The sequence below is a fragment of the Glycine soja genome, chromosome 8 (genome assembly GCF_004193775.1).
Source record: "Glycine soja cultivar W05 chromosome 8, ASM419377v2, whole genome shotgun sequence".
Lineage (NCBI taxonomy): Eukaryota > Viridiplantae > Streptophyta > Magnoliopsida > Fabales > Fabaceae > Glycine > Glycine soja.
The window spans coordinates 16,860,194-16,920,531 of record NC_041009.1 but is presented as its reverse complement, the minus strand read 5'-3'; the positions used below and the strand labels follow the sequence as shown (position 1 = coordinate 16,920,531).

The following is a 60,338-nucleotide window of genomic DNA, read 5'->3' as shown; positions in this document are numbered from 1 at the left end:
TTTAAATAAAGTAAAGTTGGGCCACCTGTATAATTGCCATTAATACGGTGGAGTGCTAATGATATCAATGACACATTCAAAAATTAAAAAGGAACAAGAAAGTACCCATAGAAACCGAAATAATGGCTTCAGTGAAGGGGGTTGAACGCATGGGAGGGTGAGTTGTCCAACTGTATAATGGGAGACTTCTAAGGTGGGGAAAGAAATATAATTTATAAGATATTAACTTATTTAGAGATATGTGTGAAGTTATGTAGGGATATCAATATGGAAGAAATTAAAAATTATATTAAAATATACCGATCTCTTTTAGACAATTTTTTCCCAAAGAGAATCCCTTGCACAATTAAGCTGGAATAAATTAGTTTTCTACATGCACCTTTCTTTTATCTCGAACTAGCAAGATATTCGTATATTTGCTCGGGTCGTTTTGTTTTTACGCATGTTCTAAATATATTTACTTATAAAATTAAAACTTCATATTAAAATAAATATAATTAATTATTTAGTATTTATATTCTCTAAACATGAAAAAAATATTAGAATAATAGAGCAAAAAAATAATTCAAGAAAATTCTAATTTTTAGGTTATTTAAGTCATCATCTACTATTATTTGAAAATTTAAACTATTGTTCATATTTTTACTTGTTTCCATCTTTAATAAATTTTATTTCAATATATTTATTATGTATTTATGCAAAAAAATAATATTAAAATTAATTTAATTTATGATATTATTCAGTACATAATATTTTATAATAAAAATATATTTAATAAATTGATATTTAAATATTTATTATATAATTATGCAATACTAATATTTAATCTTATTTTATAAGTATTAAAAAAACAGACAAAATATTATTTTATAATAAATATATTAATTAATTAGATTTAAATTAATGTATAGTATAGAAATTCAACCACATAATATAAATATTATTATAAAAAATAGTTTATTCATAAAATTATTTTATATGATTTTCAAGTAAAATTGATTTTATGGGATTCCAAATTAAAGTCATATCATTCATAATGGTTCGCCTATAATAGTATTAAGCATAATTGTCTCTCATTAATGATATTTTTGGTCTTTATCATAAAAAATAATTTAATTTATGATAACATTGAGTAAGTATTTCAATAGTTATTATGTATTTATGTAGAAAGGATTATCAAGTAAAAATGAGTTTTCAAAGTAAAAATAAACATTGTTTAGTCTTAGGTATGTAGTTTCATTAATTACTCAAAATAAGAATTATGTCGTCTATTATGGTCTTGGTATGATTATCTCCTGTAAATGATATTCGAGGTCTTTATCATAATTAAAATTACTTTTAATATGATATGATTGAATCTTTGGCATCCACTTAGGCATGGCAACGGGCAGGTCGGGACTGGATTTTACTTATCTCGCCCCTAAAACCCAACGGGGTGTAGATTTACCACCTATCCCTACCCCTAACAAGGTCGAGTTTTTCTCGTCCCACCCCCGATATGCTTATAAAATTCTATAAAATTATAATTTTTCATAAAATGAAAAATACAATTTTAAATAGGAACCATAACATGTTTTTTTATTGTACATGACAACATAAAATCTAATCCAACAGTAACATAACATAAAAGTTAATCAAATAGTTTCATGTTTTAGTGTGTTATATTTATGTAATGATATTTTTATAAATTAATTATTAGCGGGACAAATTCGGATCGTGTATTAATAATCTCATCTCTGAACCTGACTTTGGCTATGGGAGAAAACCCGACCTCAATCCCGGTCAACTTGGGTTTTCTCCGTCAAGTCCGAGACAGACCCTATTGCCATGCCTACATACACTTGTGTGAAATACTTGAAGAAAAAACTTATTTAATAAGTAATTTTAAATTATTTTGTAATAAAAAAATACATGTTATTCTTACCGCATATTGTGTAAAAATTAAAACTAATATAATTTATGATGATTTTGAGTAATTAATTTAAATTATCTTTTAATAAAATAGCAAAAAAAATCTCAAGTAGAAAAAAATTATCTTGTAATAAAAATACATTTAATAAATTAGTTTTAATAAAAATATCATATATTTTATGTAAAAATGATTTCTAATTAAAAATGATATTATAAGATTTAAAAGTAAAAATAAATATTATTGATTTTTTTATGTGCAGTTGTGTTAACTATTCAGATAAAGAATTATGTCTCTATGATATTATCAAGTCTTCCATATGTATTTGTGTAAAATACTCAAAGAAATTTTTTATCACATAATATGATTATAGGTAGGATTTTTTCCCATGAATAATATTTTTTATTTTTACTCTAAAAAATTTAAACTAATTAAATTTATGATAACAGTTAAAAATATTATTAATAAAGATATATTTAATAAAATAATTTTCAACATAGAGTCAAAATATTATTTGGTAACAAATATGTTAACTAATTAGATTTTTTTTAGCTTAACAATTTCAATCTTATCATATAAATATTAATCAACAAAAAATTTATTTATGAGATTAACTTAAATTGATTTTATACGATTTCTAAGTAAAACTAATCTTATAGGATTTCAAATTAAAAATAAATTTTAGAAATTTTTTATGATACTAACAAAATTTCTTATATATAAAATTAAATTTTTATATTAAGACAAACATATTAGCTATTCTCTAGAAATGAAAAAAGATAATATTTATGCAATAAATAAACAAATAATTTATTTTCAATGATATTGAAAAGAAATAAAATTTATTTTCCAGTAAATATATATTTAATAAAATTTATTTTAATATATTTATTATGTTATCTATGTAAAATAGTTCAACACTATTATATTTCAATATATTCATGTAAAAAAAGTATTATATGATAGGCATGAGACAAATAGTTAGACACTCATTATTGTTATCAACAATAGTTGATAAAAGTCATTAAATATGGAATAAATCGTGTTAGGAGAAAAATATCACCTCGTGTGCGATTAAGGTTCCCGACAGATTTGTAACTGCCTTGGGAGGAAACGACTTCGTAGCACTAACATGATCACAAAAATAAAAAGATACTCATTATTGTCCTTTCTAAAAGAATGAATCATGTAATAGTCATACAAGTGACCCATCAAAATAGATACATTTGTCAAAGTCAAAATGAATTTAGAGTTATTTGTCATGCCTAGTTGAAAGTTATTTATGTAATAAATAAGGATTTTAAAAACATAATTTGTTATTTATGTAAAAATAATTCAACATGACTCTATAAATATTAACCAATAAGAGTATTGCTTATGAAATTATTAAAAATATTATTTCGTAGTAAGTATAATAGTTAACAATGCATGTATTTAAATAAAATATTATACAATAAGTATAGGATAGGATATAAAATATAAATTTGTAATAAACATTTTAACTAATTATATTTAAATTATTTTTTAGTATAAAGTTTTCAACCACATAATATAAATATTATTCAACAAAATGTTTATATATGTCATTATTTTATATAATTTCTAAGTAAAAATAATTTTATAACATTTCAAATTAAAAATAAATAAATATTATTGAGTCTTTTATATGAATTTGTGTTAAATACTCGAAAAGTTTTTTTGTCATCCATAATAGTTTGTCGATATTGATGTTGAATAAGATTATTTTCCGTGAATAATATTTGTGTTATCCATCTTAAAAAATAAAATTAATTAAATTAAATTTAAATTTATTTTCAGTACAAAAATTTGAACCTTGGAATACAAATATTAATTAACAAACTATTTATTTATGAAAATATTTAAATTCATTTTATATGATTTCAAATTAAAATTAAATATTGTTGATTGTTTGATATCTAACTATGTTAAATACTCATAAAAAGAGTTTTCTCCATAATGGTTCACCCATGATGGCGTAGAGAATAATTATTTTATGTGAATGATAATTGTGATCTTTATCATAAAAAAAATAAAATTTAAACTAATTTAATTTATGATATAGTGAGTAAGAAATTTAAATTTTTTTGTAATAAAAATCATTTTAATAAATTAATTTTAATATATTAACTATATATTTATATAAAAATATTTTCTAATTAAAAAAATTTATAGGATTCGCAAAGTTAAAAAAAATATTATTGCATTTTTTGTATGCAATTATGTTAAATAATTAAAGAAAAAATTGTATCATTTATATCTTTAGCAAGTTTAACCATCATTAATCATATTTCCTGTCTCTGTCGTAACCAAAATAGTTTAATTTATTATGTTACTCATAAAGTAATTTAAACTAATTAAATTTGGTTGCCTTATAAAAAAATCAAACTATTGTTTTATAATAAATATATTAACTAAATGTTACTATTTTGATAAACATAAATTATTTAGTATTAAAATTGTTAAAGAATAAAATAAAATGTAGAATAAAAAATACAAAAAGAAATAATACAACATAAAAAGGAAAAAATATAAATAACATTTTAAGAAAAAATGAGTGGGATAATAATAAAATGGTTATTTGTTATACAGATTAAAGAGATAATAATAGAAAAAAAAAGTGAAAGAAAGTCAAAAAGTAACGCATTGCAGGGTCGTTATTGTCATGCTTTGAAAACATTAGTAAAGTTAGTGTAATGAGTTAATTGCACATTCGCACGAATCGCGTTTATACTTATATTTTTTTTTAATATGACTGATGTATATAACTATTTATTTAAAAATAAAAAATAAATATATGAGACAGAATCAAATAATTTTTTTAAAAAAAATATTGTAAAAAATAATAAAAGGAAAAAGAAAAAGATAGAAAAAAAACCGTAAAATAAAAAAAAAGAGGAATGAGAGTGTGTGAGAGAGATGAAAGAAAGAAGAAGAAAAAAAAAAGAACGTGTGAGAGAAATGAAAGAAGGAAAGAAGAAAAAGGAAACTACAAAAAATTAAAAGGGGTTCTCTTTTTGACAGGTCTGAACAAATTAAAAGGAATAGTTTTGTAATTTTAGTGGTACGTACACTGCTTTATTATATAGATAGTAGAGTAGATAAATTAATTTTCCCATCACAAAAATGTAAGTAGAATTATTTTCTTTTCCTATTAAAAAAACTTATGATACTGCACAGCAAAAAATTTATAACTGATCCATCACTAAAACCATTTCATTTGGAACTGATAATTAAAAACAAACATTAAACTAGTCCTCATTTGCATTTACAATTGACTTCCAATCTGGGAATAAATCTAGAAAACATTAAGCTTTCTATCTTACATACCAAATCACTTTGTTGAACATAAAGATTTTTCCAAATATGACCTTTCTGAATTATGAATCGTTGTGGAGTAATTAAAATTAAAAATAAAAATAAAAAGAGTGTGCTCGGTGTGGATTCATGCTTCTTCGAGTCTATTGACACAGTAGTGTCTTCTAATTTTTTAATTTTTTTTTGTATTTTATTTCAGCTTAGACATGTCTACATTAATCCTACAAGTATCTCGAAAAAAAAAAAATATATCTTACAGACTAAATTTGTTCCAATTCTCCGCCCTAAAAGTCGCCCTGTATAATGTGTATATTGGGTTTTGGTTCTAGTACTTTTTTTGGTACAAATTATGGTTCTAGTACTAATATTTGCTATGGGTTAATACTTAATATTGTATTTATTTTCTTACATCAATAGATTTTTTATTTTATAGAATTAATAAAATAAAACATGTATTCGTAAAATAAATAACTATTTTATTACATTGAATTAAATCATATAATATTTTAATGTTTTTAAAATAATATTGATATTTTTTATTCAATTAATGTACTAAAAAATATTAATATTTTTTAATCATCATAATTAGAAAAAATAAATAAATTATAAATATTGATATTATATTATCCTAACAGGAATACAGATATTAGACTATTGAGCCAATCTTTCCACATTTTTTTTTAATTTTAAATAAGACGTAAAATAAAAGAGGTGGAGAAAGAAGGATGAAGTTGAATAAAAAATGGAAAAACATGCAGTTACTTTTATATTTCTCTCATATCAAATACTTAATTTTATTTATTTATTTCCTTTCTACTCAAATTCGATCTTTCTTTCTTACCTGAACTTGATAGGTGTAAGGAATTGCAATAACTTCTCAACAAGTGTCTCACTTTGCTAACGACTTCCATGGATATAATATGTTCAAATTATAAGTAAAACTAGAAAAGTAGTAGTATAAATTAGTCAGAGGATCTGTTGATTCTGTTTGTATTTTTATTTTTGTGTGAAATAATATTTAAAATTTGTTAAAGAAAAAGAATTCAGATCTGTTTGGTTTCGTAGTCCCAATTGTGGTCTCACGGTTGGCCTGTTGTTCTCATCAAATGACCCAATTTGTTTTTGAATAGTCTCAATACGTACATACATTACAGTGATGTTGAAAGGGGCAGGTCATGACTGAGGCTGAGGGAGTCATCAATGAGCCCAAATAGGAAAATCGTGATGTATTGTAGGCTATGTTCAATTGGGTTTCGAATTGCTTCTAATGTATGTGATGTGACTAATGAACGATGAAATGAGATTTTCAAAATTTTCTTATACTGACCTTATTCTCTTTTTAAAAACATTAAACTTTTTTTTTAAATTTAATTAGAATATACTCTCATTATAAATAAATTTTATAAATCATCTTATCTCAAGTTGTCATATGATAAATTTATTCACTTACTTCCTCTAATATGAAAAAAAAACATGATATATTAATTAAGAAAATTAATTAATTATATTTAATTACATCAATTTCAATTAAAAAAATATTTTTTTAACTTATTATTCATTAGAACTTTATAAAGATAAAAATGAATCATTCAAACTAGAACCTTAATTAAATAAAAAGTATTTTAAAATAATATAAAATTAGATAAAAAAATTTATACTTAGACCATGAAAAATGTTTTTTTTTATATTTGAGATTATAGGAAAGTATATATTTATTATTTTAAAAATGTAATTGAAATATTTTTTGATTGATTCATAATACAAATTCTTTAATATCGATAATACATGAAAATGATTTTTTTTTATTTCTAACTGAAAAGAATGTTTTCTTTAATCAAACAAACTCAAAGTTTGTCTTGAAGTACAATTTATTTCTAGAATGTCTAATTTGATTATCAAAGGAAAGGAAATATAAATGAATTAATGATGGCCAGAGTATTCGTTAGGGGAGAAAAGGTACTCAGAAGTCAAAAGAATAGTTAAAAGTCAGAAAAATTAATTATGAAATGTAAGAAAAAGGTTTTGTTTGTTATGTTAAAAAAAGGTGATAAGGAAGTTAAAGTAAAGAGAATGAAGGCATTGCTTGTTTGGTAATATTTTATTGATGGAAAGGGAAGAGATTGGAGGGAAAAACTTTTTTTCCCCCTAATTTCCATAATTTTTCACATCTTGATCCTCTCCAGGCGTATATGCTCCGGCCAACATCTGAATCACTAATTTTGTTATTACGTAGTAATTGAACAGGAAATAAAATGAAATGACTAGATAAAATTGTGACTCAGAAAAATGTGAAAGTAGATGGACGATTTGGATTCATTTTTTTTCATCTTCTCTGTTTCGAAAGAAATGGGAAAAGAAGTAACTTTTTTACACCGCACCTTATATTATTACGAAAAATAATTATATTTGAATAAAATAAAATAATTATAAACGATAAAATTATTTAACATAATTATATATTTAAGACTTAAATTTAATATTACTAGTTAATTAAGCTTTAAACAACTATATATGTAACAATTGATTTATGTTATGTTATATATATATATATATATATATATATATATATATATATATATATATATATATATATATATATATACACAAAATTAAGTTTTTAATTGAACAATAGTAAATAAGATGAGTGATGATTCCTTTACTTGTTCCTTTTTAATTTTATTTTGTATTTATTTTCTCTCGCAACTCACTAGTACAGTAGTACCAAAAAAAGGGTCCAAATCTTATTCTATTTTGAATTAGTTTTAGGAAGCTTCCCTCTCAACCAATGTATTCTATATCAGTGCGGATTCATGCAATTGCATAATTTAAATTATGTCTGATCTTTCTTCCTTGAAAGCAATCGAGCAATAATATTCAAAGTGGATGTGATTAATAATTGATTTGTCTATGTTGTTTATGACTTTTTCTTTCCCCAATTTTCAACTCTCACGTAAAGGCTAGGGTTAAAAGTTTATCTTGGGTAACTTGTTATTATGAGATAAAGCAGTGTAATGCAAAACTTTTTGTTTTTTTATTATTTGAGATTAAAACATGAACTTAATCCAAAAGCTAGACACGTTCAAGTGTTTCCCAGCATATCCCTATTTTTTTTGGGTACATATATCCCTATTCTTACTTAGCATTATTTCTATACCAACATATGTACGTAGAGTTTAATTTGTTTGGTTTTACCTTCATTCAATATTCAATGTGGATCCATTTTAAAACTACTCTCAATAGCTTTTACGTCTAACACTCATGCATGTGGAGATTTAAAGACAGCTCTAAACATGCTGGTAGCCTATCTTAAGCAACTGTATCTTACTATATTTTCATTATTTGATTCTTATTTTCAAAACGTGGAACTTTAATCAGAACAAAAGAAAGCTCCTAAAAATAAATTAAAACAAAATATTTCATGGATATTTTAGAGAGAAAAATATATGAAAGATGAATGGTATAAAGTGATAAGAAGATAGATAAAAACAAACAATAAGTATTAATGAGATGTTTGATATATAAGAATATTTTTATATATCATTTTTTTATGGGCCAAAACCAAAAAAATATATTAAATTTGGTAGAAGGGATACCAACCCAAAAAACGAATATTTATATATCATTACTCTAAATTAAACTAATACAGTTAGGAAAACCATGAATAATTAAACAGTTAAACACACACAAACTCCTTGAGGCCCAGTTTATATGAGACTGTTGCGGTATGGCTTCCTAATTTTGCTTGAAGTTATAGCCTACAAAAAAGATTGTTAGACAAATATGTATTGAAAATTGAAACGCAATCAAGTTAGGATGGACTTATATTAATTTTATACATCAGGCTATTCCTCATCGCCATCTTCGTCCCTCATGAAGAACCAATAGTTCACATTTCACATGAGTCAACATAGAAATTTAAACCTCAACAAAGGGATCTTGGATTTGGCTCCAGTTCTGCAGGAGTGGTCCACTGGCTAGTATCATGCATGTGATGCCTTGTGAACAGTTAGGCCTTAAAACATATTTTTAAGTACTATGATCCACTAGATAAATCGATTATATAATATATGGTCTATTTACATCATTAGAAAATAATTAACATTAATAACTAATATATGATCAACTCCAATTTTGAATGATCAATTGTCATGTATAAACCATTCAATTCATTGTAAATCAAGTCGTTCTTTACCAAATTTCGATTCCCGAACTGTCGATCTCCCAAAGGTCCAAGATGTACACGAAAGAATAAAACAAGACAAAAATCTAAGGAACACCATTAACTATATAAGACATAAGTTGTGTTAAAATTCTCCTATATTTTGAAAATAAACCAACAAATACTAATGTTATCGTTTAATTGATGAGTTTCAACGGACAAAATAATTTGCTACCAGATTTAGTTTTTTTTACCTATAACCCTTAATTAGAGGAAACCCTTTCCATTTTGCTTAAGAAAAAAAAAATAACGAGGTTGGAATATTGTGGATCCATATTGACTTGTGCACACTTGCCCTTTTATCATAGTTTATTTTTATTTGGCATGCAAGTCTTCTATGTTTTTTTATTTTTTATGCTTGCAAGTCTTCTATGTATGATTAAATATACTATACCAATAAGAGAATTTAAATAAAATGGACACAAAGCTTTGAAAAATATTAGTGGAGCATAGTTTAAATTTTGAGCTCAAATATAAAGGATATTCAAATGGATCAGTTAGGACTTAGGACTTATGCGGAAGGGGTTGTGGGGCATAGATAAGCCACATGCCATTCATGTATCTGTCGCAAAGCTGTTAAATCACATGCTTATCATATTAAATTGTCCCCATTTCCTGTAATTTTATTCCTTATCTATAGTTCAAAAAATTTCAAAACATTCCAAATTAAAAGTTTTTAATTGCCTTGCCTAGCTGTTACTCTTTTAACACAGTTTCATCTACTCCTCCTACTCTGTTCCCTTTCTTATGTCAGAGAATCAGCGTGTTTATGACGAGAAATTTGAATCTGGATGTTCTCAATTCTCACACTTGGTACTTGTCTACTTGAGCTACCCTTCATAACATTTGAATTGACAATACAGGAAAAGATTAATGGCAACAGAAATAACGTTTTAAATTGATTGATAAACCTAGCTGGCAATCCATGCTTACATTTCTCATTCACATCACAATCAGCAAACCTTAAATTTCAATGTTATTTTTGCTAATAGCAATTAGCAACCGCTTACATGTTGATGGAATCCAACCAGATAAAATATTTAGGAATACGATTGTTCTGCCCAAGGAAAAGTGCATGTAATACAGTACATATCTCTAGACTTACTCTATACTAATACGTGAATATATTAAAATAATTTATGATGAAATTTGAGTTTCTAGAGTTCTACGTTATCTTCACAAGAAAAAAATGGTTCTTCACTTCTACGTTATATTTATTGACATAAAATGCTCGAACCATTTATAGTTTGAATTCTTTATAATTCACCAATCAATGAGCAATATATTGCATAGTACTTTGCTTAGAATATTGTGATTTTTTTAATGAATTTTTTTTCCATTTTTATAAACTTTTGACTTTTGTACTGCAAAGTAGTCCTAACATAAATAGCATTTAAATTATGATAATTCATTGAAAAAATACAATAATTTCAACGTCTTTGACTTTGTTCATGCATGTAAGACAAGGTCCCCCAATTATTTAGCGTCTTTAAAGAACATGTTTCACTAAGAAGGTTTAATTTAATTAATTGAGTAAAGTGTAAATTATCTAAATTTTCATATATTTGTCCGGATAAAAAAATACTTCACATTAAAAAATATTTTGAAACAAAGAAGAACAATGAGATTAAGAGAAGGACTTATAAGGATTGTATTTCATTCAATACAAATAAAATGTTATTAATGGTCAGACGTTGTTAATATCTGTTACTAAATCTTTTATCTAATGAAAATTTAACTATTAATATAAATAATATAGATCGACATTGACAATATAATTTACATTCTCCTAACAAACCATTATATTGCTGTAAAAAATAAAAAGAAACGATTGTATTTTTATATAAAATTGATACATATCATTAAATATAATATAAAATCAACCATAATTAAAACAAGTAATAACAATTTGTGGTCCTTAAATCTTGGCTAGCATTCCTCAATAGATTTACATTAATTTATCTCATCCTAAAGAGATGAATGAATGTTTAAACTTGTAATCTATCATATGAGAGAGATATTGTTAATTTTTTTCTCAACTAACCTCTTAAAGTTAAAATATTAAATATTTAGGAGTATATAATTATAGTAAATGAGAGTGTTTTGAAGAGTTATTATTCAACGAGCAGTAAAAAAAAAATAAAAATGAATACATGGGTATCCACTATCTGTATCCTACAATTTGTGGAAAATTCCTATGGTCAAATTGGTTCTGGTGGGCGGTCTTCTCCCCCAATCAACCTTGTTAAATTGAACTGTGATGGTGTTTTTTGTGTGGTAGGATTATTCGGGATAATAAAGGTAACCTTGTTCAAGCTTTTTATAGGAGACTGAGATTTTGTTCTATTCTTGAAGCAAAACTTTGGACAATATTTTTTGTTTTGAGAATGACCGAGGAAGCCAGCAGCAAGAAGATTATTTTAGAGTCTGACTGCCTGTTAAAATAATGAATAATATATACCTTATGTATTGGTACTCTTTTTATCGAGTTGGTAGATATGATCCATAGAAGTTTTTGGCTTTTCAACTTATTAGTGTGGTTCATGTTTTTTTGAAAGTCAAACATGATAATAGATTCCTTTGCAAAACATGGTTTAACCAGTAGTAGAGAAGGCTATTTCTTTCTCTCAATCCTTGATTTCGCTAAAAACTCCTTTCATGGAGGATGCATATGTAACTGTTTATTCATTAAATAATAGTTAATTTGGCTATGGGACGCTTTGTTCAGACCATTAAGAAAAAATGTTATTCAACGAAAACATTTTTTTTAATTATCAATGAGAGCGCTTTTAATGTTTTTTCTTAACTTCTATATCTTTTAACCTACCCTTTTCCTTTTTTAGATTATCAATAGTTAAAAATAATATTATATCACAATATAAATTATTTATAACAAATTTAAAATATAACTTATATGTTAAAAAATATTTATAAATTACAATTTTTTATTATAACATAATTTATATATTTATAATTATTTATTTAATATAAATTTTAATTGAATAAAGAAAATATTTATCCTTTACAAACTAGAATATTAGTTATATTTTAAAAATATTAATCTTTGTACAGCTTAATACTTTGTTGAGTTAAGCTCATTTTAAATTAGATGTACATTTTAGAGAACCCAAAAAATCGAAAGTGATGTTATGAATTGTTGATTGAAAAAATAATAATTGAGAATTAACAATTTCATAATTTATTTTTTATCTGTATATTATAAATTTGAATCTTGAAAATAATATACCATTTGTTAAAGACCCCATAGATAAGATTTGAATTAAATATAAAAAATATATGTGTTCTTATGTTAAAAAAGATCCCTTCTCATTCTTTAATCTTAAACAAACACACACACTATTTTTTTTTTTTGAGAAAATAGGGTCAGAGCCACTAGAGAATGATAGAATATTAATTAAAATCCATATGGGAAAGATACATATGATACATTAGCGAAAACTTTCAAAGAAGCAAAGGTCTTACTTGATTAGTTTCTCGGTAAATGAGAATCCAGGAGGAAATACCAGACGAATTCGCAACACTCTTGATGAGTGACATAGGCTGCATGTACTCATAAGAAGAAGATCAACCAACTTGGATGAGGTTGGTAGCAAACTGTGAATATGATTCGACCATAAAACTTTCAAAAACCCTTAAGGAAGCAATCTTGATCCTAATGGCTATAGCCCACAACTCAACAATATTGATAGAGCAAGTTCCAATCTTGCTAGAAAAGGCAAAAACAATAGTTCCAAAGTGGTCCTTCAACACCCTACCATACATGAGCTTTGCCACTAGAGCAACGACAACATCACAGTTAAGTTTATACAAACACCAGAAGATAAAGAGATTGGGGTTGAGAACCTGGCAAGGAGTAGGAAGAGTCAAACTAGATTGAAGGGGATAAGTGAATTTCTAAAACTTCACAAGTCACTCTAACGCATAAGCTAGTGATAGAACTAGGTTTAGCAGAGAAGATGAACTCATTTCGACTTCTCCAAATGAGGGAGCATGCCAATCCAACAAAAACTAAACCCTAATCCTGTAAAACACTAGAGTTGGAACCTTTTAGATTTTTGGATAACCAATCATGCAAATCCATAACAAAGAAATGAACAGAGAGATTGTTTTTAGCCAAAGCAATCTCGGTTTGCCTGGCAAGGATGCAATCTTTGATACAATGCAAGGAGGTCTCAAATTCTAAATTACAAAAGGCATAAACATCGAAACCAATAAGACAAAGCTTAAATCTTCTAGGATTAGTTAACAACCCATTATTGGCCAGCTTCCATAAATAGATTTGCATTCATTCGAGAGCTTTCCAGCACCAAATGAGATTGAATGAAGGATCATTTGCCATAGGAGGACTTGAAATAGAAATGTTGGTAGAGGAAACAGAAAAAGTTCCATCCGGTTTATGCTTCCAAGCAGACATATCAGAGGTATTGGATATCACAGGTGGCACTAAGGTAGAAATGGTCATCCAAACATCATTGAGAAGGGAAACATGAAGCTTTTGATTATCCCAACTACCCCTGGGAGGCACAAAATCAATCACTTTAACTCATCATTTGAAAGAGAGATAAAAGCTTTGGCCTTTAGCACCCCATGAAGTGGGAACCCAATTGTTGGTCTAGAAATAGGTTGAAATGCCATTGGAGACATGCCAAGCTAGCCCATCCGTCCGATTGCCCAAATTCTTGGAAACTCATTTCCAAAAGTTTGATGTAGTACATATATTCCCCATCTTAGGTAGCTAATGTTGCCCACATGTGTACTTCACTCGAACCACATATGAAACTCAAAGTTTATTCCCTGCAAGGACCTCACCAAAGCTTCAACTCACTCAAATAATCTCTAACAAGGGTTAAGGTCAACTCAAGGAATCCTAGAACAACTTCCTGGTTCGACTACTAATTTGGGACGTCTAATCTTAACCTTAGGTTTCCTCTCATCCCAAAGCAACTTCTAGCCAAGAAGAATCTATAGTTATCTCTCACCTAGACGTAGCATACTCTAAGGATCATCCTCATCTAACTAAAATGCGTACTAAAACACCCATCACGAAAGGTGATTCCCAAGGGTCTATAACAACCTTAAGATACTCCACATACTCCAACCTTACTCGAAACACACTAAAGCACTAATCACCAAAACCACTACAAGAGCTAACTCAGGGTAGGAGATCCTGTCCATGTATCCCATGAACACATAGGGCATCGATCTTGTCAAGACATGGCCATGTACACGTAGGGTACTAAGGTAGTCATCGAAGCATCCTCAGACTTTGCCCGGATTAAAGGTAAAGAGAACTAAGATCTATCTCACTAATCATACAACTATCATCACTAATTCTTTAGGTCATCTACCTTACGCAAGAACACTCACTCTCGAACCCCTCTATATGCTCAGCAAAACAATGCCATACTAATGACCTTACACTCTCTTAAGGTTTCACACTAAGCCTCCTAACTGCTCCTCATAACTTTTTCGACTACTCTATACTCTTAAACAACTCTATACTAGATATCTTCCAAGAACTACGGTTACAGGTTTCTATAGGACTACACCTACAAGATTCTCAATCTCGCACTTAGGTGGTAAACTAAGCACATCCTCAAGGAACACAAGTACAACGCTCACTAAGCTTGACTTCCGTCTATGAGTAACTAGGATCATGCATACTCACGTGTTTCCTCTCGAAACTTCTTAATGTGATTGACAAGGGCGAAAGTCTCTCTCTATTTGTAACAGAAGTAACAACATGACAAGTTATCAAGCAATTTAACAATGCATGATTGGAAGATGATTAGCCCATAACAAGATTAGCACTCGATTGATTAGGAGGCAATAATTTTAAATAAAGAAGGATCACTCATTCAAAATAAACAATAAATATTTCAAATGAATTCTAGAAACAAAAACATGACAACAATGTGCATACACAACAACAGATAGAATATAACGTTTGTCTTTAATGCACTGTCCAATGGTCAGAAAAGGGGTAGAGTTGTAAAAACAAAGACTTTCCCCACCTGACACATCAGACCTCAATTGAAAAACTAAAAAAATGTCCACCCTAGACAACTTGACAGGAGTAGCTTAAACAACACTTGTCCAGGCTTGGAGGCTTGACAAGTTTCATAGACCTGCAACTTTCACACCTATCGAGATTACCGCTCTCGACACCAGACAACACTTGTCCATGATTGGGGGCTTGACAAACTTGTCACCCTTCTACTTGTTAAGGTTACTATCTGGACATCAAACAATTTTCAATACTAGACAACCTCTTTCTCCCGCAAGCCGACTAAAAGCTTAAGGGGCTCATGTACTGTCCAGGGTCCACAAAATACATGTGACATCCTACGTGACACTTCGAGACACATGTCCACCCTCCATGTCAGCCCTGGCATAGGAGCGTGGACGTTCGACCCTTAGCAGTCAGGCTCTCCAATAGACAAGTTACCTCTAACCTCTTAATTATTTAAATGTACCATAACCACTTTATCTCTTGACAAGTATTCAATTATCTACAAGCTACACATTATCTCTTGGCAAGTATTCTAACTTTATCTATAAGCTACCAGTTGTTATCTACAAGTCGATAATTATCTACAAGGGCTGTAACTGCCCCTACAAACAAGGACTCATAGCTCCATTCCACTCCTATAAGTACTGGGTTCCTTCGAACCCTCAACACATCTCGAACACAAGTACACACCTGCTTACATACTTGTGTATTCATACTTTTTCTCTCGTTTTCCTAACTTATATACTTACTTGAACGTCAAAGTCTTTTATTTTGCAAGTTCCCCCTCTTGTCCACTAACAAAGATCACTCTCAACCGACGTGTGAAGTCCAGAAACTCATCTTAGCCACATCCACTTTGACATGTGCTAGCTTCGGATTTTAGTAAATACAAAACCTAAACCTCCAACAAGCTTGGGTTTACTTAGCCTATCCTAGGCTATGGTATGGATCTTCCTGACCTCATCACCATCCCCTAAATAAAAGAACGAACGACACTTTTTATCGATGTTATCACAAACAAAAACCGACAGCATGGTGGTTTGCAATTTGCATGACATAATTTGGCATTGATTAAAGGACAAATTTTTCCAAAGTCACTCACCCCACCATCGACAACATGCTACTCTTCCAATTATTGAGCCACCTGTTAAACTTATCCATAATGAAACCGAAGGTTTGCTTATTAGCTCCATTATGTAGGATTGACACCCCCAAATATTTGCCAATGTCATCAGTACACTGAAAACCGCTTCTAGAAGTAATGTCTTGACAAATTTGTCGATTGGCGTTTATGGAATAAAAAATGCATGTTCTCTCCAAAATCACCTTAGCATCAACACTCTTGCAAAACATATTGAGAGCAAACTTTACGACTCAATTTGATAAGGGGGAAGCTTCGGCAAACAAAAGGATGTTGTCATTGAAAGCCAATTGGGAGATGGACGATCTGCCTCTATTTAGTTGAATTGACCTCCAAGATTTGTTAGTCACAACAAGGTTTATAAGATGAATAAACCTCTCCAACACACAAGGCAAATAAATATGGGGAAATAGGATCCCTGACGCACACCACGCTTAGGGGGTAAACTCCTTTAAAGCCTCCCTGTTCCACAATATATGTATCTTCACTGTGAACATGCAACACCAAATCAAATGAACACAAATAGGAGGACAACCAATATTTGCTAAAGTTTCTTGAACAATTTAAATTAAAAATAAAAAAATAATTTGAAATTAATTTATAAAACAATTAATGATATTTAATACAATAAATTTAATAATTCTTACTAGTACTAGCAATATTTTTAATATACTATTACTCATTAACACGACATTACACTTCTTACTCAGTTATTAACTATTAATTATTGAACCAAATAATTACAACTTCTCACTTGTTCCTTCTTTAAAACTAAAACAAATCCCGTCATCTTCTAGGTTTAAATTGCCACCATAGCTGACTGGACAAGCACCCTACGAAAACCAACATGTCATGGGTATGTGCTAATTCAATTTCAACTTTTAAAGAATCCACCCTCCAACCAATTTGACAAAGTTGATGCTTAACAACCTAAACTTCTGAACTACCAAACTACCCTTTGAGTTAATTCAAACAAAGGTGTAAAGTGTCACTGTCAACAACCAAGTAATAATAATTGTAACAAAGGAGACAACCTAAGGGCACGAAGGTAATTCAAAACTTAAACGACCAGATCTCACGAGCAATCTTAAGGTAAATCTAAAATTATAAGTAGGAAAAAAAATACACCACTCATTCACTTTGTCACTAGATGATGAACTGGCTTTCACTTTTGAGTCAATAGTCAACAGAGTAATGGCACTGAGCCACATATATTATATTATTATTTCTTCAGAAACAATCTTTATTGTATGTTTTTTTTAACTTTTCCCTTTTTTTTTGTGCATTGTTTCACTTCACCAGGATTTTAAACAACCACATCCCGCTCAGTCTCTTCCTTTGTCCGAAGCTGCTCCCAAGAAAAGAAAGGCTTGGAACCCTTTCTTTCTCTCTCTCTGTCTGTGAGCTCCTATCTCTCTTCAATGGAGGTGGTAGAGCTTGCAAGATAAACCCAGGTCATTCTTCTTGCATTGCTAATGAAACAAACCAACCATGTTTTTCTTTTTGTCTTGTGTTTTACAATGTCATGTCTTGGTTGAAGATATGAATGTGGGTGACGGTGCTTTTGGGTTTTATGTTGAGTTTGTTAGAGAATGTCCTAACAGATAATGGCATTAATAGAAAGATTGAGTCTTGATTGTTTTTTCTGTGAAGAACAGTTTGGATGAAATAAAAAAAGTGAGGGTAATATTAGAGCACATTTGTATGCTTTTCAAAAGGGAAAACCCAAGTGGGCTAAAGAAGAATCTCAGAACATTTCATTTCTTATCCACATTTTGATTGGTTTGTACGAACTCCTTGAAAATTTTAGAAATTTTTGAAATGTTGATTAACATGGACAAAGATTTTTTTTTTTTTTTTTATCTACACGCAGAGAAGATTAATTTCTTTCTCTTTCTAAACCATGTTGCTGACAAATTTTTGTTGGGTCTCTGTTTATCCCTTCCGAGCTGTTCAAAACTTTGATGTGCATTCTATATATCCCTGCTTCAATTTGTGAAATCTTTCACACAATTTGAATACCCTTCTTTCTTTGTTCTCTTCTCTTTGTTTACAATTGTATCTTTCATTGGATTGGATATGCAAGAGACATTTTTCTTTTCAAAATCTCTTTTATTGATGAGACATTCTTGTTGGCACGTTAAGAAACTTTAATAGAAGTTTCCCCTAAAAAAAAGAGTTCATGAAATAAGATAAGTTAACGTGATGAAAACATAAATTAGGCCCTGATCTCATATGTTAGCCATTGTCAATAAAACCTTTAACATTTTTTCCCCAGTAAGACCTTATGCTGACCTGTTCTATTGCAAAGGAGAAAAAACAATTTGTGGGTCTGTTTGTGCCTTTGTTACTATGGAGTTGTTATGCTTAATGCTGTTCAAGCTAAATTGAACTCTGAAAGTCATTCAAACAGTTTTTCTGCTTATTTCAGGTGGTCCAATTGTATGCTTGATTTCAAATAACTAATTTAAAGAATAAACAAATTTATTAATCTCTCTGGGTTTAAAAACATAGACCAGTTCCACCAGGAAATAGCTAAATTTTCAGGTGAGTACTTAAAAGTTTCAAGTGAATTTTGTTTCTTGATGTGAAGTTGCTGATCCACTACACAATGCTACCTCTACTGAGATGAAGAAACAATAATCATTAGTATTGTGGATTCGTATCCCCCACTAACATTCTAACTAAAACTAACAAGTAACAACTAACATTAGCTGATAAAAATAATAAGTATTATGGATTCTAGTTGCTTCGCTTTCTCATGATTCGGTCTTTCTGTTGCAGGATTCACACGGCCCGATTGTAGTTCTTTGTGCTGTTCAGAGTAATTGCAGAGATGAAGAAAGAAAACAGTGTTACGCTGAAAGCTGGGGAGCTCCCTGGTCGATTGACTCGTGCTCGAGCTGCTGCTGCTCTTCGTGCATCTGGACAGCTACCCCCTTTGAAAGAGAGAGCACAGCAAAATCAGAATCTGTTATCCAAAGTCAATTCAAAAGGAGCAGTTTCTGATAATACATGTCTTCAGCGTAAAAGGAAGGCTGTTCTTCAGGAAGTTACTAATGTTTGCCGTGAAAATGCATACAAGGGTTGTTTCAACTCAACTAAAATTCAGGTTTCGTCCTTGTCTGATGTCCCAACTGTTCAGATCTAGAAAATGTTTTATTTAAAACTATTCCTCATGGTTAACTGTTTACTTTCTTCTTGAAATTTGTTGCTGGATTGATGTAGCTTTCATGGAAAGTTATTCTCATGCCCCTCACCTGACAGTGAATTTCTGTGACTGGTAGGCTAAGAAAAGCAAGCTGGCTAAGGCTGGTCAAATTAATGTGTCCAAAGTGGCTCCTTCTGTTACTGTTGACTCCAAAGCAAAGGAAACAGCATTGCAATCGGAAGATACTATGTGCTCAATTAATTTGGAAAACAATGAATTTCTACGACTGAGTGCTAATGATTGTAGATTGCCTGAAAGTCAGATGTCTGGAATATCTGCTCATCCTTTGATTTCTCAGAAGAAAGGTTTTACTCATAATTTGTTTGTACTATAGTTTCTTGAAAGACTATCAAAGTATCAATAGTTTTGTTGAACCGAAATCAAATATTTGAATGTTTTCTCAGTGTGCATTATACGTTATTATGTAAGTGTTCAAGCAAATGTCTCTTGTGAGACAATAATGCCAGTTAAACAAATATTTGCTTGATTAAGAAAATGAGAAATGAATTTGGTTAGTGAACCTGATTTCAAAATTAAATAGAACATTTTTACCTGATGTATTATACTCCCTTCACATATAGTAAGTTCTTATAAGACTTCAAATTGTTGCTAGTTTGTACAACAGCTGATCTATAGATTTTTGAGAGAATCCTACTCGTTGGAGCCGAGAAATTTGAAGATTATTTGTTTCCTCATAATATTATAAACACTTGTTGCATGGAATCCTATAATACTGTCCATAATCTGTCATCATGCATTTTATAATGCTTTTCACTTTGTTTTTGAATTTGTTCAATACCTTGATATGTTCTCAGCTTTATATTGATCACTATTGACATGCATCTACAAATTGTTGCAGACAAGAAAGATAACCTTCCAAAACTTTTGACTGCATTGAAGGATCCAGACATCACTAATATAGATGATGATGATCTTGAAGATCCTCAATCTTGCAGCCTCTATGCTGCTGATATCTACGACACCATGCGTGTTGCTGAGGTTTGTGCCATAAGTATCGTGCCATACGGTCATATTTTCTCGGTCAGCTCTGCTAGCTTTAAAAGCATGGAATTAGCTAACTTTTTTTGCCATCCCCTATAGAAGAGGAAAGAAAAAGAGCCTTTAATATTAGAAGATTTGTATATCAACCCATATATAGACTTTGGAATATACATGTTAAAGCCTATATACTATATTGGAAAACATTGCGGGATACTGGGATTCCGGGTTTCTAGTAGTCCTATAAAATGATATGCAGAATTCCCATTACCTTTCTATCATTTGCCTCTCTTAGATTTTGTTTCTTGCCTTAATTTTTTTGTCAAATATTTTGTATTTCAGCTTGCAAGAAGGCCTCATCCGAACTTTATGGAGACAGTGCAGCGAGATATTACTCAAAGCATGCGTGGAATACTGGTTGACTGGCTTGTAGAGGTTTGCTTCAATTAATTTTCTAATATATTATAATTATAATTCCAAAATGTTTGGCAAAATGGCAGTATAAGACACAGGAAATTGAGTGATACAGAGAAGATAACAACAAAGTGGTAATATGGAAAAAGATATGAAGATCACTGTTTATAAAGAAGAGTTTCTTAACATTCAACAAGGTATATGGGGTTACAAATTTCTAAGATGGGGTTGATAATGCCCCAAGACAAATGGACAACATTCAATTTAGAATTGAAGTTATACGGGAGTGGGGGCGAGGATTGACATGGATAAGAATATAGGATTGATTTAAAAACATGCAGTTGTGATCAGGCTAATTGAAAAAATATGGATAGAATTTCAAAACCAAGAGATTCCATGAAGAGCATGAAACTTTTGTTGGAGATCACACATCCACTAATAATATGACCAAATTAAAGTGTGTAAGTGGGAAACAACCAAACCTGAATTTTGAGATAAATATCAAAACTTATCCTAGTGATTGTTGTTGTGCCTATTGGGCCACCCACTATTGGGCTCTTATTGGACCAAGGGGTGTGTGTTGAAGATCCTTCATCGACTAATTATATGGTCAAATTAACGTATATAAGTGTAGGACATCTTCATCTTACAAGTCGATTTTGTGAGGTTGAGTTAGGTCCAAATCCAAATTCTAGGAGGTTTTAAAATAGTTTTAGTCAATAAGCAATTAATTTAGCTGATTCCAAAGCTACAATATTAAGACTTTTTTATGGTGGATTACAAAAATGTGTGAGTTGGAAGTTGCTATAATGCTTATGATAAATAGATACCCGGGAGACTTTTGTGTTTTTCAAAAACCAAGTTGTATTCTTAACTAAATTTTTTTTTCCAGGTTTCTGAGGAATACAAATTGGTTACAGACACTCTTTACCTCACTGTGTATCTCATAGATTGGTTTCTGTCCAAAAATTACATTGAAAGACAAAGACTTCAGCTACTTGGCATCACCTGCATGCTAATTGCCTCGTAAGTTCTCAAATTCAATGAAGTTGGCATCGTGCCTTCTCAGTCAAATTCAATAGCTCATATGTAATTACATTCATGATTCATGATATCATGATGTCAGAATTTTTTAGTTGATTTGGCATTGTTGAATGATACCACATTAAATTGATTCTTCTCGTTGAGAATGCATAGTGTCATATCCTTGTTACTATGTTGATGAATTGTCATTCAGGAAACATGTTATCTATGAGACCTTGATAATTCGGATTAGGGTGTGAAGGATGGAATGCATAAGATGGGAAATTTTGTGTTATTTGTAATGGATTTTGATTTGTTTCTTTTGTATTATGCTTTCTTTGACTGAAGGAAGTACGAAGAAATTAATGCCCCACGTATTGAAGATTTCTGCTTCATCACAGACAATACATACACGAAAGCTGAGGTATGCGATGCTTCTTCAACAATAAAATGTTAATGCCAATAATGTGGAATTTATAGTTTCACACATTGAAACTTTAAAGTTTTAATCAAATAAAAAATTGAAAACTACACTTAGAGACACATGCGCGAGAACTTAGAATCTCAATCTCATATTCTTTGGCTTTTCAAACTCACTTTTAAAACCATGGATTCTGTGTATTGTCATAATCATTATGCAAAAGTCAATAATAATAGTATTCTACAAGATTAAGAATATTATATAATTCTTGGACACTTTGCAATTGTTAAATAATGTGAGCGTGCAGGTACTAAAAATGGAGAGACAAGTGTTGAAGTCGTCTGAATATCAACTGTTTGCTCCCACTATACAAACTTTCGTCAGGTACTTGTTGGCATTTTTATCATTAAATCATTACTATATCCTTACAAAAGAATGATTGATAAGATCATAAGAAAATTTCAATGCATTATTGAGAGATCCTTAATGCAATTGTCCTTTTACATTCTTGGTTCTTAGGAGGTTTCTTCGGGCAGCACAAGCTTCATACAAGGTGAAAACATTGATCTTGGGCAATGCTGCCAAATTATTTAGTTTTGAGTATTACTAGTCACTTTTTTTTTATTGGAAAATGTTAATTGTTAGTTTTTGTTAGTAGGAGGAATCAAACCCGTGACCTTTCTTCCTTCCTTTCTTTTTTTAACCATCCAACCAATCTTATATCTCCTATATTACTAATCACTTGATTACCTGCTGAAAAAATGTGCAGGACCAAAGCCTTGAATTGGAGTACCTGGCCAATTACCTAGCTGAACTAACACTGATGGACTATGGTTTCTTGAATTTCCTTCCCTCTATCATTGCTGCATCAGCTGTATTTCTTGCAAGGTGGACACTAGATCAGTCAAACCACCCATGGGTTAGTGCCTCACATTCATATTTCCCTTACATGTGAAGTTATGTAAAGGAAGCTAGCTAGCTAACATGAATGACACTCATTGTTTATTACAGAATCCAACTCTTCAACACTATGCCTGTTACAAAGCTTCAGATTTGAAAACCACAGTTCTTGCATTACAAGACCTACAGCTGAATACTGATGGCTGTCCTCTAACTGCCGTCCGCACGAAATACAGACAAGACAAGGTATAGATACCAACATTTCTTTCCTGACATTTATACAAAATATTTTTGAACTTGACCTTTTACTAGTAACTTACATGATGTTCATTATAAAATTCTGTCAGTTTAAATGTGTAGCGGCTTTGTCTTCACCAAAACTGCTTGAAACTTTGTTCTGAAGACAAAGATGATTTGACAAGCCAATGCTAGGGACTCCTAACTGATAACAAAGAAATCCTCATTCCTAATCTAATCTTCCCTTCAACTTCCATTCATTATTCCCTGAGATATCTTCTGTATGTACATTTTACATTATATTCTAAGCCCTCTGATATATACACAACAAATATATTCTGTTTCTGTATGTACATTACATGATAGAACTAGAACCCCAAGATGACTTGTTGGGTGTTTTGAGCGTACGTGTAGTAATGACCATTGTTGGGTTAACAAAAATGGCATATTTTGCCTTGGACTAATTCAGTCCTACCATCAAGTTTTTCTTACTTGTTTGTGGTTTGGCTTTATTATTTTATCCCACTATGAACCGATAAGGGGTGCATGTGGTCGATTAGAGGTCTAAAGTCATTTTAAAACTATTTCTATATTAAACAATAATTTCTGCAATAACTTGATCAACCTATATCGACTTTGCTTTGCTTTCAAATCTAAATGTAAATTCTGAGATCAATCAACACTGGGATTGACATTGATTTAGCAATCATGGTCCTAAAGATGGAACCTCTAAATTTAATGATAGGTTCTATGATTCTATGAATAGCTAAGCTTACTAATATGAATAGGATTGCCACTTGAATCTGAAAGTAAGAGCGCAAGAAATTTGAACGGAGAACAAATTGGGCTAACCAACTTAAGTAGTCTCATCTAATCTGTTAGAAAGTGGATGCCACTACCAACTATTTTGTGATGGGACTTTATTATAGTTTATTTTATTTAGAATAAATAGTCACTTTTATGTTTGAATGTGTAATTTGTTGACAAATGCGTCATTGAATGATGAAAATATAAAATTTAATTTTCAAAAGTGTAAAAAATGCGATATATATATATTTGACGGTTAACTTTCACCTGTCACCGTTAATAAAATAATCTACGTGACATAGAGAGATGAATTTGTCACTGAAATGATTGTCAATGTGACAATCTCTAATTGCCAACATATGTACATATTTGTCATATAATATTTTCTTGACTTTCGTCTTCTCACTCTCTAGGAATATGAATGGATAAATAATTACTTTTAAATGCATAACTCACTAAAAAATGCGTCCCTAAAAGATAAAAATACAAAATTTAGTTTTCAAAAATGTAAAAAGTGCAACAAATATATTTGATCGTTAACTTTCATCCGTTACCGTTAATAAAATAGCCAAGATTTGAAAAAGTGAAATATGAGATATATTTATCTTTTAGGGTAATTTGGAAAATTTTGTAATAATTGGTACATGGTTACAATGTTTTATTTTGGTAAATTGATACAATATTTATTTTGGATAATTTTTATTATGACAAATAAATTATGATTAATAATCAATATTATCGTTATTATTATATTTGTTTTAAATTATGTTTATTAATATATTTTATTAAGTGGTTATTGTAATGTTATGTTTGTAACGATAAAAAATAACAAAAATTTATTCTAATATTATATTTTACCCTTAAATGAAATGAAATTTTGGGTCTAATAAATGAGTCCAATAAAAACATACTGATATTTAAGTCCATTAAAGAATTACTCACATTTTTATAACTTATTAACATTTTTTGTCCAATGAAATGTATTGACATTTAGGTCCAAAAAAGAATTATTGACACTTTCCTCCAATAAAAAATATTGGCATTTTCATCCAATAGAAAATTACTTATATTTATGTCTAAAAATGATATCTTATTGACATTTTTGTCAATCTAGTCAGTATGATTACGCTGACAATCATTTCAATGATAAATTCATCCTTTTATGTCACATATGTTATTTTATTAATGGTAACGGACGAAAGTTAATGACCAGATATATTTGTTACACTTTCTGTATTTTTGGGTACTAAATTTTGTATTTTCATCTTTCGAAGATGTATTTGTCAACGAATTATACATTCAATGACAAAAGTCACTATTTATCCTTTTATTTAACAAGACTCCGATGGTAATGTTTCATTATTTTAAACAAGGTTTTGAGTTTAAAATTACACAATCAAAAAGTTTTTGTTGAGATTGTTTGGCAATGTATGTTTCTAACATGTAAAAATAAAAATGCTTGGCGATTGCTGTATAAATTTAATAAATAAAACATTGTTTTTATAATAAAACATAATTTAATATATGAAAATACACGTGTTTAGAGGTTTAAATTTTAGAATAGGTAATTTGTAAATAGTATTTAATTATATTTAATATAGATAGAAGAAATTCAAGTTTTGATTAAAGAGAGTAGAATTTTATTTAATTACTTCTAAGTAAAAATAAAAAATACTAGTATTAATTTATTAATTTAATAATATACAATGTAAAGTGAGCAAGACTCCTAACTACTAGTAATAATAAGTTGTAAAGGCTGATATTACAATATTAATTTAATAGCGGATCATCAATATATATCAGCATTCAATAAATGTTACGTTTCAATCCCTGTCCAGTGGTTGGAAAGCCTGATCCCGATTAAATATTTCCAATAAAAAAAGACTCAAACAAGGCATTGTAATGGACTTATGGTTGTGAGAGATTTTGTTTGCCAGCATACGATGCTTCTCAGCTTCCTACACTATACTAAATAAGAGGGTCCAAAATCTCATCCTAATTGTCTAGGTTTGCCGTATGATAGTTGCATTGCTGCCACTTCATTTCCTTGAAAGAATTGTTGATAGCATTGGGGATAAATATGTTGTTTAGTTTGTCGAATCTCTAGTACACTTTTGTATTGTTTTCTGCTGCTTGGATAATTCATTTCATTGGAATTCCGAAGAAAAAAAAAACATTAGGGACAAATCAAGCTATATTGCATTATTTTCCGCGATATTTATTGTAAATATTTTTCAATAATACATGAACCGTAGCTAATGATTTCTGGTTTCCTTGGGGAAAATGAAAAAAAAAATGGTGAATAATGCTCAACGTTTTCCATTTAAGAGATCATTTGACATTATTGTTAGTGACTTTGGCAATGCCATTCTTTTATGAGTCAGTATTTATAAACTTGTATTTTGATCATTGTAATTTTGCAAACTTAATTTAGTTAAAAACGAGTTTAAAGAAAATTTATTTATATAATGGAATATTATCTTAAAATTTAATACTATAAATTTCTTAACTTTTTTTTAATATAAATTTGATGTACTTCTATGCTTAAAGGTAACTAGTATTTTAACTTGCTTATTTCACAAATTAAATATTTTTTGTACAAATAAAATTCATAATAAATAAATATTTTTAAATATGTAAATTATATTATGATAAATAATTCCTCTCTAAATATAAATAAATTAGAATAATTATTTTGAACGAGAACATTTTCAATTATCATTCTTTAATGAGAGCTTTCCAGATATTTCTCTTTTTTTTTTCAAGATGTACGAGCTGCTTTTCTTGAACGAAAGCATTTTTGGGAATTTTTCTTAATTTATTATTTTTAATATCTCTAGTTCTAACTTGGATTTTAATATTTTTTTATAAAGTATCCGTAATCAAAAATAAAATTGTATCATAATGTAATTTATTTATTAAAGTGTAATTATTTATTATAAATTTTTTTTCTATAAAATATAAATAATTATTTAATGTATTGCAGATGTTAAAATACTAATACTAATTGTTTATAGCTTGGGATGTAAATAGTTGTTAGCCTGGATTGAGATAAGCTTTGGGTCTGGTGGTGTCACTTGGTGGAGTTCCGCCGGTAGAGAGGACTGAGGAGGATTTTAAACTTAATTAAAGATTAAAACGTTAAAAAAATTAACATATGAATATGAGTATTGAAATGTAAATCCAAATTTCCCATCATTCGGGTTTCATGGAAAGTTTGGAATTGGTAGGTGGTTAAATCACTTAAATATGTTAATTAGGATTCGATTTTTTTTTATAAAAAAGATAAAGTCCACAGTATAAAGTTTTTTTTTTTATATAATATTTGAATTATGAAATTTCATGTATAGTAAAAAAAAAAAATTGATTCATTTAATGAGTATTTTAAAAGTTATTTTTAAAGTAATTTTTGACAATGTAATTTTTTTGTGTGTCAAAATTTAAACTCAACTATTAAGGATTGCACTTTTGTGAAATAGTATAACATCAGATGTGCTGAAGTTCTTGTGTAAATTTAGCTTACATAAGTCATGTAAATAAAATGAATTCATTTACTTTCATATAACAATACGCACAACATAAGCTTTTCTAGAATTGATTAGTGGTATAATTTTTTTTTCTTGTCTAGATTAAAGGTATATTGACTATATTCTTCTAGAGGACAATCCAACTTAAGTGAGATAAAATTATTATGGACCATAATTTTTTTTAAAGTATATAACTCAACTAAATATCCAAGACTCCAAAATCATTAATTATTGTTAAACCTGTAAAAATCTGCATCTCACATGATTTGATTCACACATTTGTTGTAATTAATTAATAATAAAAATAATGACGTAACAAATTAATACTCCAGACAAAACCTTATAAAGAATTTCACCTAACAACAACACATTTAAGAGTGTTTCCATATATTTACGAGCAGACAGAAAAGATGTATCCTGAAAGTAGTCAAGGTAGAGCCATCGTCTTTCCTTTTCTTGTGGCTAAGGGAATGACTGTGTCTTCACTAGTTGGCAAGTTTTGACTTGGCCCAGGATGGTGGATAAGACTTGGGCCTCTTCCAGCCACGCTCACTCCAATTATTAATGGATGATACTATTTATTTATATAATATCTATTTTTTTTTCATTATTCAACAATCTTATCTTGCAATATCTCTCTTCTCTTTTTTATCTCTGCTTTTAATATAGGTCTTGCTAACCTGAAAGTTCAAATGTTCTTTAGTCAATATTTTACATGTTAAAATGTTCAAGAGTCTGTTTTTTAGTCAATATTTAACATGACCAAGTAAGTTATGTTCAAATGATATATGCTTATCTTCCTCAAAAACAAATGGAGACTGAATTTTAACATAACCTATCATGTATATTGGAAGATCCATTAATTCCCTTATTTAGTATAAACCATGGTTCACGCATTGTTCCTCATAGTCATACATGTAATAACTGCCAAGGGGGCCTGCATTGGCGCATCATACTTTGAAGGGTAACACTTTTGTCTGTTATTTATTTATGTCACTTTTACTGTTTTACAATAGTCTTCTAGAGTACAGCAGGAAAGGGAATGCCATATGATGTGATTGTGAACTCTTTTGCATGTCTATGTTCAATTCTCATTGACAATGAAATTTCATAATTATTAGCAGACTCATTTTAGAAATCTAATTAAGACTCGCTGCTAATTTACACCTTACACGAAAGCTTGGCAGAAGTTTGAGAAGCAAAGGGAATTTAAAATATTGGTTTGACAAAACACACGAGGCAACTACTTTTGGATAATGATAATAGAGAATAACTTAACATTTTATCATGATTAATTGATTATACACACACATATGAAAGCATTATGACGAAGTGTAAGCTTGGATTAGCTTTCAACTCTATCAAAATCAATTCTAAAATCAAGTGGAAAGCCGAAGCAACAAATAATTGCTTCAACTTTTTCAAAATTTCACCATGATTTTAATTGGGGTCAAAATTGATTCTTAGAGATATCCAAACACACTAGAAGATGATATATAGTGCGGAATCACATTTAAATGGTTGTAGCTGAAAAATGGATGAATTTGAAATTATGTGCAGAAATTGGAGAAATAATAAATTCCGGCTAAAATTAATAATGGCACTACACTCCCATTTCATGAATAAAATACCAACTCCTTTAACTTTTAGCAATCAATTAATAAAACAAAAAAAATACAACAACAAAGGGGAATTTGTATTGTATTGTCATGGAACAACTCCTTTCAACTTGCAGGGATGAGTCCCTTCGTTCTTATCCTTGACAGAAAAAAGATGAAACCTATAATAGTCCACCATCACACTCACTCTGGTACAAGCACAACTAAGAAGGCTCATTCCCTAAAGGGGACCCTTTTCCTCTTATAGTAGTGTAGTTGTTGTGCTGAAAATTTAAATATTTAAATTGGCTTTTCCGATCGATCCATCACATATTCACATGGGTCCTTTACAACAGCTGGATAGGCTTAATGGTTAGTCCAAGTTACTATTGACATAGACATGGTATGGTGAGACAATGATCAATGCTGACTTGTCTCACCCAATATATGTAGACATCTAGCTTACTCAGTGTGATGAAGCCTAGCTACCAGGACACTGTTTTGTATTTTCATTTCTTGTTTTGAAAGGCCACTGCTAGTTTATCCTTTTGGAATCTTTATCTTCCTTCTTCTTGCTTATCCAAATGCCTTGTCACCTAAATCATCTCCAATGAAAGAATGGAAGATGCTAAGAAACAATTCCTTATTTTCTTTTTCCGTTGCAGCAAGTTCAATTGCCACATGACTTTCTTAAGTTTTGGCTTACAAATCTTATATAAGCAATGCATCTCCAAAGTTTATCAAAAATAAAATAAAAACTCCAAGCCCAAATTTCAAGAGAAAAGAGGAAAACATAATTAAGTAAGAAATATATATTATAAAAATGTGAATTGTTTGATATTTTTTACTGTTGAAACAAAGTTATATATAAATATCAGTGATGTGACATTTGAGAATCATTTAAATTAATTTAATATGTTATGAGCTATTCAAAGTGAGTATTTTTAAGTTTTGATTATTGAAGATGCTAAAAATGTCCTAAGAGATGTCGATACCTATTTCTTTCATATTTGGTGAAACTAGTTAATTGGAGAGGTTTTATGCAAAACCATTAATAGGAAAAAGCATCCATCCATATAAATAAGCAGTTATTTGAATCTATGGAAACAGAGAAGATGTATTAAGATGTATACGCAAAAGTTGGATTGAAATTGACTTGAGCTAGCCTAAAATGTCCCAGTGGTTCTCATACATAGGAAATTTTCCTAAGACGGAAAAATGGATTTTAGAAAATGCTTAGACAGAAATAGATTTCTTTTCTTTTCGTTAAACAGAAAAATCTTTAAGGAATCACTGTGCATTTCAATTTATACCGATAAATACAAGGATTATTAATTGATGAAACAAAGAGCCAAACTAACTCCGTTATAAATATAAGTGACATACAAGTGAATAAGATCATCATATTAATCAATCTGAACTAGCTCGAAATGTTTCTGTGACACCTCTCCCTTTTGGCAGGAGGAAGAGATTAGTTAACTATAAAAATCCTTCAACACTTGTAAAAAGTCTTGAGATCTATTTTGGAAAATACGTATCAGTTTGTAATTAAACGATTACATTGGCTGTGATGTAATTTCCTGTTTTAGGTATAGTCCATTCATCTTACAACTGAATATTACTATATATTTATGGATTTTAGCCCATTTGTTTTGTATGGGTGTTTGGATTGACCGTTACATTTTCAAAAATAAAGAAAGACATATTTTTACGGTTAATGTACATTGAATTTCGTGTGACAATAAATTATGTGTTTAGATTAACGTTACATATTTCATATCGTAAATTACAATAATTATTTTTAAGGTTTCATGAAGTTATACGATTCTCCTAAAAAAAATGAAATTATACAGTTTTTATTTTTTTATTCTTATACTAACCTTTTAATTGTTTAAAAATGTACATTCACACTTCTTTTTATATCACACTAATCTCCTTCATTATTTGAAAAATATTGCACCGTACTCCACTATAAGAGATTTTACTGTAAATATTAAAAAAAAATAAGAAAATATTGTGTAATTTATCAGTTTGAAACACAATCTTGCAATTATTTTATTAACTGAATTTAAATGGAGCATTTTAAATTTTTTGCTAAGATTTCTTTTTTAAGTTGTAAAAATTTTAAACTTAAATTAATCATGGCCACTAAATAGTTAAACTGTTGAGATTTATTTACTTTATTCTCTAAAGTGAGGTCATTTTAGAGTATCTTAATCCATATTTTTAGCCTAACATTAAGTAATTAACACAAGCCTTTTATAAATTGTAAAGAGATCTACCATCATTTCAAAATAAAGCAATGCTATATATTATAAGAAATAAAATAAAACATACTTGTATTTTTCTCATTATTATTTAAATTCTTTACTTTAGTCTCTTTTTACGTGAATAACTTGATATGGCGGTTTACTATATCAACTATTTAAAAAGGAAAAGGAAAAAAATGAGAGTTTAGGTGAAGTAATTAACAAATTGGAATCAGTAAGAAAACAGTATACTGATACAATAACTTGTACTGCAACTGAATGCAAATAAACAAACATTTATGGCAAAGCATTAATTAATCTAAAACGACGAGTTTTCCCTATTATTTATATAGGGTCCTATATGTCATTCATTAATAACTTGACATAAACAAAAGTCTGATAATTCATATATCAAACTAAAAATGCATGTTTTTCCTCAAATATAAGAAAACGATAACACATAAACTTGGATTGATGATCGCAAAATGTGCACGACATTAATTAGAAGCCTAACATAATCTTTCACTTTGCCGCGCTTTCTATGAATCCCTTTAAAGATCCTTTTGGTTGCAAACCGAAGCCCTTCGCATCTGATTTCTTCATAATCCTCAGCCTCTTGCATGACTCCATAAACATTCTGTTAAAGTAACATGATCAAACACATATAAGTTTTACATCACAAAATAGAAAATCACAATAGCTTAGAAAAAATATGGATAAAATCATCATCATTTACTTGTTTATCTTTTTTCTTTCTTTCTTTTATTGAAAAATTCATATACTTCATTTCATGGGACATTGGATCATTCTCATAAATGTTGCTAACTAAGAAGCTTTTTTTCTCCCTCTTTATTTTGATGTATCCAATAACAATAATGTTTTTTCCGTTTTCAGGATAGGCCACATGGTTTCCCCGTTCCTAATTTGATCCTCAACATTATAACGAGGGGCTCACGCATGTCGGCTATATGGGGTCCAATATATATCGTCGGTATCACAAAAAAAAAATGTCAATTTTCACTTTCCTACATCAACTTTTCTAAAATGCTAATCTCACCGAAAATTACAAATGCTCCTTATGAAGTTTTCAATTTTAATAATTGCTAGAACACCTTCATTAAATTATTATTTTGGCTAGCTAGCTTATCCGGTTTTCAATTTTTGGGGTAACTTTGTGTTTTAGGATGTTTTTTACATCATCTGTGGGACAAATTTATACACAGCGTAGATTCATTGGATAGTAAACATCGCATGCATCTCTGGAATTAAGTAATAATTAACACGTAAGACCTAGCATTTACACTAAGTATTGATAGTAAACGAAATTTTCGTAGCACGTAGTTTTCAAACATGGAATTAATCATGGTTTGGTAGTGGATGTGAACTAAAAACTGTTAGCTATGCTAGGTGGCTTGGCTCAGCAAACGTGGAAACTTGACTCTATAACAGTATATAAAAAGTATTTATGGTTTACTTGACTCGTGTATAACATGATAATCACTTTGAACACACAATTCACTGTTATTTACTGTTTAAATATTACCTAAATTCTTGAAATTAGATATACATATATTCAACAGAACAGGTAGTATACCATAATTATAATTTGATGGTCTTGATTTAGGTTTGAAGACACTATTTTTTATAACAATTTCTTGTGCATATGTATGTGTTTTTATAATAAACCCAAATTTTTAATTTTTTTTATTAAACTTATAATTTTTTTATTTTTCTTTTTATAATGAACCTTTCTCACTTTAAACAAGTCTACCTAATCCTGTTGAGCTAAACATGAGCTAGTTATTTGTTATGTATTCTTTAACTTAATCTAAGTATGATTAAACAAAAATGGTGTATATTCATGAAATTACATATATTCAATTTTTAAGTTATAAGAACTGATCTGATCTTACCATGCCTGTTCAATCAAAATCAATATATAAATTCCATCACAGCATAAAGAAGTTATTTTTCTATGAAAACTTATAAAATATTAATGATAAAGAATAAAAAATTAGAAGGTGGGAATTAAGGGCAAAAAGTACTTACTCCCAAGGGACATCTCCAACAAGCATCCAATCACCATCTTTGTCCTCATAAATGGGAACGTGTTCAGAATTGTCTGCATTTTTCAACGCCTCCACTGTGAACAGATTCCGGCAAACATATTAATTTTCGCTACTCATAACTAATTTTTATTTTTTTTAATTGGATAACCATACAAAATTATTTTATACCGTGAGTGCATCTATAATTACATGTTAATCATGATTAATTTACACATAGCTTAAATTTAATTATTCTGCTTAATTCTTTTTCATGAAATTAAGAGCTAGCAGTTGATCAACTTTATGTGTACACTAGCTGCACGCCATCACGTAATGAGCAGAATGTCTAATTATTATATATACTACTTGGTCTCCCACTTTGTCCTTCTGTCTCTCTGCTCGAAATTATTTTACTCGTGCCCATTCTTTTTAGGACAATTATTAAAATAAAAGATTCTTCATAATCGTTATGTTGTACAACATAATATCTACCGGTCAATTAATTCGTTTAACTCACAATATATGTATAAACATCATCTAATTTCAGATTGTACTAAGTGCTAATTAAGTTCATGAAGAGCCTATGCTGCCAAATTATAATTAAACCTATATCAAAAGCACGTTTAAATAGTAGTTACAAAAGGTCAAATCAACGCCAACGATCATATCTCAAGATCAACAAAGAAACTCATAGGATATTATGTTGGGAAAAAGGTTTGTTGTTTTAATAGTAAGACTTTTTTATGCTGAATAAAGTAATTACAGTGGAAGCCTATTGAAAAAAAATTTCATGATGGAATATTAGGAAGTTTGTTTTCGGAGGAGAGGGGGTTGGGATTTGAATTCATCTTCTCTTAAAAAAAAAATAGGACAAGCATACTTTTCAGATCACATTCAGAGATATATTTTTCACTCTTGGTTGAGTGAGATAGAACTAAAACTCGAACATAAAATGACTAATTAAAATGAAATAATCTTGCATTAATTAATCCATGTATTCCATGGTTTAACGTATTATTTTGCATGTTTGATATTCCTATGGTTTATTAATCATGCACTTTTATATTTTTGCATGTTTCTAACTTGTTGACAATATTTACCCTAGCTACTGGCTAGCATGCAAAGATACCAGAAAATTAAGAAAGAAATCGTGTACAGAAACACAAGCAAATCAAAGTAAAACGGAACTGACCCATTCCATAGCAACCAAAGAGCTTGTCCAAAGCCAAAGCTAAATCTGAGTAGCCCTTATGCAGACCCAAATCAATTTTACGCAAGAAAGGAGCACCGTCCATGCTAACCTTCACGTACATCTTTGAAGCACCTTCGTTCATGCTGTTCTTCTTCCGGTAAGAGCACACCGGAGGCCACCCCACCACTTGACTCTTATTCGTCTCCATTTTCCGGTCGCCTCCGCCGGAGGAGCTATTTTCATCTCCAACACCATCATCAATTTCCGAGAATGCCCTCTTCTTCTCATTTTTCTTATTGACCACACTTACTTGATGCTCCGCATCAGGTAGACCCAACCTTAGCTCAGTGATTTCAAGTCCAAGACCTTCTTTGGCCATAATAAGGGTACGTCTCACTAACTTTAATTTGTGTTGTGGAATGATATATCTTTAATTTCTATTAATTTGGTGTAGTAGTGAAGGATGAATGAATTGAATTGTTAGGAATATGGAATAGAAAGGGCTTTATATATAGAGAGAGAGAAAGTGAATGGAAAAAAAAGAGAGGTTAAGTGGGAGCAATGACAGATCAAGTAAGGGGAAGTGGTCGGTCACATGAGAAAGAGAAACAATTGTGGGGACAAAGTTTGTCCCCTCGCCGAACCACCAATAATAAGTTCGATATGGGAGACATCCAACGACCCATGTATGCTGCCTTCTGAGATTTGATCATGGTCGTTCGATTAGATGACCAGAAACATGCCATGTGATTTGCGTCATTGAGGGAGCTCTTTGCAATTAATTATATGTTTGAAGGGTTACATGAATAAGATGCATGATTATGTACATTTATCATCCCATGTTTCACTAGGTTTATATATACTCTCTTCTTTTATCAATTTGTAATTAAACATTTCTGCTAGCTAGCTTGCTTTTCCAATAATATATCATTTTTGTGTGTATGCTTGTTTGTGTATTATCTATGCATGTATGTTCCCACGCACTCAATAGGATCATATACATACTGTACAATCAAAAGGAAATGAATTTAATATTAAAAATTAGCTAAATTTATCATATTTCTTCTGTCGGCAGGAATTACCCGGTACGAGTACTAGCTAACAGATACAGTAATAAATATGATATTTTCAGTCAATAGTAAAGATGGAATTAATTTGATATATAAGGTTATTTTTGTTCCGGAACATATATATATATATTATGTACGGCAAGTTAGTTCCGTGTCACATTAATGCATGTGATTTGTGAGCATCATGTTATGGGAGCAAGCTAGGGACTCAAACGTTAAGTAGGTAGGACCCAAGGCAATTTTCTGTATAGATAACGTAATTTATCCAACGAAAAATCATAATATATTGTATATTTTACGACAAAGAAGAGAGAAATGTATATATAGATGATGTAATGGAATTAAAGAAAGAAAAAAAAATTATACAAGGTATTATAAAAATACATTGGGTTGTGGATGTATCGTTACTCGTGGAATGTGAAGGATTAGCAAATCATATCAGTCAAACTAGACAAACTCTAGGACCAGAAACACTTGGGACCTCATGAAAGTTACAAACGCGTATGGAGGGATTTTATTTTGCCATGCATCATTTTAATAACATGCCGTTTAATAATAATTTGGGAGCACCCAAATACACAAGTATAATAAGTGGGATTCCATGTAGTAGAAGGAGTGGAAAGCAAAGTATATAAGAAGATATCTCTAATTAACTATACATTTGGAAACTTGAATCACCCAAATATGATGTTCTTTCTTCAAATTTGAAACTTATCCCAAATAATGGTATCAAACAAAAAACCAAGGATCTTTAGTGATTAGAACGCATTATAAGAGCTCGATTGGGGAATATATATGCGCAACAATGAATTCCACTGCCAGTTATATATAACAAAAAGAATTATAATAAATTTGATTTCACTTAAAGTACTATAACTGGTTATTTTAAATAGATGAATAAATGCTTGCTAAGGGCTCCATTATGACTTAAATTCTATTGAAGACAAATCTAACTTGTGTTTTGGATTGCAACAATCGATATATTCCTTGAATTGCAAAGGCTTTTTAATTAGTCTTAATTTTATTTCAAGCCTAATAGTTTATGGATGTTGTTACATGGTTGATGTTTCCCCAAGTACAAGCAATAAATCAAGCATATACAAATATCAATACGCTCACATGACATAATACCTCCATGAGTGCAAGTGGATATGAATCTTAATTAATTTCAATTTAATGGTTCAACAGATGCTTAACTGAACAATATAAATATATATGTCAGAGAGAAAGAGACTTAAACAAACCAAGTTGGTTGATGGAAGATTCGTTGTTTTAAAAACAGAGATAAATTGTTAATTAGTTTTCGAAACGTATCTAGGAGACAATGTCCTTATGGTTAGTCAGTTAGGGCTAGAACAAATATAATTTTATATATATATTTCGGTTGAAGTGTTTGATAGCTTCGTTGTGTTGATACTCACTAGTCAACCTTAAACCAGACTGATTTTATAGCAAATTAATGATTCGCATCATCTAACAATGGAAATTAGGAAATTAATCTGAACATGCATCAACACAAATCATTAAGCCAGAGCTATATATATTACAAATAAATCTGAACATGCATCAACATCACATCCAAATTTTAATTGAGTTTGAGGATTTTAATCAGGTCTCCACACGGGAAATGCCTAGACATAATCGTTAATTATATATGAAGAGTCGTTTTTGAGAATATATTGGGACCAGTTTTAGGCACGGTTGCAATGTTGCCGGTTATACATACAAGATATATAGCACAAACATGTGTTTCCGGAACTTGCTAGACGAACATCATAACATATATATAAACAAAAATGATCGCAGCTAAACTATATCCGAACGTTGTTAATTGAACCAAAATGTCTCTCCCCAACCGAGCATATGTTTCCCATGGCTTCAACATGGGCATGAGATTCACACCATAGCCCCACAGAGTCACACGTGACGGTAGTTGTTCCCTATCAGACCATATAACCTATAATCATCACATTAATTCTTCTTACAGTTTCATCATCCTTTCAACAGATTAATTTCTAACTCATCTCCCAAATCCCAATTCTAGGTACGACTTTGTATAATTTTATAGTTGGGCATCAATTATTCTACACATCATCATCATCATTCATCAAAACCAACAGTCCAATATTAACAACGAAATCAATAAAAACTATCAATATTTTTCGTGATGATTTAGGCTATTACTATAGTTTAATTTGTTCAGATTATTTAACCGTTGGAATTTCTTTTTTTCATAAACATAGTGACCATCCACACAACCGGTAAAGAGAATTTCTTTAAATTGTAGATAATTTTCTCCTTTTTTAATTAAGTTTGAAATTGATAGACTTCGCAAATTAAATGCAAAACATATAAATTCGTGTATGTGGTGATAGTTCTTTTTTTTTTTTCCTACTGACGAATATCATAAGGACACTAATGAAAGAATTAATTCTTGATAGCACTTTCAAGAAGAAGAAAAAAAAGATTTTGATTTCTTAACCCGTACTCTAATAATAAATGTCAGTATTCTCTCTACTTTTTTATAATGATAATTTTTCTTCTGCTAACTTATAAATAAAAGCGGTAGAAATTTCAAAATTAATGAAAGAAATCTTATTTTAAAGAAGGTAGAGGTATCAGGTATATATGCATTCATGTACCGACATTCACAAGCAATTAATTCAAATCAATAATTGAAATAACGTGGGGAGTGCTATATATATATATATATATATATATATATATATATATATATATATATATATATATATATATATATATATTGAACCGCGTTGAAAAGAAACAGTTTAAACTTCAAAGTCTCCAGCCCAACAAATCTCAAATGGGATCTAATGTGGACCACGTGTCTTCAAATTCTAGACACAGTGATATTTGTTGCACAGGGAGACTAATTGGGTAGCAAATCTCATACTCAGGATGGTAGCCTAATTGAAGAAGTTTTGCTTGTGCCCTAGCCAACCTTTTTTAACTATAAAATATGAAAACAAAAATTGGGGGAGTGTGGTATTGGTTAGGACGGATTTCTCTACTCAACCCTAAATTTGTTCGGGACATTTATTTAAACTCGAATCTGACCATATCAAAACTGGACAAATTGAGAATGAAATTGGGTCATATCTTCATGCATTAATCTTAATATTGTGTGTAGTTAAATTGTTGAATGAAAGAAGAATATAACTTAAATTGTAAAACTTACAGTATAAATTTTAAAACAAATAATATTATTATAAATATAATAGCGTGTCAAACAAAATATTATTAATGATATATATTTGTCCAAAAAACTTAGACTTTTCAAATATAGAATATTGAACGGATTGGGATGATTCAAAGTAAAACCCAAACCTATACTCAACCTTAGACCCTTAAAGGGTGGATCGGGTCCTGCTCACCCCAAATGAAAACAATTCAGGCCATAATCTTTCTCAACCCCCACCCACTTTTTCATTATTTTACCTCCTACTTTTTTAAAATTCCTATTCTATCCCCCTTTAAAACTCCCTAGGGGTATTTGCGGGCCGGTTTGGGTAGATTTTGGTCAAATTCAGGACCCAACTTATTCATAAATGATTTGATTCAGTCTGGGACCATGAGTTATCCATCTAAATTTAATATTTTTTTCTTAGAACTACTATTTTATATCATGATTCATCCAAATATCCAATACAATTAATATAATATTATCAAATATCTGAAAGTAATAAAATTGAATCATTTAATATCATCAACATAATATTCTAAAATAGACTAATACAAATTAAAATAAAATATTTTTCAACGAGATTTATTATAATAGTCTAAATCACAATTATTTTCTATAAACTAATTTATTGCAATAAGCTTTGCTACAACCAGATTTGCTGAAACAAATGAACAAAATATGATCCATTAATATTATAAACATTATAAAAAAAATAAATATAAATAAAAAAATGAAACAAATAACAATGTACGAAGTTCCAACACTAATAATCTCAACACTTAGAGTTTCAACATTAGTAGTATTTAACGTCAGACCAAACAACTCTAAAAAAATTTGATCGGTTCGGTTCGATTTTAATCGGATCTATAAATCTAATCCCATGATCCAACCTGTACATGAACAATTTTGATTGGTTCAACTTGGTTTTGACCCTAATACATAAATTACTCAAACCAAACTATTCGGATTAATTTTGATCAATTCGGGTTCCATGTGACCCGTACCCGTAAACACTCCTACACCTCCTTTTCCCCTTCCCCTACTAGGATGACAATGGGTAAGGTCCAAATAGTATTATAATAGCATCTCTATATCCGCATTTGAAAAATATTATCATATGATACCATACTCAGCCAAGTAACAACTTTAATTAGTTACCTCAATTAGGAAATCGTTTTCTGATGGTAGTGAATCACGATGAAAAATCATGGAGGTTTAATGCTACTATGATTTTTCAATATCATCCCCCACCAATCCCTCCCCCCATACCTTCGCATAGCGAAGAGCCTCTGGACAATGGGGTACGAAGTTTTATCCCCCACCAATCCGAACCAGCTAGAAAAAATGCCGATACACAGTAACCAATGTAAAGAATGCAAACGGAAAAATGGAATACTGGATCCGATGTTTGCTACACCCATGAACTCGCAATCTATTCTGATTAGCAAAATATTTTGAAAATCTACGTAGAACAGCATTTTTTTGTTTGAAAAAATAACATTTTTTTTTGTATTCTTAGCATTTTGTTTTAAATCAATGGGAATGTAACCTTCCTAGTCGGTTTACTTGCAAGGACCCCCAGCCATTCAATTGAAATTGAATATTAATAAATCCTAGTCACAAAATGTTGCCCACAGTGAAGAAGACATCTTCAACTTTTCCACCATAACCACAGCCGATGAATGATGCCCACAATTCAACAGCAATATTAACCTCCATTTTTTTTACTGAATTCATCCAAAATTACATGTCATTTTGGCATCCAGTAGCAAAATTTTCACATAATGTTTATACATGATGAATAAGCCAATAAAATAGGAAAGATACAACATGCTCTCCTAGATGTATGTTGACTGGATACAGGACCAGAAAACAAAAATTATGTAACTCTCCCAACGACCAAAATGAAAATCTAAGACAACGGTACAAAGACCATGCAGCTCCGGTCTACCACCTCCCAGAAAAAAAGGGGTGAACAAATTGAAAAAGTCAATCCTAAGACATAATTGAGGTAAAATTATACACATTTGCAAACCAAATAAATTTCACAGCTGGGGGGGGGGGGGGGGGGGGGGGGGAAATCATGCAAAGAAAATACATCGGAATAACGTGTAGAATTTGCCATAACCCGCACCAAAACTGTGACCGTTGTTGCTGCAAATTGCAACACAGTCGTTTCTGGAAGTGTCAAACGCCGTTTGGTTTTGCAAGCATCCAAGCTGGGTAACACGCATATATATTTAGCCTCATGGATGTGTATTTCGACTTGATTAGATAGTGAGATCTTTAAATGCCTCTAGTTTCCCGTTTGATGTGATGGAGCCCACATTTTGACCACCCACTGAATGGTTAGGACTCTCATTTTCAGAGTTCTTACGTAACTGATTGAAGGCCGAGTTGGGAGAGGCAGAGCTGTGGCATCCCTCAAAGTATGTAGAATATGGGAAGTACTCTGCACAACGCACCTTCCATCCTGCAAGAATATAGAATTAATCTCATGATGCACTATTACAAAAAATTAAATAAAAATAAGAAATCGGAATGAAAAATAAACCAAGAACAGCACACATAGAATTAGGCAAGGATTTAAGAAATTTAGGCACCAAAGTTTCCTAATTTAGAATAAAAGAAAGCTGAAACTTTATAAATTTTGAAGAACATTGATCCCATCTCAGCAGAATAGTTTTAAAGGCCATTTACCCCATCCCAGAATAGTGGCAAAAGATTAACATAACTAAATGTTTTACCAAACAATTTTCATCTCCTTTAACCCATTTTCTAAGAGAAAATCATGTCTACTTCAGAGCAATTAATAATTATTTAATCTTCAAGAGGCAAATAAACTTATGGCCAACCAACAGAAAAACTAGTCAGGCAACCCAAAAGTCCCTGGTTATACTTACTCAATGCAGCATCCTGATCAGCAAGAACTGTTCCAAGAAGCTTGTGAACTGCAATACAGTCTTTAAGATTCCATTCCCTGATTGGTCCAAGTGCTCCATTTCTAGCATAAGATATTCATTGAAAGATTCATTAATGCCATCACTGAGATTTGAAAGCCAAAAATGAATCTAGAAAAGAAACAAAGAGATTAAGATTATAAATCACATACAGAAACAAACATGACACATCATTCCAGGCATCATAGGACAAGATACATAAATAAGCACCTCTACACACACTTCTTGAAAAGAAAAAAGAAATGTCACTTTTTAACATCCTCATTTTAAAGATTTTTTACACTGCTTTGTAGATAATCTGCTACCGTTTATTTGATCTAGTATGTCTTTGCATCTTGGCTCTTGTTTCCATCTCTGGAAACAAGAAAAAACATTTAACCACCTTTTAAAACCTAAAATTAGAAACAAGGCAAGGGACTGTCTTTTACAGAAACACCATTTAGCACTTCAGGAAGAAACCAATTCATCTTCATCCACAAAAAAAAAAAAAAAAGATGGTAAATGTCACCCTCACAATCTAAAAACTCTATCTGAGCAAATGGGTGGCTCATACTCGATATTTTATAAGAGAAATGTACAAGAGTATACATCACTTTTATATTTCCCATATTCTCACTCTGCCATTAATTACTCCTTCTCTAAACCAATCAGCCTAAGTCCTCTCAATACTAATAATAAGGTCAGCAAGACCACAAGCACCCCCCCCCCCCCCCCCCCCCCAAAAAAAGGTGGGGTGAGATGACAAATTCCAGCAAGGTTTCTCATATCAAAGTCTACTATGATGCGGGATCTATTAGAAAATGCTTTCTTAATCCAATACATAACAGACATGACAGCATATGCATGTGTCAGAAACACATTAAGGTACTGTTTGGGCCAGCATTATGAGGTGTCTCTTCTTAAAAGGAGATGATGTTCAAAACAAGTTTTTTGAAGAATTCTTAAAAAAAAATTATAAAAGAAAAGAAAAAAAATACACTTGTCGAGTAGCTTTTACAGAGGGGAAAAACTGACTTTTTTAAACAGAGCAATAAACAAGAATGTGTTGAACATACTTAAATAGCATCATGCTTAAAATGTTGTAAATCATTACCTGGGCACAATGTTATTTGTTGACTCTTCAATGAACTTAACAGCCTCAGACTTTCTGTTTGAATCCAAAATATGCAATATTTCTGCAAAAGCTGCTCTATGCATCAAAGAATCTGCAAACAGAAACAAATTAAGAAATCTCCATAAAGAAGCTTGAAAGATATGCATTGCTGTATTGATGATAAGGTTCACTTTGACCTTTATGTTTTTCAAGGAATGAGTTGTTTGCCTCAAACAGGGATTTCTCATGCAGCTGACTGCAAAAAATATTTAAAAAAAAACAGATAAAGTTAAAATAAAATGATAATCATAAAATGAATAAAAGAATTGTAGATACCAGTCTCCAAGAGAACAAAAGGGGAAAAAAGAAATAAAAACAGCTGAATTAAGAACCTAATAGTTGGGCGCTCAGCCTCTAAGACACTCCAAATCAGTTTCTCACTGTCAGTCACAGAAGCATTCATGGATCCCACTTTATGGAAGAATTTAATCTGCAACATATGGACCAAAATAAATCCCAACAGAAATGTTTTTCCTCCTTTTGTGTACATGTGTTCGATGGAGGAAAGAAGAAATCACAAGAATAAAGTGGAAAATGAGAATAAAGAAATTCAGAAACAGACTAGGAGTAGCCGGTTCCAAATCCAATGGTAAATTTTCTTTCAATTGCCTATGTGCCATATGCTTTTCACGTAATCCATGATAAAGAGGAAAAGATTAAAGTATAGCAATTATAAATACCATTTTTATTAGCATTATTATTATTGTCCCTACTACTGTTATATTAAAAAGATGACTTTGCGGCAATGATGAGATCAACTTGTATTATTATTTTGATTTTGATATGAAAAATATTACAATAGTAAATTTTCTAATCCCAATAACATGGAACTAATGTATTCTTCAAAAGAGACACCATACCAAACAACGATGAGAATCAGGGTGTTCAGCATCCAATCTCAGTAACTGCTTTACAGCCTACAACTCCAAAGACAGAACAGAACACGTTTAATTGGCATTATAGTTTAAAATGTGTAGTTACTTAAAAGCAAACAAAATGATGCCAGCTGGGCTCCTCACACCTGCAAGGCAAGCAAAATCTTTTGTTTCCTTGTATATAATTCAAAAGAGAGCAAGTGCGTCTCCAATGAATCAGGGGAATTCTTCTGCAGCAACTTCAAGTATTTAGTAGCTTCTGACAGTGGATCTTCAACCTAAATAGGGGAAAACACACAAGAAAAAGGTGAATTTCAAAAATGAATTTGTGTAGAAACATTTTGGCATTCAAATTAGCGAGTTTGATAAACCTGACACTGTTATGCATTATACTGATTTTAACAGCTTTTAAATATGTCATGCACATAGACTATTGTATTATAACATTTTAACAGGTCAAAGTCCATAGATTTTTTATTTTTAATTGAAGAAAATGTTATTTGAAAAAAAAATTACAGAGGAACACTCTAAACCCTATCTAACCATCCATCTATATATAGCACAAGCAATGCAAGGGGCTTTGCAACTCCATCCTCCTGAATTATGTTATTTGTATTGTGTATTTCTAAAACCCTTTCATTCTTACTTCCCATACTATTGGTCTCTCACTTCACACATAATAATGCCATTATAACATCCTGTGATGATTAGATAGTTACAGTTTTTCTACCAAAACCCAAAATGCATGGTAACAATCCAGAGGGATAAACTATAGTTGCTCATCTTCTACATGAGCTCATGGAGAAAAGTTTTATTTTGAGCAGTGAATGAAATTTTAAAACAGCCAAATAAGAATCCCAACGGACACAGTTGAAATTATATTGTTTTGGGCCAAGAGAGAGGGAAAGGAGAATACAGATACTAAATAGAGATATCTTGCTTCATAAGATAAGATGTATTACAAAGTGATAAAAAAACATAAAGCATTACCCTTTATACTAAACACTAGATCTAAATAAGGAAACAAATCATGAAATGTAAGGAAATATGAAACCAATGCTAAGCGATCATCTTAATAAACTCTATATTACTCTAAAGATATAATCAAGATATTGGATATTTTATTTATTCTAATAGGAAATGAAATGCATTAAATTTGAACCTGCAACAACTTCTCTCCGTTTGGATCAGGGTCAACAGGTTTTATGTGCCGCTTCCCAGACTTTGATACCCCACTGGCACTTGACTCTTCATTCTTCTCTTCTGCCTCCTAAAAACAAAATTAAACAATAGGGTGAATGCCTTTCCAACAGGCAGTTCCACAAAAGCTATAGAAATTGACTACAATACCTTTTTGGCTCTTGCTTCTGCCTTTCTCTGCTTTTGTCTCATTTTCTTCTTCTGAGAAGGAAGCAACTTTGACATATTATCATCTTCCTCTGCTGTAGACTTTGGGGGAGAATCATGCAACTTAATATAGCCTCTGCAGCTCAAAGTGTTACATTCATGAGATCATAAACACAAAATCAGAACTCAGAAGTACATTGCTTTACTAGTATTAACTAAGGCATTTAGGACATAAAACCAATCAAACTTATAAACCCACAACAAACTTGAAGTATATCAAGAAAAACGTTTAAAAAGCAATCACAAGTTCAGTTTCCAATGCACATTGTACCTCGTATGTATGATTGAAGAGCTTTTAACTCCCATAACCCAGTTAATCAAGCTACCACACAACACTAACGGGTATAACCAGTATTGCAGAATACCAATGCTTTTAAAACCGGACCGGTCATCGAACCAGTCAAAGTTCAATGGTTCAACCGTGGTTGAACCATTGTTGAACCAATATTAATAAAACAATAATAATTAACTAGTTTATAATTAATTCAAAATAAATATAATATCACATAACTTTGTAACATTAAAAACTAAAATAAAACATAATTTTACAAGTTCTTAACATTCAAAATATACATAAAAGTCTAATCAAATATATAATAATATAATACTTAAGTTTAAACTTCAATAAAATACAACAAAGTAACCGTAAAAAAAATCAATAAAGTCCATTAACAATAATAAGTTTATGTTTAGAATAAAAAAAGACAAATTAACACAATACAAAATTAAAAATATCAAGATATAAAAAAATATAAATTAGTAAATTATATGTTTTATAAGAAAAAAACTAATAATATTAGATAAAATTATTTATATCTATTTATAATATTTATTAAATGTGTTTTATTTATCTTTAAAATATTATACATTCAATTTTTTATTTTTTTTTGGAAAGTACCGGTTCTAACCGGTTTTTATTTGACCGGTTCTTGGCCAGTTCTCACTGGGTCTGAAATCATTTGCTTTTTTAGAGTGACCGGACCGATCACCAGTCCTGTTCCCAATTGAACCGGTCCGGACCAGTTCTGACAACTATGAAGAATACTAACAAAAGACATGATATACACCTGATAGCACCAGCTGCTGCTTTATGAAAATATGCATGTGAGTGCAATTGGTCTTGAAATTTAAGCATTTCCACATAAGTACACAAAGTCATTTTCCGTAAGCAGTATGAATGAAAATCAAATTGGTCCTCAGTAATATCAGCATAATGCTTCTCCACTGCTAAAAATTTCTTGAGTGCCCGTCCAAGATCACCTTGACGGAAATAGCTTTCACCTGAGGCAAGCTCATACCTTCCAAAGGTAGATGTGACATGTTAAGAAATTAAACCACAATATTCGTTTGATGTGCAAAATATTAAAATATCATTATATACCAACCACATGCACTGCATGTCATGAAGGTTATTGTGTTGATCCCCATCTTTTGTGAACAATACAGCAGTTTTTTCAGCCAAAGCCACCTTGGTATCAAGGGAATAAATAAATATAGCAGAATCAGAAAATGAAAATGATAAACCACACCAATTACAATGCCCGTGTGGTTAACAACCAAATATAATAATTCAAAGCTAGACAAAAACCTGATCAGCCTGCAACATGCGCTTTACACATTCACTATTAACATAGCGATCGGCAAGATCCATACACCTAGCTTCATCTGCAAATGCAGCAGCAGCAACCAAATCACCAGCATGCTTCAGTATCCGACTCTGTTTTACAAAGACAAGCAACAATCTATAAATTTTGCTATAGACTGTTGAGGATAGCACGGCAATTCCAAAGTCAGTTTCACACATAGTCTAACTTGGACTACAAGTTACTTAATTATCTAACTTTAATTTTCCAAAAAAAAAGGACCAGAAAGAAATGAAGAGAAGTGTTTATAACTCTAAGCAAACCTTAACAGAATATAGATCAATGACTGTAGGTGTATGTTCTATAGCTTCATCAATTTTAGAAAGAGCAACTTCATATTGGCCTCGCCTGTCATAATGCTGCACCAGTACAAATCATCTTAGTGAATGGGGATAATGAATCTAAAAATCAAATAATAGCTACCAACCTGAGCCAATAAAAACAAAGTCCACATGAGAGTTGAAGGAGGTTCTTTGTCCATCCTGTAAAAGATAAACAGCGGTTAGCTATGTAACACAAGAAAAGAATTCCTAAGTACCAATTATAAGGTTCTTTGCCATGGCCTCATAGATTCTCATGTTTTAAGGGTTTCATTTTGGTGATTTGCTTATGGTTGTTCCAATGAAATTTCAATTACTGATCTGCGAAGTTATCAGACAGATGTGTTTGTCTTGAAGTTCTCTTCTCTTCATTCAAGAGCTAACCAAGAGAGAAGAGTTCCAAGATAACATCTGCAATTCTGCACTGTATGAACATTTTCATGTTGTAACACATGAATGGAGTAACAAATAATTTACCTTCCAGGATATTGGCCAGACATCCTAATTGAACGCTCTAACTCAAGAATAAGTTGTTCCAAAATGTCTGCCTGGACAAGTTTAAGAAAAAGAAAACAATAAAAACCCACATAATCAATAATGTTCAGCATCATAAATTCATAATATACAATAATGGCAGAAAAAATTGATCATAAGAAATCTCATACTCTCAATAATAGAAATATATGTGGCAAAACTGACCTTCCCAGGATGATTGTACAAAGATGATAGATCAGAGAACAGAGATGGAACTCCCTAGAAACAACACCAAAAGAAATTCCAATCAATTCTGAAACAACTAAACTAGGCATAATACAATAAGAAAAGGAACTTTGTAAACCTTGGTTAGGAGAGGCCTAATATAATTGTCTGCTGCTTCTCGAAATTTGTCACCTTGTAGAAAATCTAGTGGTATTCTCTGGAAAACAAGAAGATCAAATAAAGAATGAATCTCATTTAAATAAAAAAACTGCATCCCAACAACGACACTCATGTTGATAAGAAATATACTCGTGAAACACCAAAACAAGGATTCTCTCATTGGCATGCATTTCATAAAATTGTTATAGAAGGGAGAAAACATTAAACACTGGTCACACTTATTATGCTAATAGATATTCAATCCAAGTTTTCTCAATATTTATTATAAAGCAATAAACAATGAAATTCCTGCCTCCTAATAAAATGGATAGCAACGAAGCAATATTGAAATGGGTTTTGAAATGGAAAAACCCATTACCAGAGAAAGGAGGTACTGAAAAAAATCACAACTCACAAGTGATACAAAGACACAGATATATATTATCTTTACATAGATAACATACCAGAAATATTAGTTAGATGATAATTGTGATACATGAAGGCAAGATATTAAATAACAGGTATAAATAACTACCAAAAAATAACAATACATAACATTACCTTAACAGCAGAAGACCACTTATATTGTTGTACAAGTGTTTTGTACAATGAATCTAACCGATCTATTTGATCAGGAGAGTACTGGCCATCTTCTAAATATAATCCAACACACTTTTGGAGACCTTCATAATATCTGAAAAGTAACACGAATCATGAGCTTAAATTCAGTTTCTACAAGTACAGTAGGCAAAATAAACTAATATCATATACACAAAAATACAGTGTAGACAGCGTATCAAACCAAATAGAGCCAAATTTTAAAAATAAAATAAAGCAATTCTGCAACTGAACCAAAATCATCCCCTCGTCCATTTACACTGGTGGCTAATAAAAAAATATAACAATTTCTCTAAAAATTAGGACAAGACATGCACTTCTTATCCTAATCTAACTTTGCACCGTACCTTCACAGGTTTAATGACAGGTCCGATTTTTAAAACATCAACAAAAACTATCCCATAATTTTTTTATGAAAATATACCATTAACTTTTATAACCCAAAAGACAAATTGGCTTCCAAATAACTTACTATAATAAGAGAAGAAATATATTTTTTAAATGAAGTATTCACAGCAGATATGAACCAAAAACAATAAATATAAAAGGCTATGACAAGATAAACAAAAATATATATCGTCTACATGTCATATGATAAATGGTGGGGAAGTAAAAGCCAACAGTAGTGACAAAAGTATAATCGAACAACCATAGAATACATGTGTTCATCTCAATCTTACCATTTGAAACACAATGAATAATTAAAATGGAACTTTTATGAATAGAACAATTTTATTGAGAACCAAGAAAGGTGCCAAAAAAAAACAACAACAACATCAGAGAAAAAAAAACACCAGAAAAGGACTAATCAATCGAGATACTTAAACCTAAAATATAAGTGGCAACAGAGATCACCTATAATTATCAGGATTCATGGAAAGTAATGCCTGGTACAAAGCTTCGCCTTCTTCTAGGTGACCAAGCTTTACTAAAAGTGAAACCTCTTGTTCTTTGTATACAAGTTTATCAACCTAGGAAGGCATATTCGGAATCAAGTTATACATCATGTATTAGTTACATTTATCAAATTCCCCAGGTTAATAAAACTAAAACATACTTACAATTTTAGATTCTTTTTTGTGCAACTCCTCCAGAGCTCTCTCAAGAAACCCGCATTCCTCTAACAATGAGATCTGGGCAATAATATTTAGTGCAGAGAAACACCACGGGGAAAAATAATAACAGCAGTCAAACCATATTAAGATTTCATATTCTTGAACATTCAACAGTAGAATTGACAGCAAAGAGAATTGTATTCAACAAATGTAATTTGACCATATATCAAACTATAAAAGTGACAAAAAAAATCCAATTGATTTATAAAGCCATAGTGGATACCAGCTATCATTAGCATATAAATTATTAAAGAGCATCACAAAAAGCCAATACACATTCAGTTACACCAACCCTACTAAGGGTCTTATCTTATCTAATTGATAGAAGCTTCAAAGTACCATGAATACCACCCAGAGTTCAACCTGAGAATTAATAATGAGTATTATCATTTACTCCACCTGCTGCTTAGGTTATGTGAATAAAATAACTGGTGCACAAATAAGCCATTTTCCAGCCCATTATGCCTCACAGAAGTCACCAATACCAAGACTTGTACTAGACAGTGAATACCATATCTGTTGGACATATTTTTAAATAGGCCATTGTTTGGACCAAGGGTTGACCCAGTCAGGTGGCCAGTTTACTATATTGACAGTCTGACAACCCAAAATTCATAAATCCAAACCACTGGGTTTGACAGAGAAAAAGGTCAACATGTATAAACAGTCAATCGTGGCATTGAAGTCACAAGATTTTCTCATACAGTTTTGAAGTAAATATTAGCAGTTAGTTATAAACAAAATTTTGATGTCTAAAACTTAAACCAAAAAACAGTAGCCAATTTAAATATTCATGTAAACAGAAAGCTAATTACGGTAAAAGTTACATGAAGCACCAAATATCTGAATAAGCATCATGCATTAAAAAAAGTAACAGCAGCAAACACACTGCCAGAGGAAAACCTTGTATAAAAGCATTTCCCCATGCTCACACCGTTCATTTTCTGGAGGATGATCCTCTTCCAAAGTCCCTTCATATGCTTCCAAAATTTCAACTGCTTTGGATGCACTGGTACACATTCAAAAGGTAGGTATTACAAACAAACAAAAGAACGAAATTATGATTTCAACAGCATTCATTTATAATAGCAAAACAAGAGTAATGCTTGAATCAAAGGTTCAGGGTATAGAGATCAGAAACTAAAGGAAATGGAGGACCTTTTGGGAACACATATGATGCAATTGGTTCCCAAAGAAACAAAAATTCTCCAATCAGTTCCTCAAATCAAACACAACAATATTTTTCTACATTAAGAAATTCCTTTATTTGTTATTCACTAACATTATTTATACAAAGAACCACACACACACACCCCGAGTCACCCCCCCCCCCAAAAACCATCTTAGGACCTTAGAGCCATTATATAACCTTGAAATAAGCAAACTCATGCTGTAAAGAACCCCAAAACTGCCAATTATTATATTAAAAAAAGTACAATAGGGGCAAACAAAATAAAAAGATTTGAGGCCCATGGCTGTCACCATTTGGGAGAAAATAATTCAATATAAATTCAAATCATACTTAGAGTTCAAATGATGGGCTACAGAAAATCCAATCCAGTTCATGCGATGATTTGGCTTCAAAGTCAAAAGTTGTTGTCTTGTCTCGACAAAGCCTGACAAATCTCGCATTTGTGCCTGTGAGTGAAGAGTTACCATAATGAGTCAAACAAATTAAATCACAAAAATCTTCATGACAATATTCAGGTCAGTTAAAATTAGAATTTCAAATTTATGTCATCATCCATATATTTAAAATCATCTCCATGTAAGTGATGTAACCCATCTCTTTGTAACTTTCTTGTTTGATCACATGTTTCATATGACTTCTAAGCAAAACCTATCCTACTCATCAAATGTGCAGATTGCAATCAACTGAATCAAGTGACAGAAAATCAGTGTTATGGCCAGATATCTGCAGCAACAGTTTATGGAGTTTTTCTCTCTACTATTAAATAAAAAAGGCATCCTCCCATGATATGGCCTTTCTTTGTGCACTTCAAAATTCAGAAGGGAAGGAGACCAGAAGGAGATTTTCATTCACCTTTCCCCTTAATCCAGCCCAAGTTCAAATGTCATAAATAATTCTAGTTTAAGCATAAGTACTCTACGCTGAATTTGAAGTGGCCACAGAAGAACATCAAAAGCATGTTTGGTTTGTGTATTTCCTGTTATCATTTTCAGTAAAACACAAAACAGGCTTCAAAACATTCTTTGGCTGTGTTTTCATAAAAGAAACATTTCTCAGAATGGGCCAAATGCGAAAAAAACAACAAATAATTCACAGTTTCATTCTCAAATTTCAAATTCTGGACTGGAAGTTGAAACAACTGTGACAACTTAGTAACTATAATAAAAACTACACCAACCCAACATAATTTCTAAAGGGAAGAGGGGAAAGATCACGAGTTCCATTCCCTCTACTAACAAAAAACTAACATGTGCCGATAAAAATAGAAAAAAAATCTAAATTTTGCAAATTAGTGGTCTCTAGGAAATGAAAATAGAAGACAAAAATAAAAAAACACCTCCAGTTGTTAAACAGACTAACATTATGATTTTCAAACTTAAGTACATGCCAGCATAATCAAAGACTAACATCCAAGTCAAATTTATTGATTATAGAGAAGCAACTAAAGGCAAATGCATTTAAGATGCTACCTGTAGGAGTGATAGGTCACGAAGAATTTCAATATTGTCGGGATCAATTCTCAGTGCATTTCGATAGCACTTGATCGCCTCCCTGTATTCTCTGTCTGACCGATAAAGGAGACCATAAACATGCCAGCAAACATGACTTTTAAGGTCATTCTGTACCAGAACAAAAATCAAAGCTGGATCATCTGACAGACAACTATTGTAAGATTGATAAACGATGTAAAATTAAAGACAACAAACAAACCTTTAATCCTTGCCGAACAAGTTCGTATGCTTCAGACTTACGGTCCATGCAATTTAATGTCAAACCCTTCATCGATAAAGTTTCTATCATCAAGAAACAGGAACGGACACATAAATAAAAATTATGACCAAAGAAATAAAATATGCTGCAAATAAGAAATAATAGATAGAAAATGGGGAAGGGGGGAGGGGCTAACATTGCATTTCTTGCATGACTTACTTAAACAATTAAGGGAAATAAGATGACCCCTGGCCATAAGGAAAAACTTAGAAAATAATCACCAAAATAATAAAGTATACCTCCATGGTCTGGAAATTTTTTCAAAATTGCATCAGCTGCTTTGAGACCCTTTTTATATTGTTTGGTTTCATATGATTTCTGCAGAAACAAAAACAATGACACATAATCTCCACATCAAATTTACCCACCACCTCCAAAAACAAGATTATTCCACTTGCATAAATAAGTGGATTTCCCACCTACTACAAAGAACAAGAACAATGTCAAATGTATTCAAACTTCAACTACTTTTGTCTTTTTTCAGTTCTAACTCCTTAAAGATGCAATAACTATTTCCAAAGTTCATTGTTTTTATTATTCACAGCATGGCCAAATGATTAAGTCTGGTAGCATGCACACACACACACAGTGATAAAAGAGAGTTGAATGGCGACGCATGGACACCAATATTTTACAAATGCTCCATCAACACTTATCAATTCACTATCTCTCTTCCTATCAAGCCAGATCACCTATGCTACCTACACTTCTCTCTCTCTCTCTCTCTGTCCCTAGGTGTAGAATAGCATGCAGTGTCCATGCAACATTCTCCTTGATAAAAACAACCACATCCACAGTCATTCTAATATCAGTTGGAACTGCCTGCTTCCTATGGCCGCAGGAGAGAAGCCAAAGCCAATAAACTTAAACTCTGAAATGCCCTAATTCCCTGAAAACCCGATACTCCGTGTAAGAACTTACAAATAACAATTAAGGAAAATAACTGAATATCCCAATTTTCCTTTGGTCCTAGATTTGCGGCACCGAAAGAAAGTAGCTCCTACGGAAAACAAAGAGCACAGTGAAGCCAGCAAGCTAAAAGTCCATAGTACCAAATCAAGAATTCCCGGAAGACATCACAAATTAGAAGTTTAGAAGAATAAAATTGAACCGAAGATCCCTAACTATCCTTGATTGAGATTCTCAGTGAGCGAAGATAGCGTGAGAAGAGAATCTAGGGTTTTAAGATGGGGAAGCAATCGCGTTGGCATGACACAGACACACAGTAGTGATTAAAGTTGCGTGGAGCTACGATAAGCAAGCATAAAAAGCAAAAGAGAAATGGTGGAAAATAGAAAGCGAATCGAAGCTTACGACAATAAGCTTGAAGAGGTTGGCCTCCTTGGGGGGCAGAGAAGCGCCCATTGCTGCTGTGATGTGAGTGTTGCAGAGAGATTCGATAGGAAGAGAATGAAATGAAATTAAATGATAGGGTCACGAGAAAGAGAAAGAGAAAAGCCTGGTGGCGTTTTGTGAGCTGCAAAGCAAAGCGAGGCAACCCTACAAGGAAAGTGTGCGCTTATGTACTGTGTCTAACCATCAAATTACCATTTACTACCACACAAGACCCAAAATCTAATGTGTACAAATATTTATATTTATTCGAAAACACTTTTAATGTAATTTTAAAATAACTATTGCATGAGGTAGTAATTTTATCATAATAATTTATTTATAATTTAAATTTTAAAATAAGTATAGACATTGTCATTATTATCTTCTAATTAAATTTAATTTACATCTTACACATCCCTCACTTGTATCAAACTCAATTAGTGGATCTCAATTTAGGTCCATTACCCGTGGACTCCTCAGCCCAATCGCTAGGCATCGTTTGTTACCAACACCCTTAACCCAATTGTTATTTACACCTCTATTCTTACTAATATATGTCTCATTTATTTTTTATTTCAAAAATACATTTTTCAGAAAAGAGTTTCAGGAAGTGTTAAAATTTTAACACACTTCTAAAAATAGTTCATGTAAGTATTAAATTTTAACACATTTTGAAAAGTAATTTCCAAAAGCCATTTTTTCTATAAAAAAAAGAACATTTTTTTATCTTAGTCAAAAACCAAAGATATTTCCCCAACTCATTAGTTGAGGAACTAATCATACTTGAATGCGTTAAATAAATAATTTGTACTCATGTAAATCCAACAAAATCTTACATCATTACAATAATACTTTTTGGTAAAAAAAAAAAAAGGACATCGGTTGTCTTTTCCTTGCTCTATGTTTGTTATGCATTATATACTCACTTTTTAATTCCTTCATAAGAAACCCTAGAAGAAAAATCAATAAAATTATGAAAATACGGAAGAATTTGCAGGAACAGAAATCACATGGATGCATCAACACCCTTATCCTCTCAACAAACCCAACCCCTCATAGTCTTAGGTTCCTGCAACAGACGTCTCTGCATCTCCAACATTGTCGACTATATCGCCCTCTAGAACCCTTACATATTTAACATATTCCTTCTTTCTCGTGTCACGTAAATATCTCTAATAAAATTAAAAATATAAAAAATGAGAGTAATTAATTTCATCTTTACACATCATCAAAGGTTACATTTCTTCGATTCCTTTTTTTCATCCATACCAAGAAAATGGCTTCCTCCTTCCCCTTTTGACAAACCAAATGGGAGAAGAGATAATTAGCCTGACCTAATTTTCCAACCCGTGATTTTCCTTCCTTTGGTGTTCCATATTAAATGAATGCAAACATTTAATTAATGATTAAAACACCTTCTTGGAGGGGCATAGCCTTCTAGGTTTAGTGTGTGTTTTAAGTTTTTAAACCCATCTTCAACGCAAATTTTACTGTTTTTACACTTTAATTAGATTTAGAAGCTATTCTTTGTAGTTTTTTTGCCAAGATGCAGATTGAGTGCTCGCTAGCTAAGCTAATGTAGTAATGTGTTTCTAAGCACTCACTTCTGTTCCATTCTTTTCCAAGAATTTTCTTTCTTTCTTGTTGCGTTGAAATTGTTATTGTATTATTCCAGTTGCCGCGCGCTGCATGAGTTTTTTTCTTTTTCTTTTTCTTTTTTGCGCGTTACAGGAAAACAAGAAGCAAAGAGAAATCAAACTAATTAATATTCTGCATATATTATTAGGGCAAGAAGAACAGCTAGCCTATGGAGGGAAGACCCCAAGAGTTATAAAAAAAACCCATGCCAACATCATTCGAACCTAACATGCAAGGACATCTGGATGCATAATATTTTTTTTTGAAAGTAAGATAGGAAGTTATTAGATTAATTTTTGAGATGTAAAGATGGTTAAAATAAATTTTATCTCTTAATAAAATCTTTTTGGTTTACATGACTAAAAAATCAAACATCCGCGAACATATTTAAATATGATACAAACATGAGTTTAAATTTAGACATAGCATACGCGTCATAAAAGACTTTATCATTGCAGTATATTGTTATATTAATTAAAATTACAAAAAAATTATTGGATATTTATATAAAAATATTCTACAATAATATATATATATATATATATATATATATATATATATATATATATATATATATATTCTCGATAAACATAGAGATGCAGAAAATTTTAGAATGTTTGAAAGTTGTAAATTTGAGACAAAGAATAACAGTGGGGACAATTTTTTCATTTTTAATGATAGTTTTTAAGATAATAAAAATGATAGATTAGATTAGTATAAACGAAATATTATAATATTTTATTTTTTTTATAAGTTTTTGTATTATTCCTTGATTTAAAAGAACGTTCGTTAATTTTGTCTTTTTCCTCCAAAAATATACTCTCAAAAACTTGAAGATATTGTATTTTGTATGATTACGTTATAAGCAACGTATTCCAATTCCAAATGTATTGAACAAATTAAATAGGAGGATATTAATATTCTGAATGCATATTTAGCTTGGCATATATATATATATATATATATATATATATATATATATATATATATATGTATGCCGTGTACGTATCAGTATCAGTTTCAGAGATTCATGGGAGCGATCGAGCAATCATATTAATTTCGTAATTCTTTACATTGTCACAGGCGATCGAGCACCAGGTGCATTACAAATTATTGTAGCCTTAAAATCCTTCTCTCTCTTTTTTTTCTGTTAAGGTGTCATTGTCACTATAAAGTATAAACTAGATCATTTGCTGTATCAGGACTTCTGTGAATTAATACAAAACCGTAAGTCTGCAAGCTACTTTAATTTACACATGTTTTAAGTTATCTATTTTGTTACCAATACATGTTGATATAACCTTTAAATTGTGACAGTTTGCTTAGAATAACGAGAATTGGTTCAGTTAGCCAAAATGCATGTGTTGCCAATATATAAAGTGAAAGCTAACGGATATAACTATATGTTTTGCAATTAGCTAAATATTCGGAGAATAACAAGTCAAATTAATAAATTTGACTTGATGTATACATGTGTATTAATAAGGGAATTTTGCTTAGATTGTGTTCATGTTAGAGAAAGAATGAATGGTCCTAGCTGAAGCCACTCTTAAGTCTTTCTCCCAATTTTATCTAATCATGAATCTAAGGAGAGTTATAAGGATGATACTTTCCAACAACGATGTCATGTGATAATTTCATTGGCCCATTTTTGTCATGTAACTATGTGTGTAAGCTCAATTTTATCTCTCTCAGACATGGTATGAAGTATGTGGTTGTATGTGTCTGACATGTTAGGGCGCAATATCTCCTTAATCTTATCATTGTGTCGGTAGAGCATAGACTCCATACAATACTTCCTATAATTTCACTTTCTCCGATCACAAGAGTCAAAAAAATCATTTTACCTTCCCATGCATGGGAGTCGGTCGTTGGAGAATATTGTCTCAGACATGCGGAAAACATTTTTTACGTCGGTTAAATTGTGTATTTTACGTCGGTTATTAACCGTTGTTGTAGGAGACTTCGTAAAAAATGACTTTCTACGACAGTTTCACAGACAATCATTTTATAATGATACCATTTTAAAATAATTCTTAGTTAAAAATCGTCTTAGAAGAATACATTTTTTAAAAAGATTTTCAGATAACTGTCTTAGAATGTATTTTTTTTAAAAAAAAATAAAATATATTTTAAGACGGTTTTATAAAGAACCGTCGTGTTTTTTAAAAAAAATACCCTTTTATATGCATATTAGAGCTTTATTGGCAAGTAAAGAATCTTATATAAAATCATACCATAAGTGGTTACAATAACCAATACTGACAACATTTGCTAGCAAAGTCAGGTAAAAGATATTGATTATTGACTAAACATACCTTTGTGTCTGTCTCTTTCGTCACATGAGAGGATCCATTTCCACCTTGTTAGTTATACATTTGATTATTGACTAATTGCTTTAACACTACAATTTTCAGGATAAAAAGATGGGCAAACATCATAACAAAAAGGTGGTCATACCATTTCTTTGGGCTTCTTTGTTCTGAAAGCGATAAAAATGTAGTCCAACTCCTTTATGCTTCTTTTTGCCCATTTTATTTTCCACAAGAGCTTGGGCAACTGAGACAACAGCGACTCCACTTTCATTAGTCCATCGTGTTCTTTCTACCCTTATGGTGTAATACAACAGTCCAGCCCCCTTCTGCAGCACAAGTTTCTCTCTCTCCTCTTTCTTGCATCAATCATAAGAATTTTAGATTAAACCATAAATAATGACAAAAACATGTTTCATGATCCCCAAAATAGAATAATATAAGTTTTTGATTAATTCAAAACATAACGAAGCAACATAGCAAAAAAGTGAATATTGAAGATGACCCGATCCAAAGCGACTAAGCGAGCAAAGAAAAACCAACTTGGCGCCATCTTCGCGGTCAGGAAGTCATACATGACTACTCCACCGTTCACGGAATTACTAGCTTTCATAGTTTGAGAAAATATTTTTTAATTTTCTTGGCTCTCAACTTCTCACCACCTAAACACCAAACATATATATATATATATATATATATATATATATATATAATAATTTATTAATGTACATACTCTTATTTTTTTAATATGAATATATTAACAAGTTATTAAATTAATATATTTTAAGATATTTTTTAGTTATAACTTGTTAATGTATTAACATTCATTACATAAGTAAAAGTTAACTAAATAAGTAATTAATTGATAATATATAAAGTCTTAAAAGGATACATAACATAAAATATAATTTTCGTTGTGTATTTTGAGTGTTGACACAATGAAAATTAGTTTTCATCACATTAGTGAATGAGGAGGAATGAAACGTGACCTGATAAAAATTGTATAGTGTGAAGAATAGAAAAGAAGTACAAATAACAACTCTTTGATGGGCCAAGGTTGCTCTGGCCTATTCTGATACCCCGAAGTACATCCAATCTAATCAAGCTATTAGAAATTTAGAATCTTAAACTCACACCCGATTAGTATGCAGCACTGCTCGTAAAAACTAATTCCTAAAAAATAAATACAACTATAATTAGTTTTACATAAATAATTATATAAAATTAATTATAAAACTATAATTAATTTTATAGAAATGATTATTTCAAGTAATTTATTTTTATTCATTTATAACCGGTTATATAATTGGTTTTCAAATAACTTGTTACATAACTAGTTTATTAATAACCAGTTATATATCCATATTTTGAAAATAATAACTAATTATATAAAATTATAATTCATGCAATTATGCCAAAGAATTTGGTATCCATTGAAAAGTAGTTGGAAAAATAAAAATTTGTTTAAAAACATATTTCTAGGCTATAGAAGACAAAACACACATATATGAAAATATAATTTAATAATAGTGCGTGAAATGTGTGATATGGGTACCAAGTCAAAAATCATTAGAGAAATGGAAATCAGATGATTTTATAACA

The 60,338-nt window shown here is 30.8% G+C and overlaps 3 protein-coding genes across 5 annotated transcripts; 1 reads left to right on the top strand and 2 right to left on the bottom strand.

Moving 5' to 3' along the window:
- The first annotated feature begins 17,931 nt into the window (after window positions 1-17,931).
- On the top strand, window positions 17,932-24,335 carry LOC114422963 (cyclin-A2-4-like). Of its 3 annotated transcripts, XM_028389536.1 has the most exons (13): window positions 17,942-18,093; window positions 19,071-19,186; window positions 19,424-19,751; window positions 19,927-20,155; window positions 20,710-20,849; window positions 21,192-21,284; window positions 22,156-22,289; window positions 22,635-22,710; window positions 23,015-23,091; window positions 23,227-23,260; window positions 23,477-23,626; window positions 23,719-23,853; window positions 23,955-24,335. In XM_028389536.1, exons 3-13 carry the CDS (start codon window positions 19,476-19,478, stop codon window positions 24,006-24,008), a joined length of 1,398 nt encoding a protein of 465 aa, XP_028245337.1. In that variant the 5' UTR covers window positions 17,942-18,093; window positions 19,071-19,186; window positions 19,424-19,475; the 3' UTR covers window positions 24,009-24,335. The 3 variants fall into 3 exon arrangements, with proteins under 3 accessions (XP_028245336.1, XP_028245337.1, XP_028245339.1); XM_028389535.1 differs by lacking the exon at window positions 19,071-19,186 and having other exon boundaries at window positions 17,932-18,093; XM_028389538.1 differs by lacking the exons at window positions 17,942-18,093; window positions 19,071-19,186 and adding an exon at window positions 18,834-19,070.
- Window positions 24,336-32,235: 7,900 nt separating this feature from the next.
- Window positions 32,236-36,528, bottom strand: LOC114422985 (auxin-induced protein AUX22). The gene is made up of 3 exons (XM_028389566.1): window positions 35,266-36,528; window positions 34,075-34,168; window positions 32,236-32,662 (listed from the first exon to the last, which is right to left on the bottom strand). Exons 1-3 carry the CDS (start codon window positions 35,642-35,644, stop codon window positions 32,548-32,550), a joined length of 588 nt encoding a protein of 195 aa, XP_028245367.1. The 5' UTR covers window positions 35,645-36,528; the 3' UTR covers window positions 32,236-32,547.
- Window positions 36,529-41,235: 4,707 nt separating this feature from the next.
- Window positions 41,236-54,952, bottom strand: LOC114422423 (N-terminal acetyltransferase A complex auxiliary subunit NAA15-like). The gene is made up of 26 exons (XM_028388765.1): window positions 54,766-54,952; window positions 53,691-53,769; window positions 53,392-53,474; window positions 53,151-53,300; window positions 52,012-52,127; window positions 51,393-51,498; window positions 50,436-50,507; window positions 50,230-50,345; window positions 49,318-49,450; window positions 48,737-48,814; window positions 48,598-48,651; window positions 48,376-48,446; window positions 48,006-48,060; window positions 47,842-47,937; window positions 47,524-47,652; window positions 47,321-47,403; window positions 47,003-47,233; window positions 45,879-46,011; window positions 45,691-45,798; window positions 44,675-44,806; window positions 44,514-44,570; window positions 43,986-44,083; window positions 43,791-43,849; window positions 43,594-43,705; window positions 42,444-42,544; window positions 41,236-42,013 (listed from the first exon to the last, which is right to left on the bottom strand). The coding sequence occupies exons 1-26, from the start codon at window positions 54,814-54,816 to the stop codon at window positions 41,811-41,813; spliced, it is 2,706 nt and encodes a 901-aa protein (XP_028244566.1). The 5' UTR covers window positions 54,817-54,952; the 3' UTR covers window positions 41,236-41,810.
- Window positions 54,953-60,338: the final 5,386 nt, after the last annotated feature.

Bases quoted from the DNA above. Each gene is read 5' to 3' on its own strand.
- LOC114422963 (XM_028389535.1), top strand. From the start codon at position 19,476: ATGAAGAAAGAAAACAGTGTTACGCTGAAAGCTGGGGAGCTCCCTGGT. The intron at 21,285-22,155 runs GTTTGCTTCAAT...TTTTTTTTCCAG, and splicing joins TGGTTGACTGGCTTGTAGAG to GTTTCTGAGGAATACAAATT. The intron at 23,261-23,476 runs GTGAAAACATTG...AAAAATGTGCAG, and splicing joins CAGCACAAGCTTCATACAAG to GACCAAAGCCTTGAATTGGA.
- LOC114422985 (XM_028389566.1), bottom strand. From the start codon at position 35,644: ATGGCCAAAGAAGGTCTTGGACTTGAAATCACTGAGCTAAGGTTGGGT. The intron at 34,169-35,265 runs GTCAGTTCCGTT...ATCTGTTCACAG, and splicing joins CTTTGGTTGCTATGGAATGG to TGGAGGCGTTGAAAAATGCA. The intron at 32,663-34,074 runs GTAAGTACTTTT...TTACTTTAACAG, and splicing joins GTTGGAGATGTCCCTTGGGA to AATGTTTATGGAGTCATGCA.
- LOC114422423 (XM_028388765.1), bottom strand. From the start codon at position 54,816: ATGGGCGCTTCTCTGCCCCCCAAGGAGGCCAACCTCTTCAAGCTTATT. The intron at 48,447-48,597 runs GTCAGTTTTGCC...AAACTTGTCCAG, and splicing joins TGTACAATCATCCTGGGAAG to GCAGACATTTTGGAACAACT. The intron at 47,653-47,841 runs GTTTGCTTAGAG...TTTGTAAAACAG, and splicing joins TTGATCTATATTCTGTTAAG to AGTCGGATACTGAAGCATGC.